At 32.6% G+C, this 72,089-nt stretch overlaps 1 protein-coding gene across 2 annotated transcripts; it reads left to right on the top strand.

Moving 5' to 3' along the window:
- Positions 1 to 25,665: 25,665 nt before the first annotated feature.
- On the top strand, positions 25,666 to 62,273 carry LOC127732958 (threonine--tRNA ligase 1, cytoplasmic-like). Of its 2 annotated transcripts, none has more exons than XM_052242187.1 (19): positions 25,666 to 25,794; positions 29,489 to 29,554; positions 35,003 to 35,184; positions 36,719 to 36,834; positions 39,638 to 39,767; positions 39,998 to 40,115; positions 41,476 to 41,540; positions 42,247 to 42,325; positions 42,888 to 43,034; positions 45,804 to 45,902; positions 46,396 to 46,491; positions 46,923 to 46,993; positions 47,498 to 47,660; positions 47,968 to 48,105; positions 49,067 to 49,144; positions 50,443 to 50,543; positions 53,556 to 53,733; positions 54,272 to 54,386; positions 61,011 to 62,273. In XM_052242187.1, the coding sequence occupies exons 1-19, from the start codon at positions 25,738 to 25,740 to the stop codon at positions 61,154 to 61,156; spliced, it is 2,145 nt and encodes a 714-aa protein (XP_052098147.1). In that variant the 5' UTR covers positions 25,666 to 25,737; the 3' UTR covers positions 61,157 to 62,273. The 2 variants fall into 2 exon arrangements, with proteins under 2 accessions (XP_052098147.1, XP_052098146.1); XM_052242186.1 differs by having other exon boundaries at positions 25,787 to 25,924.
- The last annotated feature ends 9,816 nt before the right edge of the window (positions 62,274 to 72,089 follow it).

The following is a 72,089-nucleotide window of genomic DNA, read 5'->3' as shown; positions in this document are numbered from 1 at the left end:
ATTAGAAAAATCTATAGCGACTAATTCTGATAAATCAAGAAAAAGCTGTTTTGATCTTGTTTAATTAAATCTTATTCAATGCCATGATCATAGAAAATCAACATATTGACATTAATTACTAATTACATGTTTAAAATTGACCAATACAATCGATCGGTTGTAAGAGCTAGATAATATTAGCTACCAGTGACAATACTTCTAGTGTATCGATTCAACACCGATGTTCATTCAGTAGATAAACGCCATTTGATTAGTTAATTAACTACTTTGTCAAATGTTCTTAAATCAATTTTGCCCCGTCACCTTGCCATGTGTAGAGTTATTGTAAAGAGATAATTAATAGAACTCAGGTATATAATAAAGTCAATTATGGCGCTAACATTTCCTTAACTTAATTGCTTAATTTAATTTCAGGCAATTTATACGCCATAAGATGCTCAGTAATTGCATTCGGTCATATTACATCAGCATGTACTTTGCATCAGTCCTTTACATTCAATACCAGTTATCCATCTGCTTATGGACCTTGTAATCGTTATACAAATCTGGAATGGAATTGCTCATATCGCGTAAAAACATTGTTTAGCAATAAAAAACTGATACATTCATTGGGTATGGGTTTTGATCATTGTTGAAAACCGTACGGTGACATAAGTTGCTTAAGTCCGTGTCATTTGGATGCTGTTGGATAGCTGTCTCATTGGGAATCATACCCCAGCTCCTTGTTCTATATTGGATCGAAACTATCGTGGTAATTCAAAACAATACAATGCATGGATTTGTTTTGCTCTTTTTTCTAACCTAAAATGCTATGTTTAAATACATTCTTTACTCTCCCTGTGATATTTCAAACTACTTAATCAGCTAATGTATTTAAACTCATCATAGATACCAGGATTGAAATGTTGAACGCCAGACGCTCGAATAAAAAAAATTGAAATGGCCAAGTAAATTACAAAGTTGAAGAGCATTGAGGGCCAAAAAAATCCATATAGCTCAGGTAATCTATTCCTTAAGTAGAAAATCCTAAGTATTTCGAAAAATTCAAAGTTTTGTAAACCGTTAATTTATAATAATGACCATATCAATGATAATGCATGTCAAAAAATACGTGCTGACTACTGGGCTGGTGATATTCTCGAGGTGGATACCTCCACCAGCAGTAGCATCGACCAAGTGGTTGTACATAAACTCATCACAGATACCAGGATTAACATTTTGTACGTCAGACGCGCGTTTCGTTTTCAAAAGACTCGTTGTGACGCTCAAGTAAAAAAGGTTAAAAGGGTCAAATAAAAAACGAAGTTGAATAACATTTAGGACCCAAAAATTCGAAATGGGTTTTCCAAATACAGCTACGGTAATCCATCCTGGTGTAGAAATTCCGTAGTATTTCGAAAAATTCAAAGTTTTGTAAACCGTTAATTTATAATTATGACCATATCAAAGATAGTTTGTGTCAAAACAGAATTGCTGACTACTGGGCTGGTGAAACCCTCAAGGTTGAAACCTCCACCAGCAGTGGCATCAACAGTGGGTGTAAATAAACTCATCTTAGATACCAGGATTAAAATTTTGTTCGCCAGACGCGTGTTTTGTCTTCAAAAAACTCATTGGTGGCGCTCGAATCAAAAAAGTTAAAAGGGCCAAATATAATACGAAGTTGAAGAGCATTGAAAACCCAAAAATTCCGAATGGTTTTGCCAAATACAGCTAAGGTAATCTATTCCTAGAGTAGAAAATCCTTAGTAAATCGAAAAATCAAAGTTTTGTTAACCGTTAATTTATAATTATAACCATATCAATGATAAGTCATGTCAAAACAGAAGTGCTTCTGGGCTGGTAATATCATCGGGCAGGAAACCTCCACCCGCCGTGAAATCGACCCAGTGGTTGTAAATAAACTTATCATAGATACAAGGATTAAAATTTTGCACGCCTGTTCTACAAAATGACTTGAAAAATTGTTTACGCCTGTTCTACAAAATGACTTGAAACTATACTCATTTTTTTTAAAACATTTATCATCTTTCAATGCATTAGATGTTTAAAATATGAGCTGTTTATATGACTTGTTGATACATGTTCGTTTATTGCCGTTATGCAGTCGCCTCGAAAAACTCACTACAGCCTGAGTTTTGTAGCCTGCTTACTGAATATCAACTTAAATAAGCTTTACATTTAATTCATATAGAAAGAGAAGATTTTTGTAACAATGATAGAAATAAACAATATAAACATAAATATATGTACTATCTCTTTTGGAGTCTGTCTCACCACCAAGTGTACAACGTCTGCTATTATACTATGCCAGAACCACAAATAAACATGCACCTATTCTTAGTAATAATACATGTGTATTCAAAAATTTATTTTCATTAAAACAATATTGCAAATACAATGTATTGTCAAGTTTAGTATTATGTTATCTCTTTTTGTATTATTATCATAATTTGTTTGCCATGGTTAATGTTGCCTTTTAATGTCTTGTTTGATTCTATTATGTATTATATAGTTTACTGTTTCACCTTCAATAATACTGTCTACGTACAGATGATTATATCTTGAAATTATTAAAATTCTACTGGGTAACCATTCTCTAAGCCCACGTTATCAAATACACATTATATAAAATTCACATTCATTCCATCGACAATTTTTTTGTTTATTATTTCACAACGGACTGACCTTTAGTGTCTCAGACTGATTCCATGTTTCTGGATATATTCTTATTATATCAATAAACCGAAACCACTAGGCCCATTTTCCAAAAGATTTTTCATTAATCAAGGACTCTTCCACATTATCGCGAGCACATGTTATGTAAACTTTAAAAGTTACCGTCGAAGAGCTCACCAATTCCATGTTTGCATATACTAACAACAATCCGATTTGGTAGAACCAACATTACTTTTTGACAATGAATACACTTTTTAACCATTTTCGAAGACACTGGCTTCATATACTACATACACACAGTTTGATAAACTTTTAGTTGAAATGCTATGTTTTATTAAAAGAGTTTAATTTTCCAACTCCTCTTCTAGAAGTTGCCTTTCTTTTTGTATGCCTTTTTAAACTATATTGTTCTTCGTGTCTAAATGAAGCGTTGGCTTCCCAAAACCATTTGCCCTGAATGTTCCTGATGTAGTCCATATATAACATTGATTTGAATACTGTAATCACCGTATCTTTAATCTAACTTATATCGTGCTGATTTCTTCCATTACAAAAAGTTTTTTCATTGTTCAAAAGTTTATTTTCACATTTGATATGCGATGATTTAAACAAAATATACTAATTTAAGTTTAACATTCGCTTCAAAAAAAAGAATATTTTTAAATACAACATTTGTATGCAGAAATAACAAGTGAAACTGCAAGCTGCAAGATACTGCTCACTGATGAGACCCCCACCCACATATGGATAATTTTAATAACGTAAAAATATGTAAGTGTTCTGTAAACAGGAAAGTTGTTGAGTGATGAATCTGAAAACGCATCACACGGTATAGCTCACTCATATAAACCTTGAAACCAAATTTCAGAAATCCTTCTAATGTATGAGAAAAATGTGACGAAAAATATTCATGGGACGGACGGATGGACGGGCAGACAGAGGTAAAACAGTATACCCCCTCTTTTTTAAAGCGGGGGTATAATGAAAAATGATTCATTTCACATCAGACATTTCCCCCAAGTATTTTTCCATTCTTATGATAAAGTAATGCACTAAAATATGAAATACGACTGGCCAAAACAATAAACAGCGTTTACAATTATTTAAGTATAGAAGATGATTTCTAGTTTCAGTCGTGAAATATAAAATATGCATAAACCGTAAATTTCAATCAATGATGTTCTGATTCATATTCGTACCAACGAATTACCTGTAGATGTCATTATGTTACTTGTATCGTTTTGTTGCTGTCGTTTTGACGTTAACTACACACACCAGTTATTTATACCAAATAGGCTGTATAGTTTTTGGTTTGATGTTCTTTTCACAGGGAAAATATTTTAAGCGCTCGAATGGACAAATGGACAAATGTAATTTCATGATTTACGCGAACAAACATTTCTGAGCAAGAAACGCTATAATAAATCATTGTCTAAAGAAACAAAAAAATAAATTACAATAAAAACGTCTTTAGACATCATTACATTCACTTAGTTCTTCTGTATATATTTGTTCTTCCAACACTTTCAAAACGAGTCCCTGTGAATGTTAATCCAAAAACACTTTGAAATGAGCAAATGAAAATTTTGCATGACTCACAATGATTTTTCTTATATTCAATTGACTATAATAGCTTCGTAATTTAAAAGTTGTCTTCGAATTAGGTATTCATATCTCTCTCCCAACCTCCCATCCCGTTTTCAAATTTGGAGAGAGGGGGCACTTTTAACTATTGAATTTTCCAAACTAAAATTTATTTATTTTTGTTATTGAATCTCGAGTGATCTCTCTGTACTATTTAGAACAATTACCAATTGTTGTTAGTTCAAAGACATTTTCCTGAAATAGACCTGAAATGTGAACATTGATTTATTATCATCCGAAGTTTAGTATTTTGTTATTCCATTTTCTTCCAATAAATTTCGTGTTTCATATAACACATTGTGACAAACTATATATAAGGTAGATTTTCAAAGAAAATAAATGATAACACGCTGAAGGACATGCAACTTCTAATGTCAAGAGCAATTATTTTAAGTATTGTCCCTAAAAAGTATATGCAGACAATTTCACAGAACATGAATAACTCATCAATGTAACGTATATCAAAGTTAGAAATAGTCTACTGTGGAGTCACTAATATTCGTTGGATACCAATTTTCATGGATTTCGTGGATACAGGGGAACTACAAATTTAAATGTTCAACGAATTATAAATTTTCTAAAGGAATGTATGCAGACTTGGCCAAAACCACGAAATTAAATACCCACGAATATGCAAGTTTTCCTCAAACAACGAAAATTGTTACCCACGAAAATAAATGAACCCACAGTATCTAAACTCTGCAACAATAAATATACACGAGAAAAGCTATGCAGCAAAAGTCACAAGGTAATATGCGACCAATTAGATGCTATTTCGGATATGTTTGATTTACTTGCTTAAAGAAATTGTAAATTTATTTATTGAAAATTGTTAGGCCCACAGAAATACGATTATTGCATACCTTATCCTAATTGGGTGGTATGATGGCAGCTTGCTATGCTGTATGGGTTTTGCTCATTGTTGAAGACGTACAACCTGTAGTTGCTAACTTCTACGTCATTTGTTCTCTGGTAGAGAGTTATCTCATTGGCAATCATACCACATCTTCCTATTTTTATATTGTTGCTAAAAAAAGATTGTGTTTTCATGAAATATATAATAAAAATGGTATTGTTGAAGAAGAGAAACATGTATTACTAAACTATCCAGTATATGCAGATTTGCGTGCTATATTATTTAACTATGCTAGTTCATTTATTTCTATTTTTTGTGTCCAATTTGGGGATTTATTCACAAATGAAAATTTGTGTTTTTTTATAGCCAAAATCTCCTATGATATCTTATTGAAAAGAAAAGGTATTTTATATACCTGTAGTTGGTTTTGTGTTGAATGATCTTCGATTTGACGGTCTCTCGTAACTGTTTTAGAGAAGGTATTGTTGTTTTAAATTATAATTGTGATTTTATCAATATATGTATTAATTTACTGTGAAAGGACATATTATCTATCTTGTCTATTTGATACTTTCTGTTGTGTTTGAATTCCCGTCAAGTTGTTTTTTATATTATTATGTTTGACTTTCGACTTTGAAATGCAAACCAGTCACATTATTTTAGAATTAAAAGAGAAATATCAAAGGTGGAGGATTGACGATAATACCAGATATATAGACCAGGTTTTTGGGCAAGTTGTTGTGATTAAATGGTAATTTTTTTTTAATTCGTCTGATTAATTTTGTCTTCTTCGATTGACTTTATTAAAGTGTTTGACAAGAAAACACGTGATGTGTAGGAGAATGTTATACAAGCCAAAATAAATAATTTTTCCGACTTTTTCATACCTAAAACTGTTCTTAAAATGTGTCTGTAACAACTTCTTGATATTGCCGTTTAAAAGGCATATAAAAAAACAGATTTATACTAGATAATATATAATTTTGAAGACGTTTCGTAGTCTACTTGTTCTAAATGATTGATTATACCATGGAAGTAAACAATATAATACTAACTTACAAAAGAGTTACGCAATATTGTGTATCAATCACTGTTGATTGTTTACAGCAAAATTATTTGAATGCAAACGTAGTTTATAATTTCACGGGGTTTTTTTTATTCTTAAAGGGACATAAGCTGTCAAATTCATGTCCACCGATTTTACTCAAATTCTCATATTTGATTTATAACATACTAAAACGTATATCCAAATTATAAAAAGTTTAAAATAAACAATTTACGATGCATGTAGTCGGTAATATGTATCAGCATTTCCTGTGTATTTTAGTCTAGACGCCATCTAAAAAACCATCGAGGTGACCTCCGAAAACTGCCGACGGTCATATAACCCGATATAAAACATAGGTGTAGATATGAATAGATAATGAACACGTGCAATTGGATTTTTCTAGGTGTGTTTGATTTCATATTATAGGTTAAAGATATATGTTAATCATCGTTTCTACCTGTATAAGAATGAGCTTTAATGGATCGAATCAGTCCCAAATGGTTTACCCTTGTTTCACTTTCAATGTTGAAATGTTTTTCCTTTTAATACCTGAACACGCCTAGTTCATGCATAACCCAATTCAAGCTAAGGGATTAAATTGAAGGTCACATGAGTACGGATTGAATGAGGTCGAATTATTCACTTGCAATTGAATAATTCATCAGCGAGGTTCCTTAGCTTATGTTAACCAAATTGAACCAAACTGGCTGCTAAAATCTAATTATTATTTCACTATTTGACTTTCATTAATGAATGAACCAAACAAAAATCATATTTTGATTTTTTGTTTTACTTCTCGTAGCCAATGCCGCTTTAAATGAAACATACACTCTTTATAAGTTATCGTATTGAATCAAGCTTTATCGAGCCTGTTCAATGATTTGATTAGCTAATATAAATATATATATAGTATTATAAATAGAATAAACTAAGTAAACAAGGAAACTTTCTGTTTTCTTTTTGCACAATCAAACATATGTGTTGTAACCTTAATGATCACTCTGAATATGAACATGCAAATAAGAAATAATGTATATGAAGGACTGAAAAAAGATAGCATGACTGAATATTTTATTGGTCTAGCCTTACAGATCGGTTCACATCGAAACTATACAACAGTTACATAAAACCAGACTGAACCCAAGGGGTTCATCAGAAAGAATAAACCAGTATAGGTACTGCATTTGGGGGTATTATCTGTTATGTACCAGCTACTCCTTTTTCTATACAAAAAAGTCGTACTGTCATGGACAGTCACGATATAATGTTTTCGTCTGGAAAAAGTCTTTTAGTTTCTAAATGGAATTTAATTACTATTTCGCTAATGTGTAGACAAGTAAGCATTTGAGTTCCCTTAAAACCTACGTTATATATAAGACAACGGTACTTACAAAGAAAATCAAACTAATTATTGAATTTAAGATCGAATAAAGTAATTGTGAAATAGAAATTTTCAAACATTTTACTATATGTTTTTCCGTCCTGTCTTTTTTCTTCAATTTCCTTTATTATAAGACATTTTAACAAACCAAGGATGCATCAGCAGCCGTAAATTGACATACAGCGTTTACAAACAGAATTTAACCGACCACCATCATATATCAGTTTTGTGTTATGGTTATTTCTAGACTGATCACAGCAGCTGATATACAATTGACTTGAAAATTGACTAAAAAACTTACCATGAAAAGATACTTTCTTGTTAATTCTTTTTCAGATGGACACAAAAAGACGACAGCTTAAGAGTAACTCAGACCCATTTGAATCAGTCTATGGATTTCACTTTATAATTTCGTGGAATTCTAACAATTGCAATTGTATTATTTTTCGTGATAAATAAAACAAAACATGATGCAAAGAATTTGCTTCAAAACTTCAGAATTCAATTGAATCAGGAGAAATAAGGATGATGGCTATGCGGTTATTGTACTTGGCTGTGCAATTGTGTCGTATGTATACGCCATTGAACTTGTCCATTTGTGGCGTCTGTATGCTGTAATTGTTCTTGTTCATTTATTGCGTTTGTTTGTTCTTAGTGTCGATGTTATCTGTTCTACAAGATACATAGAAAGTTATTCTTGTTTTATTTCATCTTTCTGTACCCCAATTTTTGACTATTTTACCTATTATGTCTGTTTGTTTTGCTCACACTTTTTTGTCAATATAATGGAAATTCTATGCAACTGTCATACTGAGGTTTAGGTAGCTATAAAACTAGATTTAGTCCACCAATTTCTACATAAGGAAATGCCTGTACCAAGTCAGGAATATGACAGTTGTCTGTAACAACTTCTCAATATTGCCGTTTAAAAGGCATATGAAAAATCAGATTTATACAAGACAGTATGTGATTTCGAAAACGTTTTGTAATCTGCTTTTTCTAAATAATTGACCATACCATGGAAGTTAACAATAGAATACTAACTTACAAAAGAGTTACGCAATATTGTGGATCAATCACTGTAAATTGATTGTTTTCAAAAAAATTATTTAAATGCAAACGTAGTCTATATAATTTCAAGTTTTTAGATTCTGAAGTGAACCATACACTGTTTATTAGTTATCGTATGGAAACCAACTCTTTCGAACATGTTCCATGATTTTATTAGCTAATATAAAATATATAGTATCATATATAGAATAAACAGTCCACTAAGTAAATAAGGAAACTCTTTGATTTCTTTGTACACAACCAAACACATCTACTGTAACAGATGAATAACAGGTAATGAACACTCTGAAAATGGACGTACAGATATCAAAGTGACCACGACAAATTGTTAAATTTACCCTAGTGTAAATCTATAACAAGGACTAAAATATGACTAAATAATAAGTAATTGTGAATTTTTTTTATTCCATTTCTTTAATTATAACACATTTTAACATACCAATGATGCACCAGGGACTGTAAAAGAGAGGCAAAGGATACCAAAGGGACTCATAAGTCGAAAATAAACTGACAATGCCATTGCTTAAAAAGAAAAAGACAAACAGACAAACAACAGTATACAAAACAACATAGAAAACCAAAGACTGAGCAATACGAACCCCACCAATAACTGGGGGTGATATCAAGTGCTCGGAAGGGTAAGCAAATCCTGCTCCACATGTGGCACCCGTCGTGTTACTCATGTAAATACAAACCCGGTGGTGTGTCTAATTCGGTAGGTCACATTCGGGGGAAAGGGGAGATTGTAGTTACGACAATTTGAACATATCCGTCGTCATCTGTGAAACAGATATTCCATAACGGTCAACCAACTCGTGATGGCGTCCGTAAATTGTACGAAGGGAAGATTTCAACTTCACCACTTCGAACTCTTGGTTTAATAGCTTCCTTGAGAGCAGCAACCCTCTATCAAGGAAATCATGATAGAAACACAAGCTCTGGAATATCGTATCAACTGGGAGATATATACTCCGTATGCAGGTGCTGCTGGAATATTGCTACATAGAAATGGAAAGTTCACAATTGGGAAGCTGAAATCATCTCTTTTGTCGTAAAGTTTTGTTTTTAACCGACCCTTATTGTCAATTTCTAGATGTAAGTCAAGATATGAGGCGGACTTAACTGTATCTGTTGTATCCTTTATGTCAAGTTCGATGGGATAGATGCGTTCAACATAGTCACCAAATTTTGAATTATTTAGTGAGAGAACATCATCCATATAGCGGAAAGTGAAGTTAAGGGATACTGCAAACGTCTTTTCTTTCTTCCTAAGTTCCTGTATGAAATCAGCCTCATATGAATAAAGGAACAAGTCGGCAAGAAGATGGGCACAGTTGGTTCTCATGGGAATGCCGATTGTTTGTAGAAAAACACGTCATCCAAACGTAGCAAATATGTTGTCAATCAAGAAATCAAGCATCTTGATAATGTCAGTTTCAGAGAATTTTTTGTTTGAATCAGAGTGATTTTTTACAAAGTACGATTTATCCCTCCCTAAGACAAGAATTGACATACTGTGTTTACAAACAGAATTTAACTGACCACCATCATATTACAATTGTGTGTAATGGTTATTTTTAGACTGAAACAGCAGTTGAAATACACTCGATTTCAAAGTGAAAAAATATCTGAAAAGTATTTATATTGACTGTGAAAAAGTTTGAAAATTGACTAGAAAAATTCATCATGGATTTGTACTTTCTTGTTAAGTGTTTTTTAGATGGACACAAAAAGACGACAGAAAGAGTTATGGATGTCCCTTTGGTATCTTTCGCCCCTCTTTTACTCAAACCCACTTGAATATGTGGATTTCACTTTATAATTTTATAGAGTTATAGCAATTGCAATCATATTATTTTTCCTGATAAATAAAACAAAACATGATGCAAAGCATTTGCTTCGAAAATTCAGAATTCAATTGAATCAGGCGAAATAAAGATAATGGCTATGCGGTTATTGTATTAATTTGACAATTGCTATGCTGTTATTGTACTTGACTGTGAAATGTGTCACCTGTATACGACATTGAACTGGTTCATTTGTGGCGCCTGTATGCTGTGATTGTACTTTGTTCAAATTTTGCGTTTGTTTGTCATCAGTGCCGATCATATCTGTTATATAAAAATAAACGTAAAGTTATTTTAAATTTCACTTCATTACCCTAACCAGTATGCCGAGCCTTTTTTGTCATTAAAATTAAACACAGTGTATGAATGGTTCACTCTTGCTTTTTTTCGTCTTTTTATGTGTTTTTTTTTTTTTTTTTTTGTTAATTTCAATCGGGATTTATTTTATTTTTTATATTAGTTTATCAGACGAATGAGAAAACTTATGTTGCTTTAGTAAAAACCTATAGAAAGATATAAGAGAATTAAATAAAAAGAAATGTAAAAAATATTCATTATTTTTTTATTAGACTGAAATAAAAAAAATGTGAAGCAAAAATTAAAGATAAAAATCACATGAAACTATTATTTATGTCTAGCCAGAATTTAAGACTTTAATAACTGTTAAGATAAAGATAGAATAAAAGGAATAGAAAATTTTCGCAAACCAGTGACTTTCACAGAAATACAAAATACACAGAGGTATCCTCTTAAATCCAAAACCGCTATTATCTCTTGCATGGTTACATCTCATAATTTGTTTTATGACTACATTGTGACAAGGACTCTCGTATATACATATTGGTTATTATATCAATACTCATATAGCGTTTATGATATTGACATTACCGTCCCGACCGTCCGACCTGTTGTTGATACTTAATTTCAAGATGACAGCTAGTTTTAGTCTCACTTTTCCCCCAAACGATGAACCTAATGTAAGCCAACCGTGCAATTTTATACATGTTTTACGTGTTCTTGTACACTTCTTTCGTTATGTTTGTGACCCCAAACTTTTAACAGCGTCTGTTTTATATACGCATTTGAAGAGATGTTTTGGATTTTAATGAACGTAATATTTTCGTTATAGCATAGTTGGTTGACCGTTATGGAATGTCTGTTTCACAGATGATAGCGGATATGTCCCGTCCCCTTTTCCCCGAATGTGACCTACCAAATTAGACGTATTACCGGGTTTGTACTTAGATGAGAAACACGACATGTGCCAAATGTGGAGCAGGATCTGCTTATCCTTCCGGAGCACCTGAGATCGAACCCGTTTTTTTGGTGGTGATCATGTTGCTCAGTGTTTAGTTTTCTATGTGTATTTTAATTCTGTTGTTTGTCTTTTCATTCGTTTTTCATTAATTTTATTTTTGTCATGGTGTTTTGAGATTGTCTTCCGCCTTTCTTTAACAACAGAGATCTAGTTATCATGAATTTGTTAAAACTTACTCTACATCTTATCAAAATTATAGAGATTAATTTTGGAAGTATGAATAAACTTGCAGGAATTTATTAGAAAGGGCTATTTTGAATCCCGTTTTAATCCCAAAATATTATTTATATAGCTAACAAGTTAAGGAATTGTTCTTCATATTTTTCTCTTCGGCTTAACCGACTTAATTACTGAAAGTGATTATAACTTGTTGTTCAAATACTGCGTTATATTAGCTTTTTTGTTCAAATACTGTGTCTGGTATTTTGAAGGATTATTATCAATTTGCTTATATCTAATTTAAAGCATTCACTAAATCATAATTTTTTTTGTACTTATAATTTTTGTTATCTATTATTGATTGTATTCTGTTATTTTTGAGGGATTGCTTTTCCTGAGTTGATTTCTATTGAATGCTACTCAGATTCTTATGAACAGGGTTGAGATCTACAAAATCTAGTTTAACCCCGCAACACATTCTTGTGAAAGCTCCAAGTCAGCTAGGAGTCTCGTCAATAATTGTTTCATGCCTTATATAAATGTTTGGTATTTCTTTATAATTTTGTGTTGATGGTCAATCTTTTTTTAATTTATTCACGACTTTTATAGATTCGGGACAATTTAGGGTTTGACATATGGTATAGACAAAATGAATGCTGTATGGTGCCCTGTGGATTTGTTGTGATATGTGTGTCGTTTGGTTGATGTTCTAATGGCGTATATCCAACATCCTCTTTATATATATAGGAAAAGTTTTTATGCTATTTTATGCACAGCGTGGACAAATTTTATAACTTTTCAATATATATATATATATATATATATATACACCGAAAGCTATATTTTTATGTAGCCTAGGTGGTCGAGTGGTCTAGGGCGCTGGACACGGTGCAGGCGATGTTGCCACGGTGTCACAGAAGCAAGGGTTCAAATACTGCTGAAGGAAGAACAAAAATTTGCTAACGCAAATTTGAAGATCTAACATTGTTGGGCTAAATTTGAGACGAGTTATATATATATATATATTCAAAATTTATATTGTTTAAGACTTAGCGAATATAAATTGATTTTTTATTTCTCAATTAAATTACTGTGTCGTATAAAAGTTATTATCATACATGTGTGCAACGTTTTGAAATTATAATCATGTGTTTATGAATTGAGTTCAAGCACCGAGTAGTTTAATCGAATGGAATATATTTATACCACGTCAATGGAAAAGATAATTTGATCATTTAATTGCTACAAATATGTTTCTATTATCCTTCTGTAACTGAGGTCGAGATGATATTCTCAAATATCAGAATAGTTTAATATCTATTGGCTGCCTAATATACTTCTTAGCTTGTGTCAATATCAGATTCCAATTGTCTCAGTCGGCCGTTCGGTACACACGTTAACTGATTTTTTGTCACTTGTCAGATTTCCTATTATAGCAAATTTCGAAAGAACTGCTCTCTTAAATTTCTTATTTTGCATATAATTAATTGTATTTTGTAAGAAGATATGTTTTATATTTACTTGATACTTATTTTCAATTAGTATCGAAATTAAATCATTTTGTATAACCATGTTATTTCTGCCTTCGAGTGCGTGTTTTTTTTTCTTTTTCTGATCCGTATTTATTTTAATTCCAAGATAATTGCTCAGATCAAAATTTTTTTTTTTCTATCAATTCGCATGTGAATTGCGTGTTCAACCATTTTCTACAGAGATAATCTCTTGTTGTAAATTCGGATCTGATCTGTGTTTTTATCAACACGCATTTAGCAAATTAATGCCAGGTTTTATTATTGTCCATCAAAGTGCCAGAAAGTACCAGACGGGCCACCGACGAAACATCAGATGCTTGGGAATTTGAACGGGTTGTGGAGAGAATAATGATCTAAATAATAATGATCCAAAAATTTAATGTCATCATTTACTTATAAATTCAAGAGAAAGAAATAATTGGTAAAAATAATACTGATTATAAAAAATAACTCTAACAAAAATAGTATTTTTTTCTCTGCATTAAAATAATTTAAACAGAAAGTAAATAATGTAAAGACATTGCTGGTAGAGGTTTCTCCCCGAGTGTATCACCAGCCCAGTTGTCAGCACTTCTGTGTTGACATGAATTATCATCGATATGGTCATGATTATAAATTAACTTTTGATAAAACTTTAAATTTTTAGAAAAATACTAAGGATTTTCTATCCCAGGAATAGATGACTTTAACTGTATTTGGCAATTCTTTCGGAATTTTGGATCCTCAATGCTCTTCAACTTCGTACTTTATTGGGCCTTTTCATTTTTTTTTTATTCGAGCGTCACTAATGAGTCTTTTGAAGACGAAACGCTTGTCTGGTGTACAAAATTTTTAATCCTGCTATCTATGATGAGTAAAATTAGGCAGTCATGTTGTTTGTAACGTATTATACTTCATGCGACTTCTACGACACTGGTATATAGAAAACACAATAAAATCATATTAAGTGATATTCCCGATAATATGTTTTCAGGTAAAAGATCTGTTATTTAATTTGATTTTATATTTATAAAGGTTAATTAATATACCAAAGTCATACAAACAAATACAGAGCATAAGATATATATACATTTGATGAAATATTTACTTTCTAAAATCAATTATTGAAGATGGAATAAAGAAAAATAAATAAATAAATATATTTACATGTACTTCGTAGAGATTGCATACAGTTGAGGAAAAAATTTAATAATATAAAACAACGTCATTTATTTAATTAGATACAGAGGTTGGCACTGTTTATCATATTATCATAATACAAATGTTGGAGTGATCTGTCAAATAGTTCAACTCCCAAGTACTCGTATATTCGTCACTCTAAAACAAATGATCGCAATTTCCTACAATATCGGTACACGTTTCACAATAAATATAAATAAAAAGTTGTGGTATGAGTGCCAATACAGTTCTTTGTTGTACAGAATCTTTCAAATCAACCCATCTCTTTCATCACAAATTCAATTATTATATAAGTGTTTTCAGCTCTTGTTCAGAGTTTTCATTTTCTGTAAATTTCCCGTTTAGAAAAAGTTGAATAATTCGAGACACTTAAGTTTTTATACCGCCAGGCATAGGTGACCTAGCTTAGGAAGATATGGCCGACCTTTTTAAATTCAGTTTAGCTTTCGATGCTCTTCAACTATGTATTTGATTTAACCTTCCCATATTTATAATTCGAGCGCCACTGATGAGTCTTAAGTAACAAATCGCGCGTCTGATGTATTACAAATATAAGTCGGGTAACTCTAATGAGTTATTGCATATAATTTTAGCTCGTCAGCATCATTTTCTCTGTCGTTTTCTAAATTTATCGAGGATAGATGTGTTACACGGTCATTAATGTAGAAATTAATTAGGAAATATGACAGTAAACAACCATGTAGCTCATATTAAACAGTCCATCTGCTCATCTTTTCCTCGATTGTTACACTGATTTCGACTTAAATCTTCTTATATCTATTAAAGCCGAATTGTGATTGCAATGAGTAACAATGTGAATATGAATAGTGGAATGCCCGGACAGGAACTGCTTATCCTGCAGGAGCACATGTGTTTACCTAGTATTTTGGTTGGGTTCATATTGCTCGATTTCAAAAAAATTTCTATGAAGCTTTTTTGACAGTTTGTTTTTTGTTGTTTTTTTTTTTTTCCGTCGATTATCTTTCTGGCTAGTCAGTTTTTGTATTCCATTGGAATTTTCTCCCGTCATATGTGTGTACTAGGACAAAATAAAGTTAAAGTTACACAAAGAAACCCCATACTTGTATGGGGTTTATTTTGTGGAAATCGTAAGACATTTTATTAATTTAATATCCCTTGTATAGCATTTTCAGTTTTCGGAGTAAAATGTTACGATTTACAGGCATATGCTTTGTGGAGTCTATGAATGCATTGCAACGAATATGGATGACAAATCATGCTCACATACCCTATGGCACTTAAAGAGGAAGATCTTATAGCGACTAACTTATAAAGTTTTTTCTGTTTAGTTTTACTATTTTCTATTATGAATTCAGTGAGTTTGAAAAATCTTAAGTGGTTATGCTCACATACCCTAACCAAGTAAGTAAGGTAGTGTATTATAATCTAAGGAGTGCTAAATGTTTGGTCAAAATTTATAAGAATAGAGCAGTCATAAGATTGATATATCATACAAATCAGGAAACTCAGATTCCTGCACCAGAAGGGCTAGATTCTGTGTCAGACGTTGGTCTTAATTTCATTTATCGTTTAGACAATGAAAAGCAATGTGTTTAGTTTACAGCGAAGGAGCCTTTTAAGTTTGTTTTCAGCAGTTCTAATTTAAATACTGAACAGAGAAAGAAAATGCGGACATTTCTGAATTCTAAGAGAGATATGTTTGTAACAAGTTTATCTGAATTAGACTTTTCCAATAGCTACAAGCACATAATTGATACTTATAGGGATACTAGACTTGTGAAAACAGGATTTTGTAATAAGTATCCACAAATGCATAAAAAGAAATATAAAACAATTGGAAGAAGCACAACATTATCAAAGAGTCTAACAGTCGTATCATTCAACTGTAATATAGATTTGTGTAAACTTTATGCAATTGAATTTACAGACTAAAAGTTCTTCATTTCCGATCCCTCACCTAGAACAGTATTATTCACGCGTGTGAAGTGCAGCCCCAGCTGTTACGTACTAAGTAGTCTTGATCATCACAGTGGTTTTCAGCAGGTCGAAATGGATGATAAAACAACGCATAAATCTGCTTTAGTACTCGCAGTGAGGTTTATGAGTTTCTTAGAATACCCTTTGGTCTCACGAATGCTCATTTCAATATTCAGCAACTTATGTCAAATATATTGTGCTGACTTTTTCTCATTTAATAAGAGATTTGAATGACTTATAACTTCAACTGGATCGATACCTCTGCTGGTGGATTGTTAGTCCCTGATGGTATCATTAGCCACGTAGCTAGTAATTCGGGAATGGCATGAAAATAACAGATAATAGTTATTTAAATTTGCTGTCATAAAATTTCGAAATCATTTTAAATAAAAAGTAAAATAACAAAAATACCGAACTCCAAGGAAAATTCAAATCGGAAAGTCCTTTATTAGATAGCAAAAAGCTCAAACACATCAAACACATCAAACGAATGGAAAACAACTGTCATATTCCTGACTTGGTACGGGCATTTCCTTATGTAGATGTAGAAAATGGTGGATTAATCCTGGTTTTATAGCTAAGTAAACCTCTCACTTGTATGACCATAAAATAAGGAATGTGTCTCCCTCATACATAGCTCTTATTACTTGTCCGTGTTTGGCTTTACTTTTGGTCCTTTTTGGTTTTATTAGCTAATTAACGGCTTTTAAAATATTTGTTTGCCTCCTTGCATCACTGAAGAGACATAAGCTGTCGAAGTGCGCATCTGATGCCGAGAAATTGGTACCGTTAATGTTATTTGCATCTTATACCAGTTTTCACTCGTCTTCGTGGTGCAAATCTTCCAAATCTGGGTTAGGGCACATAATGTCTAATGAACTATTAAAGGTTGATCTTGAAAAGACAAAAGCTGTCAGTTCGTTGTCTGTATCGTCAAGACAATAGCAAATTCGCTCATTTTTTGGTAATTGGCAATTGTTATTTGTTTATTCATATTCCAAAACTGCCACTCCTTTTTTGAATGGGATGTTGAAAAACAAGAGAATGAGCTTTCAAATGGACTTAGGAATGTCAAGTTAAAACAACTTGAAGCTTTATTAACACCTCCTGTACTGACTTACCTGATAGAAATGTACCCTTTATGCACAGTTGTGACGCTTCAAATTTAACTATAGGTTTAATATTGTCAGAAAATGGTGGTTAAAGTTTATCTAAAACAGAACAGGCTTGGAGTACAAGTGCGAAAAAAAGGTATACAGTGGTTCAAGGTGTAAATAGGTTTTATATTGTCAGAAAATGGTGGTAAAAGTTTATCTAAAACAGAACAGGTTTGGAGTACAAGTGCGAAAGAAAGGTATACAGTGGTTGAAGGTGTAAATACATTTAACACTTACAGACGGACAATGGACTTGCAACAATATAATTTTGAGATTAAATACCGAAAAGGTTGTAACAACCAAGTAATTGATTATCTTAGTAGACGCATGAAAATCGCAGCTGTTAAAGTATCGAAAATGAAAACTAGGAAAGAAGCTTTTTGTCAAGAATTTGACTTCTGAGTGTATCCGAGAGAAATTCTTCTATGGTGGGTTAAGAAGCGGTCAAAATTGATAATGGTGAAAAGTGGATAAAACGGTTTTAGAACGGGTTTATCATGCTTTGAGTTTTAAGTACTTTTGGTCAAAAGTGCACCGAAGCATAGAAAACTATATTCGATCATGTAATCGCTAATAGAAAATAAAGAGAGATACCAAGGGTAAGAAACCACCACTTAATCCTTTACCAGTTGATCTTTATCTTTTGAAAGATGGCATATGGATTGTCTGGGATATGTTAAAACAAATGAGTTGTTATTAGTCGAGTCTTTCTCGAAGTGGTGTGAGACCTTTCCTTTGAAAATTCAAGAAGCTTCAGAGGTTGCAAAAGTCTTGTTTAGAGAGATCATTAGTCATTACAGTGCCTGGTTACAGATATTGGTCGAAACTTTGTCTCGCATTTGATGAATGTTTAATGTGAGATGTTGAATAATACAAGATATTTATATATACAAGTTACTCCCATCCACAAACAAATGGGTATGTTGAAAGGGCAAAACAAAACATTGATACAGGCATTCAGAATGTTTTTGGGATAATGACAAGAACAATTGATCAATTAAAATCTCTGGTATGTCGATGGCTTTTAGAAATTTTCCATCTATTCAACCAACTGCGTGGTGTTCGGCAAGGAGATGAACTTAACTGTTGAAAGTTCAGAGTGACCAGAAGAGTCTTAAAGCTATGGTCAATGCAGGCAATCTTATACCCTATGCGGATCCCACTGATAACTGTGATTATACAAAGACTGCTGAACAAAATGTTCAAAATAAAGCACCTGAAGAGGAAAACGTAGATCAAACGGTAGATAATCATCAAACAGATCAAATTACAGAAAATACAAATGAAAGTACAAATTCATAAACTAACAGTAAAACTGGAATTGAACATAACGAAATTGATACTACTTTTATGAAGTAGAAAAACTATTAGATAATAGAATTTCACAAGGAATACAATGTTTCCTTGTGAAAATGTCACATTGTTCAAAATTGACCAGAATATACCATAGGAGACGATTCAAAACGGGAGTATCGTAGACAATATATAGACGATGTTCTCTCACTAAACAATTCAAAGTTTGGTGACTATGTATATGTTGAACTCATCTGTCCAATCGAATTTGAAATAACGAATGCCACAGATACAGTTAAGTCTGCCTCATATCTTGAAGTACATCTAGAAATTGACAATGAGGGTTGGTTAAAAACAAAACTTTACGACAAAAAGAAATGATTTCACTGTCCCATTGTGAACTTTCAATGTCTATGTAGCAACATTCAAGCTGCGCCAGATTATGTAGACAAGTATATATATATCCCAGTTGATACGATATTCCAGTGCTTGTGTTTCTTACCATGATTTGTTTGATAGATTGTTGCTGTTTACAAGGAATTTACTGAACTAAGGGTTCCTAGTGGTAAATTTGTAGTCATCTATTCGAAAGTTTTACGGGCGCCACCCCGATTTGGTTGATCGTTATGGAATATCTGTAACACAGATGACAGCGGATATGTTCCAAAACTTATATAAAAAATGAAAACAACACTTTATAAATGTCATACATCCGAAGCGCTTTTCTTGGTTTACCTTTATCGGGAACTGTCAAAGCCAATTGTTGAAACCACAACCCGTCCTCTTTTCCTTGACTGTCACAACACCGAATCGAATTTGTTTGTATTTACCACGAGCAACATGACGGGTGCGACTAATGGAGTTATGTGACGTGGTTCGCGTTGCTCAGTCTTTAGCCTTCTATGTATTGTTTTGTGTACTTGTTTGTCTTTTCGTCGTCTTTCGTTTTTTGCCATGGCGTTGCCGGTTTATCTTCGACTTATGAGTTTTGAGTGTCCCTTTACTATCTTCCGCCTCATTTTAAGTATTGATTATCCTCCCGATATATTGAAATATTGATTAAATCTGTGGGACAAAGCTTAGTGAGGCTAAGAAATACTAAGTCTTATTAAAGTAAAAGTATATTATATTATTACTGTGTATATTCTAACTAGTTTAGAAAGAGTCACATGCTCAACTATATTTTCAAAGTAAAATGAAAACAGCAGATAGAAAAATGATATTGAAAGGTTATTTTTAGAAAGTGATATTGCACGGTTATTTTTAGAATATCTGACACAATCGAAGATTTGGTGCTCTACTTCTGGCTTATTGACAATAATAATATAACAATTGTAGCCTTTGTATGAGGTCGGTACGAGGATATATCGACCTAAAGACGTATATCGACCTCAGTCTATATACTTCTTTCAGATCGATATATCCTCGTATCGACCTCATACAAAGGCTATAATAATATATTAACTAGATAAAATATGCAATATGCCTCATCTGTATACAGGAACATGTCGGTGAGATCCAAAAATGTCGATTTTGGCCTTTATTCTATATCCCTGAAAAACCTTCAACAACATGGCGGCGATGAAACTTCTTACAGGTTTTCCGATTTTTCTTCATTTTCATTAAACATCATAGAGGGCATAGGGTTTCCCGAAAGTTCGTATCTAATTACATCAAAAAGGAGCATATTATTTCCTGCAAATTTGTGTATCCGATATTACCGAGAAATATTTTGACAAATAAAAACAATCTTGTTAAAAAACCATGCAATATCGGGGTAGCCTTCGGGAGTTCATCATGTAGCACATCACGGTCTATTATTTTCTCCCGAAGTAAATGTTTTACATGTTTTTATATTCGGTTAAAAGCTCACGAGAGCTTATGTTTAAAATGTTTGTATATATGGCGAATCTAAATACAGTTTAACTTACTTACTGTGTACGAGTTTGGACCAATAGACAAAGGGCATGTAACTAATAACATTTATTTATTTCACTGTCTCGCAAAAATTAATTATACATGTATGTTTTGGGGCTATTTCTCTGTTCAAACGTTAGTTTTTATATTTCCAACTCCTCTTAGGATTGCCTTTTGATATTGATAAAAAAAAATATGAAATTAAAGATGAAGGTATGTAGGATGGCAAAATGTAATTTTCATTTCCATAATTTTATTATTCAGTTGTAATTTTGGTGTCCTAAGAATTTTATTGTTTTCAAGGCTTGCAAATTATTCTAATATATCAATTTTAGAATGTGTGTCTTGTTTACACCTTTTCCCGTGATTTTTATATGGTATCTGTATCTGTATCTGTATATTTTCTGGCAATAGAGGCACACCTTCAGTATGAAGTTAACAAATTCTATCCAACAGTAGAATATAATAAGTAAAAAGTATCCAATCACAAATAGAATGATATATCAGCATATCCCTTCCGTGACCAATATCACACGCGTTTATGTTTATAAAATCTAAAAAAAAGTCTCAAAATAGTGAGAGTTTAGCCGTCCACACACAACCATTATCTAAGTATAAATTTAACTTAAAGTTGTTTTTCTACATCTTTTCTCACCTAAATTTAAAAGTTTGTATCTATGTACATGGAGCTTATATATTAATGTTCTACAAGCAATATGGGTGTTAATAAAAGTATTGTAACGTGATCGAGGGGAGGAACGACAACGACACAGATTGACGGACATAACCATACTATGGCACGACAATGTATCCTGTGGTGATTTCCATTAACTAAATAATGCAATATATATTTACAAGTTTATTCACAAATGTACATTTTGATGGTCCTTTTAATTCTGTTGACAGTTATGATTTTTCTACTCTCTATACTACACTTCCACACAATCTTATCAAGAAAAAGTTTTCATATTTAATTAAATGGTCTTTTGAAAAATCTCATTACAAATTTATTTGCTGTAACTCGTTTAAAGCCTTTTTCTGTAACGAAAAAGGAAAGTATGCTAGATACACTTACTGGAAATGTGAAGATATGATTGAAGCTTTAAATTTTCTCCTGGACAACATATGTGTACGTTTCGGCGATAAAGTGTATCGACAGGTAGTAGGTATTCCTATGGGCACTAACTGCGCCCCTTTAATAGCAGATTTATTCCTGTATTGCTATGAATCTCAGTTTATGACCAAACTCAGTAAAGACACGTCATTGTTACATTTGGTTGATACATTCAACAATACCTTCCGTTATCTAGATGATATTTTTTCGTTAAATAATCCAGAGTTCTCTAAATATACTACCGAAATTTACCCAATAGAACTTACTTTAACTAAATCTAACATAAACAGCAGTAGTTGTCCTTTTCTGGATTTGGACATTTCAATCTCTAAAGGAAAACTCCATACGAAAATTTACGACAAAAGAGACGATTTTTCATTCCCTATTGTTAATTTTCCTTTTTTAGACGGCGATGTTCCTTTGGCTCCATCATACGGTGTTTATATATCCCAACTCGTTCGTTGTGCCCGTGTGTGTAGTGATGTCATAGATTTTAACGAACGTAATAAATGCATCACTGGTAAATTATTAAGTCAGGGATTTCGTTACTATAAATTACGTAAAACTTTTGCTAAGTTCTTTCATAGATACAAAGATTTGATTAGTAAATTTGGCTGTACTTGTAGAAAACTGATTAAAAAGGTATTTCACATCCTAAATTTTACGGTAATATTGTACTTAAAGCGCGGAAATCACTATGTAATCCGTGTAAACTCATCGAACCTTTAAACAAACTTATTAGTAAAGGTTATCTTACCAATGTTGTAATTAGATCTTTGAATATAGTTTACATTGGCACTAATATCGTTTTTGTCATCAGCAAATTAAAACATAACTAAATTTGTATTCTTTTCAAACGGGATGTACAAAGACACACCCACGTTCGTTTTGATCAATAAAGAAGTTAAACTCCTAACTATCCTACTGTCTGTCGATACATTTATTTTTGGCATTGCACTAGTCATGTCTTCTTTGACTGTCCATGACGTTAAAAAACTAAATCCCTGGGATGTGTTTTAGTTGATTTTAGTCTCTGGTGCATGATTTTTTATTATTAATTGTTTTGGCTTTTAACTAGCTGTCAGTAACTGCGAGTACTCTCAAATCGTACTTTCTTGTTTATTTGACCTGTTGATACTAATCGTATTGCTTTTTTGTTATTTAATGTTATTCAGGGTTATATCTGGTCTATATACCAGCTTTGATAAGTGTTTGGTATTACTATAAATTTTCACTTCGTACTATGAACATCAAAATTATTTATTTTGTAAAAATATTTCCTTTCTCTATTGGAACTGTACACGTATACCTAACAACAAAATTATTTTCATTTACCTGTGTTTAAAGTTATTGCAAATGGCTGATATTTTTGTTCGAGCATATTGTTTTTCTTTAATTGTTTAACATTTCATACCGATATAACATGTTACTTTTATTATTCTTCCCTTAGTTTATTTATTTTGTATTTACATTGTATCATAGGTCAAATTTATTTGTTCAGTGTATGTTCAATGGTGTTAATATGTCCTTTGATTGAGTTAAGCTATTTCAGTTCATATTTTATAGTGTGTTTTTCTATGTTGTGATGTTACGCTATTGTTTCAGACAAAGGGTGAAGGTTTGGTACTATTAAAACGTTTTAACCCGCTGAATTTGTTTGCACCTGTCCTAAGTCAGGAATCTGATGTTCAGTAGTTGTCGTTTGTTGATGTGGTTCATAAGTGTTTCTCGTTTCTCGTTTTTTATATAGATTAGACCGTTGGTTTTCCCGTTTGAATGGTTTTACACTAGTATTTTTTAGGGCCCTTTATAGCTTACTGTTCGGTGTGAGCCAAGGCTCCGTTTTGAAGACCGTACTGTGACCTATAATGGTTTACTTTTATAAATTTTGACTTGGATGGAGAGTTGTCTCATTGGCACTCATACCACATCTTCTTATATCTAATTACTTCAGACTTATTGACAAAGTTAGATTACAAAGTTTAAACATATAAACTTTAAATACAAGTCCTCCAGAATCTATACTGATTCAAGACATCAAGAAAAATCACATCCTTACAGTATCACAGCTGATACACAATCTGCCAGTATCTTGACCAACTGACCTTTATCAGAAAGTTTGATTACTTTCACTCTTAGACAAAACAAATAGGCAGTAACTAAATTTTATTACCCTTCACCCCAATACATCGTTACTTGTCTTAAAATGCCTGTACCAAGTCAGGAATATGACAGTTGTTCAATATCCATTCGTTTGATGTGTTTGAGTTTTTGATTTTGCCATTTGATTAGGGACTTTCTTTTTTGAATGATCCTCGGAGTTCAGTATTTTTGTGATTTTACTTTTTACATCTGACAGTTCAACTTTAACTGCAGATAATAAAACTAGCCATTTGTCAAATTAGCCTTGCGTCATTAATTTTCTCTGTACACAAATAAACAGTTATAAAGCCAATTTAACCAGAAGTCAATATTTACAAAATATTAAAATATTACAGTATATAGTTCCCTAGTTGGAGAGTTATCACAGATTTCACCAAGTGGTATGTGTTGATAATTGCATGGATACAATCTACATCTACAATGTATATTAAAGTTAAGTAGTTCTAGCACTCTGATATACTGTTCTCGTAAAGATTTCAGAAGAGAAGCTCTTTCAGGTTCTAGCGCCGTACATGAGATTAGAAAATGTGTGATTGTTTCGTCCTCTTGGCAGCAGGTTTTAAATGTTGCAGGTACCTCACTTTTATTAAATTTAGCTCTATTTGTCTGTAAGATGTAATTACCAGTTGCAATTCTGGTCCTGATCGGTAATTTGATGATGTCTGTACAGTTTGAGGTATTTGTTGTAAGGACTGGATGTATTCTACTTATCTTGTATTCTCCTGTTATGTATTTTAGGCTGGACCGAGTATCCTTCAGAGTCTTTATTTATTTTTTCAAGCCAGGATGCATGTACTTTTCTTGTAATTAGGTTTTTCCACTGCGATTTTCCTAGAGGATTGTTTAAAAAATCCTGGCAGTCAATCAGATCATATTTCAGACATATTTTCTTGATTTCAATGAACCAGCTATTACTTTGGTTGGTTTTTAATTGTACTGAGTTGTCAGGGACTTTCTATACTATAGAAAGTCCCTGAGTTGTGATGAAAGGATGGCGTAGTGTATTTTTTATTTGAATTCATATATTATAGTTTTTATATAGTTTTTCGGAAATTAAAAAGCAGTCTTTTAAGGAATTTGAGTTTTTTTTTATCAAAATTCATTTTAACACATAAATTTACTGTATCTAAATATTCAAATACGATAAACTGTGAAAAAGACAATCAAATTGGGAATAAACATAGGTCTATATTAGTTTTAATGTATAAGACGAGTTTATGTCAGTTTAATAACAAGTTAAATAATAGATGTGACCCAATTATTGATAAAATGCCGATCAATATACATGTATTACTATTAGAAATATCAAGATCATTTCGTGTATTAGTCCCTGTTACGGGGTAACGTTCTTTCTTTTAAGCAGTAACCCAAAACGGATCCGGAAAAGATCACAAAACCTGCGCATTGGAAATATAGCAACATGACAGAAAACGTGGAAAAGAAAATGGAAAATATGGATATATCTTCAGAGAAAAAGGCATGAAGAATTTTTTGTCTCGGCAATAACTTTCTGAATTCCAATGCTTTCAAAATCAATTGCGCTTCGTCTGTCGAAGAAGATAGGCTCATCTTATAGCCGTTACATGTCAGCTTGGTCATCGGCACTGGTGTGTGAAAATCCTTCTTGTTTCTGATCGTTCGACACTCTGGGGTTATATTTACATAGTTCCTTTTTAGAATACACTTGCAATGTATATATAATGAAAGAAAATGTGTATGAGTAAATTGAGTTGCATCGTTTGACATGTAATTGCATCATCTTAAAAGGGAGACAAATCTTCCTTTACACAAAAAATATGAAAGTTTGCCTGCAAATAAATGGCATCTCTTTCTATATTGCATCACATATTAAAAATCGTAGTCCTGAAAATAAATTGTACTTTAATTGAGTAACAGTGGCATCTCTCAAAATTACAGTCTTTATTATCAATATAAGCTGTATCACAAATGTACATACACCTCATCGCTGTTCATGCTATTTGTCCGCCATTACTGGACATCACAAAGGTTCCCGTAAAATGAATATCTGACGCCACAATGGAAAAGTGATTGTTGTATGACGTCAATAGTTCATGTACCTAAACTAATTGAACTTTTGACAAAATAAATAAATTGTGTGTTTCCGGTTTCCTGACCCTACCTCTGTTTCCGACGCCGACCTGAAACATTTTATTGACAAAAATTTTTTAAAATATTAAAATCTGGATTTTTCGGTCTAACAGGATCCGATTATTCGTTTAGAATAATTCAGGTCTTCAAAACGTTTGATAGTCACGACCAATATGGATAAGTAAAGGGTTTCAAGGACCAAGATTTTAAATAAACAAGCATGGCTTTTTTGACAACCGTGTAGTGTATTAGCTATCAAATTTGCGAAATGTGATCACATTGACGCAAAATATAATGACATTGATCCCAGATAATTACATTCCGATGAATCTTTTTTAAGAACATCATGATGGACCTAAAGTTGAAAAAGTAGGAAGTTGACACATTTTGTCCAACTTCTTTGCACATGTACAAGACAAGATTTTTTAAATATTTCTATATATAACGTGTATAATGAATAGTATATTCAGTATGTATACATATATTAACAAAATCTCTTCTTGTACCTGTGTTTCTTTAGATCAAAGGTCAGAATCGTTTCAGGTTGGAAAACTGTATATATCGGTTAATTGACAAACAATTTTAGAGTAAAATGAGTTCAATTTACTGCTGAAATCAATCCAGCTTTTGTTGTAAAAAAGCCCTTACGAATGTTGTACAGAATTGTGCTCAAGACTCAACATAAACAGCTTTTAATGCTTTTGAGTTAATGACGGCAAGGGGGCAGACAATGTGTAAAGAGAAAGAGGAAAAGAAGCTTTCCCCAGTAGGCAGACATGGTGTAAGATTTATGTTCATTTATAAATGAATCTGCCCCTGCACCATATCTACTTTTATTATGTCCCACCTAGGGGAATTATGTTTTTCGGGCTATGCGTCCGTCTGTCCCGCTTCAGGTTAAAGTTTTTTGTTAGAATTTTTGATGAAGTTGAAGTCAAATCAACATGAAACTTACATTTGTAGTACACATGTTCCCTATAATGATATGATCTTTCTAATTTTAATGCCAAATTAGAGTTTTGACCCCAATTTCACGGTCCACTGAACATAGAAAATGATAGTGCGAGTGGGGCATCCGTGTACTAAGGACACATTCTTGTTCATTTATATTTTTTCTGGCTGGTCCCATAATTTATACGAGAAAAGGTAAAAAATTCATATCTGCAATTTATTTGACCAGTAGATTAAGACATAAATTTTGCATTCTCACTCTTCTCAAAACCTGGAATTTTAATATTGTCAGAACCACCCACTCTTCAAGATCACATTCTGTCAAACATCAAAACACATCTGTATATTAAATAAAGAGGATGCAAGGGCAAAGTATTACCCCTTGAAAAATCATAATCAACAGTTCACAGTATTTTTAAGGGGTACTTATCTTTACATTGTAAGGTTCAATGAGGCCCAACATAATAACATACCATGCCAGATTTCACTGCCATTTTTGGTTTAAGATAATCGACAAAACCATATTCCTATTAGGACCCATGAAATGCATAAAATTTGCATTAAAGTTTATTTTCATATTTCTGACACAGAACTAAAACAGAAAATTAAATAAGCTGTATATTTAAGTACTATTCTAAATATCAAAGAAGCAGGCACATCAAACGATTTGATTTGAAACCTTTTTCTGCTTCATTAATAGGAAAAAAATAATTTCATAACATAAAATGTTTTACCTACCTACCCTACCTTTTTTTTTTTGGAGGTGAAATAGGAAACACAATTTATTTTGGCCTTACTGGCTCCTCATCTCCTAATCATAAATGATTTATTTTTTTTTAACTTTTTCTAATTTAAAAGACAATCGATATTATTACCGTTGCAGTCAAGAAATGAAAATTTTGACATGGGGAAAATGTTGGCACCAGAAATATAACCAGCAGTCGTATTTTATTGCCAGATAAAATTAAAAAATCACAATTTGGTACATTGGCGAAGTCCAGCAGGGTCCCTGCCAAGATCTTAACAGGCCAACTACAATGTACCTGCTGTGAATCTATAGAGTCTGAAATTGCTGTGTAGCAGAATAGACACGCCAACATACGTACAATAATTTGACACACTCCTTTATAAATGAATTAATGACAGTATCATGACAATGTGACCCTTAAAAAGACATGAGAGTAAACAAAGGAAAGGAAAAGAGAGGCAAAAGATACCAAAGGGATATTAACACTCATAAGTCGGAAACAGAAGGACAATGCCATGGCAAAAAATGAAAATGATCAAAATATAAACGGTATACCAAACACAACAAAGAAAACTTAAGGCTGAGCAACACTAACCTCACCAAAAACGGGGGTAATCTCAGGTGCTCTGGAAGGGTAAGCAGATCCTGCTCCGTATGTGGCACACTCATGTAAGTTCAAACTTTGTCATACCAGATAAGTTTAATTTGGTAGGTTACATACAAGGAAAAGAGAACAGAATTATGGTTATGTCACTATCTGTCATGTCTGTATAACAGATTAAACTTTAAAAAATAATTTACCTAGAAAATATGTAAATGCTATGAGCCAAGGTTGATTTGAATGGTTTACACTATTACACAAGATCCGAAAGGTCATTGGCCATGTTGGCACAAAATCTGTTAAGCACGTAAATAAGCAATGCCTATGCTCTTGGCCATTTAACTTCTGACACCTGTACAATAAAACGTATAACGTATATACTCAGAGCTAGTATTAAATTTAACTTAATTTAGCAATGAGTTATCATTTCATTACAAAAAGATTTAACAATAGATATGGAAAAGAAATGGTACATTTTGAATAAATATAAAAATAAGAAGATGTGGTATTATTGTCAATGAGACAACTCTCCACCAGAGACCAAATGACAGAGAGTTAGCAACTATAGTTCACTGTACAGCCTTCAATAATGAGCAAAACCCATAGCATAGCCAGCTATAAAAGGCCTATCCTTTCTTATGTATATCTTTATTAAGGGTGCAGGACCACACTTCTGAGCACCCTTAATAAAGATACCCTGCTCTTTTCAAAAGCTACAGGATACCAGTATATGCAATAATTGTTATAAAAATTTTACTTCAGGTTGGTGAAGGCAAGAAAGGAAAGAAGAAAGGAGGTGGTGATCATTCACATCCTGCATTGAAAGAGGTACATTGTAATTACTTTAAATGCAAATTCATAAGAAATCGTGGTTATGACGATTTTTTCATTTTCACCTCTTTAATTTTTTCATCAAATCTTATTTGTAAATGTATTTCTGATAATTTAAATCTTTTTGACTAAATTAATTAGATGCAAACCGGTGAAATGTAAGAAAATAACTTTGAATAGACCGATCAATGTCCGGTTCAAAATAGTTTACCTGTCACCTGAACAGGTAATTTTCAGCTGTTCGACAACTAATTAGCCTTGATTAAAATGAGAAGGTATTAAAGTAGGGGTTGTTTTGATAGTACTTAATGATCATGTCACTTTTTTGACCGGAAATGTGTGGCTGTTAAAGGCAAAAGGTTGGGTCAAAAAGATCGCGAATTATGTTAAAATGACCGTCTCTTAAGAAAGCCCTGAAAAATAAAAAGTAGATGACCGTTTCGTGCTTTGCCCAGCCGGACTTTTACTGGACATTATACAAATGTCTGGAATATATGACCGTTTTGGAAGCCTTTGTCTGATCGGTTGTCAGGGTGAATTTCCAAAGTTCAAAAACTTTTTTAAAATTCTAATTATATATTTCATGGAAGAGCAGAATAAAAATTTTCAGAAGTTGGAGACAAATTACCCTAGATAATACTTACAAAAAATTTGAAGTTATGCATTTATAAGATCCACTTGTAAGGTCTGTCATCAAGGGTTTTCAGTAAAAATTAAAGGGGGTGTTAGTGCACTATGTGTCTGATTATTTTTAAAAGAGTTATGCCCCTTAGAAACATTAATTATATGGAAAATTGCATCATTAGCGCTCTCATGTGTACAAATCTTGCCAGATTTTTATGAAACTTATATCATAGGTTAATATCAGCGATGTCTTGGACAAGTTCGAAAATCAGTGCCGAATAAATTATTTTTCATAGTATGTCACATCCGTTTGCATACGAAAAAGGGTCGAAAAAAAATATTCCCTTGAATTTGACAGTTGTAGTAAATTAATCCTACATTTCATTGCAGTAAAAAAATTCTGAGTCACAAACATATGTCTTTGGTGTTTCAAAGCACCATTATTTTTTTATTTGGTGTTTCTATATAATATTTTGGAAACTTGAGGTTACATGGTTACTAAAGCTTGTACACAGGAAAAATAGGTGTGAAAATTTGATTGGTTAACTTCCAGTGATGGTGATTTTCTTATATGCAATGAAATGTTATGTGAAATTTTGTCTATAGTACTGGACAGGATATAACTTTATTTCTCTATTTGAAACAAAGATAAATTCTGCACAATTTTTTGAAAAGTGCAAATTTAACAAAGACTAATAGGGGAAAATCAATGGTGGTATTACACCTTGAATTATGTCCCTTTGAAATATTGATCATATGGAAAATTGCATTTTTAGCTCTCATGTGTATAATTCTTGCCAGAATTTTATGAAACTTATATCATAGGTTAATATCAGCGGTGTCTTTGACACTTTCCAAAATAAGTACTGATCAAATATTTTTAATGAGTTATGCCCCTTGGAAAAATTAATTATAACAGAAATGGCATTGCATTTGCTCTAAAGCCTTTATTTCTCTAAGATATTTATAAATTGTTTTAAAGAAAGAAAAAAAAGTACTTTTTTATACGACCGCAAAAAAATTTTGTGGTCGTATATTGGTATGACGTTGGCGTCGTCGTCGTCGTTGTCGTCGTCCGGCGTCGTCGTCCGAATACACAATGGTTTTCGCACTCTAACTTTAGTTTAAGTGAATGGATCTCTATGAAATTTTACCATAAGGTTCAATACCACAATAGGAAGGTGGGGATTGATTTTGGGGGTTATGGTACCAACAGTTAAATAATTAGGGGCCAAAAAGGGGCCGAAAATAAGCATTTTTGTAACTTCCAGACATAACTTGTGTGTTATTGTATGGATCTCTTTGACATTGTACTACAAGATTCCATATCACAAAGGGTCGATGATGGGATTGATTTTGGGGTTAATTTCCTCGAAATTTTAGGAATAAGGGGCCAAAAGGGGGCAAAAAACAAGCATTTTTCTAGTTTCATGACAATAACTTGTGTGTAAGTGTATGGATCTTTCTGAAATTTTACTACAAGGTTCCATTTCGCAAAGGGAAAGCTGGAATTGAGTTTTGTGGTAATTGCCCAAAACGTTTAGTAATAAGGGGCCTAAAAAGGGGTGAAAAATAAGCATTTTTTAGTTTCTAGACAATAACTTGTGTTCAAGTGTATGGATCTCTCTAAAATTGTATTACAAGGTACCATACCACAAAGGCAAGGCTGTTATTGAGCTTGGTTTGGGGGGGGAAGGGGGGGGTGATGAATCATAGGGGGGGGGGTCAAAAAAGGGGTAATTATTTTTTTTCGTTTAAGGAATAAGGGGAAAAAAGGTTAAAAAACTAGGGTTTCCATTTTAATAGACAAATAATTGAGTAAAGAACATTATTTAAAAGCAGTGTAAGGTTGGTAATTCAAACTCATTTAAATATCTTACCTGCACTATGTTTGAATTATGTAAATTGGAAATTTGCCAATTATTTTAGTATAATAAACTTCATTGGAAATTTGCCAATATAAAATTTTGCTGATGAAGGTTTTTTGTTTACCTTTAGTCTGACTATGATGTCATTTTCTATTTTAATAGCCTTATGATGTAGTTAAATTTTTTTTAATACTTTTATGATGTATTTTAATGCGCTTTTATGGTTGCAAATTTATTGTTTTAATATAATAAACTCCATTGGAAATTTACCAATAGTTTGTTTATTTTTAGCTATGACTATGATGTCATTTTCTATTTAATTTTAAAGTTACAAATTAATTTCAGTTTTAAATATTATTGTAAAATGTTTGCCCAAAACATTTATTAATAAGTGGCCAAAAAAGGGGGCAAAAATAAGCATTTTTTTAGTTTCCAGACATTAACTTGTGTTCAAGTGTATGGATTTCTCTGAAATTGTACTTAAAGGTACCATACCACAAAGGGAAGTGGGTCAAAAAATTTTGGGGGGGGGATTTTTTTTCCTTTTTTTTTTCTTTAAAATTTTCCATTTTAAGTTGGTTAATTCTGATCACAAAGAGAAAGTTGGAATTGAGTTTGGGGGATAATTGCTCAAATGTTTAGGAATAAGGGGCTAAAAAAGGGGTTAAAAATAAGCATTTTTTTTTTAGTTTCCAACAATTAATTGTGTTTAAGTAATTGGATCTCTGTGAAATTGTACTGCAAGGTACCATACCACAAACTGAAGGCTGGGATTGAGTTTGGGGGGGCGTGATGTGTGAAAATTTTCCACTTAAAGTTGGTTAATTATTTCTGATTTAGATATAAAAGCAAATAATAATGATGTGGTTTGATTTTATCAAAAACTTAAATTGAAGTTATGTATATTGTAAATTTAGGTTACATTGGAATTTAAGAATTGGCTTTGGGGTAGGGTTATGGCTCAAACCTTTAAATAATAAGGGAAAAAAAGGTGAAAAAACAAGGGTTTCCAGGTTAATAGACAAATAAGTACAAAACATTATTTAAAAGCAGTGTAAGGTTGGTAATTCAAACTCATTTAAATATCTCACTTACACTGCTTTTAAATTATGTAAATTGGAAATTTGCCAATAACTTTATTGTTAATAAATGCATTGGAAATTTGCCAACAATTTTAGTATAATAAACTTCATTGGAAATTTGCCAATATAAAATTTTGCTGATGAAGGTTTTTTGTTTACCTTTAGCCTTGACTATGAAGTCATTTTCTATTTTTATAGCCTTATGATGTAGTTGAATTATTTACTTCTTTTATGATGTGTTTAAATGGGGTTTTATGGTTGCAAATTTATTGTTTTAGTTTAATAAACTCCATTTAAAATTTGGTAATAAAAAAAAATTTTGTTTATTTTTAGCTATGATTATGATGTCATTTTCTATTTTACTTTTATGGTTGCAAAAAAATTTTTATTTTTAGATATTACTGTTAAATGATGCTGATTAAGGTTTTTGCTATGTTTAGCCATGACTATGATGTCATTTTCTATTTTAATATCTGTCATGATGTATTTAAATGGGCTTTTATGGTTACAAAGGAATTTTATTTTTAGATATTACTGTAAAATGTTGCTGATTAAGGATTTTGTTTATTTTTAGCCATGACTATGATGTCATTTTCTATTTTAATACCTTTATTATGTAATTTCCATTTTTAGATATTACTGTTAAATGATGCTGATTGAGGGTTTGAATGCTGGGATTGATTTTGGGGGTAATTGCCTCCAAATTTTAGGAATTAGGGGGCAAAAAACAAGCATTTTTCTAGTTTCATGACAATAACTTGTGTGTAAGTGTATGGATATTTATGAAATTGTACTACAAGGTTCCATATCACAAAGGGAAAGCTGGAATTGAGTTTGGGGGTACTTGCCCAAAACGTTTAGGAATAAGGGGCCAAAAATAAGCATTTTTCTAGTTTCCAGACAATAACTTGTGTTCAAGTGTATGGATCTCTCTGAAATTGTACTGCAAGGTACCATACCACAAAGGGAAGGCTGGGATTGTTTTTGGGGGTAATTGTCTCAAAATGTTAGGAATTAGGGGCCATAAAGGGGCAAAAAAACAAGCATTTTTCTAGTTTCATGACAATAACTTGTGTGTAAGTGTATGGATCTTTATGACATTGTACTGCAAGGTTCCATATCACAAAGGGAAAGCTTGAATTGAGTTTGGGGGTAATTGCCCTAAACTTTTAGGAATTTGGGGCTTAAAAGGTGCAAAAAACCCAAGCATTTTTCTAGTTTCCAGACAATAATTTGTGTTCAAGTGTATGGATCTCTCTGAAATTGTACTGCAAGGTACCATACCACAAAGGGAAGGCTGGGATTGAGTTTGGGGGTGATGAATCATAAGGGGGTTTCAAAAAATTTGGGGGGGGGGATTTTTTTTTCCTTTTTTTTCTTTAAAATTTTCCATTTTAAGTTGGTTATTTCTGATTTATATATAAAAGCAAATAATAATGATATGGTTTGAATAGGTAAATTAAACATTTTTAAGTTCTTAGACTACTTTCATTCTGTGTGAGAAACCTATGCTGTGTCAAATATTTAATTACAATCCAAATTCAGTGCTGTATCAAGCTTGAATGTTGTGTCCATACTTGCCCCAACTGTTCAGGGTTCGACCTCTGCGGTCGTATCAAGCTGCGCCCCAGCGGAGCATTTTATTAGTTATTGCCCTTGGATAGATGAAATATGTACAATGCGGGGGACATTTGAACTCTGTTCTTTTATTTAATTTCAATTGGATATCAGCCTGTAAACACCATTAATCAATCAATCTTAGAGAAAACTACAAAATGTCTATATAAATTAAAAGGAAATTGAACCAGTTGAAATTTAATAATTGCCTACATTTGTAAATGACAATGAATGACTTGTTTTGAAAATTTTAGTTAAGTCCTCCTCCAGAATTTTTGGCATACAGACTACAGCTATGGGATAAATTAAAGAAAGAATATGATGAATTTATTGCTGCACAGCCAAATACGCCAATCAAGATCACATTACCCGATGGTAAACAGGTGGATGGAGAATGTTGGAAAACTACTCCATATGAAGTGGCAAAAGGCATCAGGTACATTTGTGTTTGTCATTATTCATGTTATAGTGAGTGGGTATGAACATTAGTATGCCTTGATAGTTATAATTATCAAAATATCCTGAAAATGTAATCATTTCTTTTGAATGGCTTTCTTATACATGTTATACCCTTGGAGTAGATTACAGTGGCACATACCTACTGTTGTAAAGCATGTACATGTATGAAGCAATGAAAACAACAACCTAACATTACAAGTTTACAAAAAATAGATATTTAGGTGTTATTATGTGGCTTAACAGTAAATTGGTACCTTAAATTTGACAAGATCAAAATCACCTAGTACACTTATAAAAATATGAATGAATATGCGTTTTCTGTTAATACATGTACTAGTATTTTAAAAACAAAAATTCATATATACTAGATATATCCAGTTTATTTTTATACGACGGTCATATATTGGTAACACGTCGTCGTCGTCCGAAGACACTTGGTTTCCGGACAATAACTTTAGTATTAGTGAATAGAAATCTATGAAATTTAAACACAAGGTTTATAACTACAAAAGGAAGGTTGGGATTGATTTTGGGGGTTATGGTCCTAATAGTTTAGGAATTGGGGCCCAAATAAGCATTTTTCTAGTTTTCAGACAATAACTTGTGGAATGGTGTATGGATCTCTCTGAAATTATACAACAAGTTTCCATACCTCAAAGGGATGGTTAGAATTGGCTTTTGGGAGTAATGGCTCAAACCGTTTAGGAATTAGGGGCAAAAAAGGGGGAAAAACAAGGGTTTCCTTGTTAATGGACAATCACCTTTAAGCACAATGTTAAATTTGGATTACCTCCCTTACACTGCTTAAAAATTATGTATAAAGAAATTTTGTATTGTCTTGAGGTGATTAGCTGTCAATTTATTTTTAGAAGTTACTAATAAAAATGCTGATTAAAGATATATTATTTTTAGACATGATTATGTATGTCATTTTCTATTTTAAGACTTTTATGATGTATTTAATTGGGTAATTATGGTTGCAAACTCCATTGGAAATTTGAATTGAGATAATGACCATATCTTGAGGGAAAGGTTATATTTTTTTGGGAAAAAGGGGAGGGGGGAGGTGAAAAAATTGGGGTGGGGGGTTAAAAAGAAATTGTGGGGGGGGGGGCAATTTTTTTTTCTCATTACAGATTTCAGAAATTAAAAAGTAATTTCTTCAAATATTTTATTTTTTTGTAACAAAAAAATGGGATGGGGTGAAAAAAAAAATTTGGCCAAAAAAAAAGGGGGTGAAATTTTTTTTTTTGGGGGGGGGGGGGGTCTATTCACAACAGCATTTAATATAAATTCAAATCATATAACCAATTCTAAGTTCTTTGACTACAGTTATTTTGTGTCAGAAACCTATTATGTGTCAAACATTTAATTTCAATCCAAATTCAGACCTGTATCAAGCACGAATATTGTGTCCATTTTTGCCCCAACTGTTCAGGGTTGGACCTCTGAGGTCGTATCCAGCTGTGCTCGGCGAAGCATTTTATTATGATATTTATTCAATTTTACAGCCAGGGTTTAGCAGATAACTGTGTGGTTGCCAAGGTAAACGGAGATCTTTGGGATTTAGACAGACCATTTGAAAAAGATGCTAATTTACAACTTATCAAATTCGAAGATAAAGATGGTAGGTTGTTACAGAAATTTGAAAAAATGGTCTGTTTTGTCAAGTACAAATTATAAATATGCTGATTAACCAACACAAGAGTGTAATACATAACTGTTATAAAGAATATCAACACAAGGATTATCTGTAGTTCAGTCTAATACACATACAACTAAAAAATAAAAAGAATAGTAAACCTGATACTAATGTTATTAATAGATTTTGAAAATAAAAACCATAGCATTAACTAAAAACGAATTGAAGATGAATGTGTCGACAGAGTGAGCATATCCTGTCTTGCAGGCATCATACAGACTCATTTATAATGTCACAGACAGAGTGAGCATCTACTGCCTTGCATGCATCATCTAGACTCATTCATAATGTCACAGACAGAGTGAGCATCTCCTGCCTTGAATGCATCATCCAGACTTATTTATAATGTCACAGACAGAGTGAGCATCTTCTGCCTTGCATGCATCATCCAGACTCATTTATAATGTCACAGACAGAGTGAGCATCTTCTGCCTTGCATGCATCATCTAGACTCATTTATAATGTCACAGACAGAGTGAGCATCTCCTGCCTTGCATGCATCATCCAGACTCATTTATAATGTCACAGACAAAGTGAGCATCTTCTGCCTTGCATGCATCATCTAGACTCATTTATAATGTCACAGACAAACTGAGCATCTCCTGCCTTCCATGCATCATCCAGACTCATTTATAATGTCACAGACAAAGTGAGCATCTCCTGCCTTGCAAGCATCTAGACCCATTTATAATGTCACAGACAAAGTGAGCATCTCCTGCCTTGCATGCATCATCTAGACTCATTTATAATGTCACAGACAGAGTGAGCATCTCCTGCCTTGCATGCATCATCCAGACTCATTTATAATGTCACAGACAAAGTGAGCATCTCCTGCCTTGCATGCATCATCCAGACTCATTTATAATGTCACAGACAGAGTGAGCATCTACCATCTTGCATGCATCATCTAGACTCATTTATAATGTCACAATAGGAAATACTTGTGATAGATCATTGAAATTTGATATAAAGTTGCATTACTATCGGTACATATCAGTTTGACGACCATTCAAGGCCCTCCCCCTAGGTCATGGTCTAGTGACTTTGAATTGATTAAACTTTCAATGTTTAGTTTTCTGAATAGGATCTACTTGTGATAGATCAATAATATTTTGTATGAAGTTGCATTACTATCAGTTCATATCAGTTTGAGAACTATTTTGAGGCCCTGTGCCCTAGGTCATGGTCCAGTGACTTTGAATTATTTATCAATTTTCAATGTTAAGCATTTTGCTTCAGTCAGTTTGATAGGAACTAGGTCAATGATATTTTCTATTAAGTTGCATTACTATCAGTACATACCAGTTTGAGAACTATTTAGAGGCCCTGTACCCTAGGTCATGGTCCAGTGACTTTGAATTAATTAGCAATTTTCAATGATAAGTTTTCTGCTTAAATCAGTTTGATAGGAACTACTTGTGATATATAAATGATATTTTGTATAAAGTTGCATTACTATCAGTACATATCAGTTTGACCACTATTTGTAGGCCCTGCCTACTAGATAATGGTCCAGGGACTGAATTAATAAATCATATTGCTGTCCATCAGATTATCTTTTTCTAATTTTATGCCGACAGGCAAGACATATCTCTGTGTTGACAGTTTTTTGATTATCAATATTGCATGTGATAGCTCCACACTTATTTTTGGCAAACATGTTGATAAACACAATAATCCAAAACTATATAGACAAATCCTACGTTGGCATGTGACATGATTTACGTACTTCAGCAGTTGCATTTGCCGTCTTGTATCATTGAAACAAAATTGATTAATAGGGTCTGTTTTTTGGGTCCAAATTAACACTTGGAATCATGTTAACAATGTTGAATAAATTACATTGCATGATTAAATAAATGTAATTAGACTATAAATATCACTTTAGTTAAAATTAACATAACAATCAAAGTCTCTTGTTACACATGAATCACTATCCTCATTTTTAAAGAAAACTTAATTATAAAATTACAGTTGACAGTCAAAACAATTTTTCTTGCAATGTGTTAGTTGTTAGTGAACAGTGTGACAACATATGTTATGCAACAGGACTTGACATAAGCTCAAACAGACAGATAACTGGTGCAAGTTTCAAACTTGAATGAAATTCTAATGCATTGCACGAGTGTTCTATTTCCTGTACAGATAATTTATGCAAATTTGGTCCTGTGAATACCTCTTTTATCAGTGCATTCTGTGCAGTACTTTTTAATTTATTTTAAAGGCCAAAATAATTAGATATATGAAGGACCTATCTTGTTAGAAGCGAAAACTTTGTCATTCCTGATGATGCCGATCTCAATCCCCATATGTGGCATTCCACACAGTGAATATATAATAGAAAACTTTAAAACTAAATAATTTATACATTGTATTATGAAATCCCATAAAACTAGATGCTACCAACAGTTTACTATATTCTACAGATTATTTTGTATGGTGCATTTTTTCAGTTGATAATTAATTAATAAAATCTAAAACATTCAGGAATAAGATATCTTGTCACTATTGAGACACTCACTTTGTGACAGTCATTCATCTTGTATTTGTGACCCGAGTCATTGTGCCAACCTAGTCTGATTATTATCCTCAAGAATTTAATGTTTGCTCTATAATAATCATTGTATATGAAGGTTGTTCCCTTGAAATCTGTGTCAAAAAAGTTGCTCGGTGAAACATATGGTATAAATTATATGTTAAATAAAATATTTTCTTCTTGTTTTCATAGGTCAGTATGTGTTTTGGCATTCAAGTGCTCACATGTTGGGAGAAGCAATGGAGAAGTTATATGGTGGACACTTGTGTTATGGTCCTCCTATAGATGGAGGATTTTATTATGACATGTGGTCAGAAGAGAGGTAAGTGGAATTGGTCATCTATGTTATGGCCCATCTTTTTTTTATAACACATACTTTCAAAGTATCATTGAAAATACTCATCTTTGAGAATTAAGGTTATATACCTTCTGAATACCAAAAATTAATTAAACCATAAGTGGTCATGACATCCACTTTCCCAGAGAACATAGCCTCAATAAGTGTATACAAAATAGAACATGTCAAAACTAACATGTGTCTTATTATTGTAGACAAGTATCCGGTCATGATTACCCAGCAATAGAAACTGCTGTGAAATCCATTGTCAAAGAAAAACAACCATTTGAAAGATTAGAAATGAAGAAAGAAGATCTACTTAAAATGTTTGAAGTAAGATTGTCTTGATATGGTGTATGTAAAATGTTTTTAGTAAGAAATCTTATATATGTTAGAATATCAGTCTCTTTGCCAATATATATTTGTAAACTATATCACAAAAAGAAACAAAATTATACTTCGAATAAAGTACTGTTGTTTATACCCTCTAAAATTGGTGATACTCAAACAAATAGAAACTGCTGATGGGTAAGGCCATTTTTATGGCCCCTTGAATTAAAAAATTAAATGCCAAAAAATGGCTTATAGTTCTAATGAATTAAAAGAGTCATATGGTGTATATCAATTATACAGCAACCCAACAGCAACAAAAGCAAAAATACCTACATAGGTGAATATGTGGTCTTTGACAATAGACAGTATGTTAAACTTTAAATTGCCCTGAGTCTAGAAATGTTTTAATTTGAGACTATCAATAATCTGTAATGAATACCAAGTCTCTTAAGTCATTATACACATTAACATATCAATGCAGACAAGCAAGCGTATAACTCTGATAATGTTTAAATGAAAACAAAAAACAAGCTGATTTTACAGTTTGTTCTTATGGTGTTTTGTTACATCACTGTCCCAGGTTAGGGGAGGGTTGAGCGCACACAAACATGTATAACCCACCACATTCTTTATGTGCCTGTCCCAAGTCAGGAGCCTGAAGTTCAATGGTTGTCGTTGGTTCATGCCTTCTTTATGTGCCTGTCCCAAGTCAGGAGCCTGTAGTTCAATGGTTGTCATTTGTTTGTGTCTTGTCATATTTGTCTTTGAAAATTGTTTTGTTATAAATTAGGCCTCTAGTTTTCAGATTTCAATTGTTTCACATTTTTCATGTCAGGGCCTTTTATAGCTGACTATTGTTGAAGGACGAACTGTTACCTATATTTGTTTACATCCACTTCATTTGAACTCAGTGAATAGTTGTCTCATTGGTAATCATACCACATCTCCTTATTTTTATAAGCATTACAATAATAAACAATAAAATTTTTTAAAATTCTTGCAGTCACTGAAAGCAGGTTCAAAGCACTTAACATGCTGATATGAAATTATGCTGTCCTACACCTTAATATTGGCAGCTGTACTTTAGAACAGATTTCATACAGCAATGTTATAAACATTACAGCAAGACATGACTTTCAGCAATGTACATAGAAATTCATTGCTTAAAAGGCCAAAAATAGCCTTATACACTCAAAACTGTATGTTCTCCTTTATAAGTAGTATCCATTGATTGATTTTGGCTAAATTAATTGTGTGAAATTCACAAATAGACAAAATCAATGAAGAATAATGATTTTATTTGAGGTTGCTTGTAGGTTACTGATACCTTTGTTATATCACATTTACTTTCTGTTTACAGTATAATAAGTTTAAACAAAGGATAATCAATGAGAAAGTAACCACTCCAACCACCACTGTCTACAGGTATGTTTGTAATACAGTAATACACTGACAATTATTTATTAAAATCAAAAAGAGGATATGGTGCATCAATTCATGATACAAAATCAGTACGCACATCATAGAAAACCAAAAACAAAGGAACCACCTTATTTGCTGTTCTTTATCTCACAGTTACATTGAAGCCTGAAACATATAGCAAACCTTCTTAGGCTACATCTTTGCATTGCAGAAGCTGTAGGGTAATACCAACCTATTATAAATTATAACTTGCAAACAAATCTAATGAATACTGTTGAATGCCATAAATTCCCTAATAGGCAACATGTAAAACATTGTAAAATTGGGAAAACCTGTTACCATCAGACAGTATATAAAAGGTTTTTCATATGTACTGCTTTTCTATCACACTGGGAGAGAAAAAGATGTCAAGTTGCTTTATAAATTTTTGTTTATGGTAAAAGGGAAATAAGGCATGTAAAATTTCCGAGAAATATTTTAAGGTATGAATATCTGGATGAAATACAAATAAAAGGAAAAGGTGCTTAATGTTTTTTTTTTTTTAGTTAATATCTTGTACCCCATATAATACATTTGTAATATAACATTATTCAAATTGGAAGGTACCATACTAAGATTTTCTTTGCAATGAAAATGAACTTTCGGAAGATTTATAATGTATAATTATGTACATGTAGTATTCATAGTTAACCCTAATTATTTTCTATAGATGTGGACCATTGATAGATTTATGTAGAGGCCCACATGTTCGACATACTGGTAAAGTAAAAGCTTTTACAGTCACTAAGGTTAGTTCACAAATTATAGTATATTTTTCCAAAGTGTTAACAGATGAAATATATTAAAACCTGTTGTAGGTATTTCACAGACTGCATAAGTTACAGGTGCTAAAGTAAAATGTCACTAGCGGCTTTGAATAAGAACATGTTTTGTTTTTTTTAAATTGATAGGCCCTGAATATGTCTTTATGGCCTTTCAATGAGGCCCTGAATATGACTATGGCCTTTCAATGAATTAGCTGTCATACTTCATTGCACTGTTTAAAAAGCAAAGAAGGAAGAAATTTCATTATTTTATGAACAGTTATACATTTCAAATTTTATACTTTCAACTGTTGAACTTGGATGTGAAGGAAATCTTTTTATTAAATTTCTTGTCCATTGAAGTGTTAGGCAACTTCCTACATACATCTCTCCATTCTGAACTCTAACCCTATGTGGTAATAGAGGTCTTTGTGTTGAATTTTACCATTTATCTTTTCTTCATATTATTCTGTCTCTTTCTAGTGAGGTGAAGGCTGATATTTAATCTTAAGTTATACTTCTGAAGTTATATTAATTTATATTACAGAATTCTGCCACGTTCTGGGAAGGCAAGGCTGATGCTGAATCTCTACAAAGAATTTATGGTATATCTTTCCCTGATACCAAACAGATGAAAGAATGGAAACATATACAGGAAGAGGCAGCCAAAAGAGATCACAGAAAACTGGGAAAGGTATATATAAGTTTATGATATAGTATCAAATATTTCATGTTTATTTCTTTGTAATAGAAATGCAAAATATGCTGATATTTTTACTGGTCTTCCTTTATAAATACGCCTAAAAAGTAAACCATTTCTGATGAGTAAAAAAATTATTGCATTTTATACTTATCCTTTTTCAAAGTTTGGTATGAACTAGAGAGGTTTCAAGTTAACCAATATTTGCACACATGCAAACAAAAGATAAACCAGATTGCAGAAATTGACATTGCTTCCTTGCTGTAGGCATTAGATCTCTAGGAATTAGAAGAAGTATCATTAATGTTTCTGACATATTTGGTACTATATAATAATAGGATTATTGCACTGATATTGGAGAAATTGTCTCTTATAGTTTATCATATTTCACTAGCAGGCTCCTACAATATCACGGCCACCAATCCAACTAAGTCATACACAATTAATATGAAAACAAGTGCGTTAATCCGACTTCCGAGTATGCAGTAGAAGTAATAAACAATCAAGAATTGCTATACATTGACAAGGTAAGTCACCTATTTATGTCATAAGCTTTATACTTAAAAAAAAAACCGAGAATGTCATTCGACCCTTTATTTTGTTTTCCTTCATGTGTTATCACAACTTTGTTGTACATTGAGTAGTATTTTTACTACAACTTTTCTCCCGGTGAATAACGATACAATCTGCACGAAATTCTTACCGTCATCTTATGTTATTTGTTAATAAGTACTGGTACATTTATTGATCTGTGTGATATATAAATTAATTCTAGAAAGCAAAATACTTTATAATTGTACTTATTATCAAATTATCGCAAGAAAATTAAGAATGTATGGTTAAGAAGGACCATATATGACTTAAAAGTAACGAGTATGATTAAGTGAGAGATATTTTAGTAACCAACATGATGATGTTCTTTTACACAATGTCAATGTTAATTATGAATAAATTCATCTTTAGGTACCGTCCTTCCTTTAGGGGATATATATCTAACAGTAATAATTAACCAGTAAGCATGAAGGTTTAAATTCAACCCTTTTAAGGCGGATGCGCTCGACTCCTATCTTAGTTGACTGGGATTGCCAGTTTTATTAACCAAAGACCGGAGTGTCTACTGGAAGCCTTCAACAATAAAAGAAAACTAATAGTCGAAAACTGAGCTAGCAAAAAAATCCATTTAATGAAACACGCAGATCAAAACTATTTGCCTGGAAATGCAAATAATTATTGTACGCATCTATTTGCTATCTATCGTTATAAACAAGTTAGCAACCTGCATATCATATATAAATATTCTCGTCCTAAATTCATTAAATGAAGTAATCTAAGTTTAACAGCTTCTAACAATCTAACAATGTTTATAAAAATAAGAATACTCGCTCGGAATAGTAAATAACCTCTCAACCAGAACCTTATATAAAGAAATGGATGTCTTTGATGAAACGTTAACAAAATGAGACAGCAAACAAACGATAAAAATAATCAAATAACCAACATTGGACAATGATTGAAATCGCCTTTTTCTTTGACGACCAATTCATCAATATTGTATCTGTAATAGTGCGAAAAGAAAATCAATCTGTATTTTTTGCAAAAACGTCAAATTAATCCCTTTAACTTTTCCCATTTGGAACCTGCAAAGACAAGAAAATAAATTTAGAGGAGAGCTTTTTCAGCAAGCATTACACATATAAAGATGTTTTTTTTATTAGAAAGCTGGATTATTGAGATGTGTAACTACATTATACTAAGAGCAATTTTATGATCTAAATTTTTCGTAGTGTGTTCTTACGTTACCATCAACTCATACTTGGTACGTTTTAATCATATATGATACCTTCAAACCATATCCTCCTAGGTTTATATCGATAAAATGATAATAAAGACATATATACACATCTCGCAACGTATAATTAATTTATATATCACACCGATCAATAAATGTACCAGTACTCATGCATAACGTGTCTTATTAACAAATAACATAAGATGTCGGTAAGAATTTCGTGCAGATTGTATCGTTATTCACCGGGAGAAAAGTTGTAGTAAAAATACTACTCAATGTACAACAAAGTTGTGATAACACATGAAGGAAAACAAAATAAAGGGTCGAATGACATTCTCGGTTTTTTTTTTAAGTATAAAGCTTATGACATAAATAGGTGACTTACCTTGTCAATGTATAGCAATTCTTGATTGTTTATTACTTCTACTGCATACTCGGAAGTCGGATTAACGCACTTGTTTTCATATTAATTGTGTATGACTTAGTTGGATTGGTGGCCGTGAATATGATAGACTGCTGTGGACAATATTTATCTATATAAATAAAATAATATATATAAGAGTATCAAAGCATTGACAATACTTGAATACAAAAATGATCAGTAATTGTATGCCAAACTAACATAGGCCATCTTATACAATCATAGAAATAAGAGGTTATTAAATTATTAAGAAGCAAAATTCTTTTTTGTGATGATGATGATTGATCTTTTTCAATGTCCAGGAAGACATGTCACCCTACCTAGACACACTTTTTTGACTGTGAGGTAACCTGTCTGCTTTTGCTGCTAAATACCATGTGCTAAGTAGAGGAGCATCAATGACTTTTCTTACTGGAGGCTAGTACACTAGCACCAGACCACAGATGCAATATTGCCATTACAAGTAAAAGTTTGAACATTTAGATAAGTGGGGTTTTATCAACAGATATTTTAATAGATTTATTAATAAAACGCAAGCATTTATCTATTTTAGGAACAAGAATTGTTTTTTTTCCATGAATGGAGTCCTGGAAGTTGTTTTTTCTTACCTAAAGGAGCTCATATTTGTAACACATTGATTGACTATATAAAAGTAAGATCCTGTATGATTAAGAATTAACTTGAATTTAGGATAGTTAAGATCATTGATGTTTAAGAATTTATTTCAGTTTAAGATAGTTAATACTGTTTTTGTAATGCAGGTTTTCCCATAGTTTTATGGTATTACATTTTATAAGTTTTCAAACATAAAGAATCTATAGTTTGAAGGAAGGAACATATTACATCAGGTCTCATGTGAACAACTTAATAGCATTAAATGGAAAGATCAAACATATTGATTTGCAAAGATACAGTTAGATTTTCATACAAAATGATTTCTAAATCAAACCGTACAAAATCAACAGGAATATTTTTGTCATAGCACTAACTTCTTCTTATGTTACAAATATCTTACAAAGGCACATTGAATTAATGTAAAAAAAAGTATTTGTTACATTTAAAAATGTTAATGTAAAAAGTCACAGCATTTTCAAAATTTATTTAATGGTGAACTTAAAAGCAGTTATATTACAATAATTTTTCAGAGTGAATACAGAAAAAGAGGATTTACTGAAGTTGTTTCTCCTAATATATACAACAGTAAACTATGGCAACAGTCAGGTCATTGGCAACATTATGATGTAAGTCTGAATTCAAGTCTTATATGTACCATAATAATGATGTCACATCAACCATAGTAAGAGGTAATTTATTTTCTATTCTGCTTCCTGTATTAAGTTAAAAGTTTTGGTTTAAGGTAGCACAACACAAATTTTGTGTAGTCATGTTAAAATAGCTATAACTTTGTCATTCGAAAAGATATTAAGACCAAATCAAGTACTGTATTAAAGGAGAGATGGCCAAGAAGTATTTCAGAAAGAGTTGGTGAAAATACCATTACTTACATGCTTCTATATGAAAATATTTGAAAGAAAATTGGAAAAAATTCACACTGTTCCTCTTCTAAACTTTCGTTGTCAGCTTAGGAGATATTAAATGTATGTCTATTATATCATAAAGTACATAAAAATGCTACAACACTGTCAGTTTATTCTGTCTTACTCTGTTACAGGATAATATATTTAAATTTGAAGTAGATAAAGAAATGTTTGCATTGAAACCAATGAATTGTCCTGGACATTGGTAAGTTTTAATAGTAATAAACAGAAATGAATGCTTCAAAAATTATTGTTATAGAAACTGAATTCCTGTACACTGAAACTTATGGTTATATAAGAAAAACATGTAAAAAATAAAATAAGAAATCAGCATGAAAAGTCATATTCGTGTACAGACATTCACAAATACACTGTAAATTGAGTGGCAAAATTTAAGAAAATTGATACCTGATGAATTTGAATGGCTTTGATGAGTAATATGTTTTTTCTTTGCTGCACACATAGATGTGCAAGAAGGGCCCTTGCTGACATGTCAGTTTTCTAGTTTTATACTGGTATGTGATATATTTGTCAGTTGCTTGGTAATGGTTTACACCAGGCACTCCATTTTCCTCCATCAATAACCTGTATAGGCAGTACAATGAAACCACATACAACTAACTAAAAGTAGTCAAATTTATGTCAGTGTTATCTTTCCTTGACTTGTGCATTGAGATTAAGAATAATTAAGATATGTTTACCTTTACAGCTTAATGTTTGATCACAGACCTAGATCATGGCGAGAGTTACCTTTAAGGATGGCAGATTTTGGTGTATTACACAGAAACGAGTTATCTGGAGCATTAAGTGGTCTGACCCGAGTGAGACGTTTCCAACAAGATGATGCTCATATATTTTGTAGAGAAGATCAGGTGAGCAGTTATATATTTTGTGTAAAAAAAAAGTCAAATAAAATATGTGACATAAGTGTTGAATTGGAGCAGTAGAAAAAAAAACAGACAAGTTTGATAAGTGAAGGTTGATATTTTATTATAAACCAGGGGCTTTTGTCCTGGGGGAAGGGGTCCTTGACACAAGTTGTCTATCTTTGATCTTTATATCATCAACACTATGTTGTATAAAAAGACTGTGCAGCTAAGCTGGTCAATTTGTTCTGCAAAAAATATGATTTTCTATAAAATGCTTATTTGACAATATTTTTTTCTGTCTTATTTATAGATAAAAGAAGAAATGGCTGGATGTTTAGACTTCATGAAGACTGTATATGATACCTTTGGTTTCACTTTTGAGTTACAATTATCTACCAGACCAGAGAAATATTTAGGGGAAATAGAAGTATGGAATGATGCAGAAAAGGTGGGTAAAACCATTCATAATATACAGAAATGTGGGGAATAGCTATATATATAGGTAACTGATAAAAGACAAAAAAATTCAAAAGACATATATAACATTGTATGTTTTTGTTAGCACTGTAGTTACTAACACATTAAAACTGATGCAGAAGGACATTAAGAAATAAAGACAGTGAGGGTTGGTTAAGTACAAACCTTCAATACTAAAGAGATGATTTCAATTTTCCTATTGTGAACTTTCAATTTTTGCAAAGCAACATTCCAGCAGCACCTTGATATGTAGTACATATCTCCTAGTTGATATGATATTCTGGGGCTTGTATGTCCTATCAGGATTTATTTGGTAAAGTGTTGATGCTTGAGATAAAGCTATTGAACCAATGATAAAGTTGGTCATCCCTTCAAAAGATTTATTGACACGAAATTAAAAAAAACACACCTTGCAAAATTAAGACAATTTATAGTTCCTTCATATTTTGAATGCATTCAGTAAGTAGGTACATCAGTCATCGACATTTACAAAGCACTTAATTGTTTATCCAGCAATACCAGTTAAGAAAGAAAAAAAATATCTGTAGTTAATATGTTTGTGCTCTAGAAATAGAAAATATGACTACTCATAGATGATTTGTACTAAACTGAGACTACTGCTTTACACCACAGACTGAAATCAACAGGGGAAGTGTTTGTCTTTCAATCATTGCTGTTAATTGAATCTTAACCATACAACTTCCCAAAAGGAGAAATACTCATAATTAGGTTTCAACTGTATGAAAGGAATAAATTTTGATACAGATCTTCAAATGTAAAGTCACTGAAATATGAATAAAATTGGTTACTACAAGGAACAATTCTTTGATATTTTAAAAATATTTAATTACAAATTTATCACAAGTCTATATGAAAATTGCAAAGCTTGCTTGATCATGACCAGAACTTTAATTGTTTAAATTGTTGAACAGGCATTGACAGAATGTTTAGATGCATCTGGTTTGAAATGGACCCTGAATCCAGGAGATGGTGCTTTCTATGGCCCTAAGGTAAGTGTATATTTGCAATTAAGAATCTTTGAAATGAAGGTGTTGGGTTTTTTTTTAAAGGAAAGTTTCGTTCAAACCTATAAGTTCTGGAGTGCAGTGTTACCATTAATCTATTATTATGGTCATTTGAAAACATCTGTATCATCCATATTACAATTCTATGTTATCATTTAAATTGGTATATTAGCCTAGAAAATAGATATTTAGCCTTGAGAATTAAAAAGTTAGTTTATCCCATTCATACAATAGGAGTTGATTAATTTTGGCTTCATGCCATTTATCTTGTCTTAAATAAAGGAAAAAGCATTTTTATGACATGACCAAACTGACGGAGTAAAAGTATAAGGTTTATTGACACTAAATTTTGTAATAGTACACAGATAGCTTAAGATAGTTTTTGACTATTAACTTTATTAAGGGAATATTGAAAAAAAAACAACATAAGTTTGGTGGGAAAAAAAATTCAAAATTTTGCAAACAATCACAAATTGATGCGAAATTTATTTATTTTTGTTAAAAAAAAATTTGGTAAAAAATCCAAAATTACGAAAAAATTTTTGCATAGTCTATTTCCGTAACAGACAGGCAGATAGCATTTTCTTTTATCACAAAAGAACTACCATGTAATGTAAAATGCAATTAAAAGGCCTAAAATGACCCAAAATAAATCAACATTAACAATATCACAAAAACAATAGAGTGACCTAAATTTTGGACAAGGTAAATGGCACAAAGCAAAATTATTTACTATTGCTCAGTGAGGTAAACTGACCTTTCAGCTCTCAAGGCTAAATATCTATTTTCTAGGCTTTGTTTTAAGAGGTAAACTTACTATTGATATGGAAGGGCATTCCTTTTATAGTTCTTTCCCTAGAAATCATATTGATGGGTAATGAACACAATTTATTACAAGTGTATGTTTTAATGATATATTCTTTCCAGGAATTGTCTGAAAAAGATATGTTAGATAAAATATAAACTTATTGAAAACAAGTGACTGAAGGTTGTAGATATACACCAATAAAAGGAGATGTGTGGTTTGGATAAATGAGACGGCAACTAAACAAAAACAAAAATAATCAATAGATGTCTAGAGGTCAACAGTTAGTCTTCAACAATAGACAGGGATGTATATACAATATGTCAAGCTTCTAATTCTTAAATCTTTAAAAGTTGTGAATAAATATAACAGAAACAAAAATCTACCATCAATGCCAAATTCTCCCAGTCATATCAACAAAAAAATGGTAAAAGTAACTCTTGATAACTGGAACAAATTGTTAATTTTTAAATTACAGATAGATGTACACATTATGGATGCCTTGAAAAGATCACATCAGTGTGCTACAATACAGTTAGACTTTCAGTTACCCATCAGATTTAATCTTAACTTCAACAGGTAAGGTCACATGAATATGCAATAATTAGGGCCCCGCCTAGTGGCAGGTCGCCCTAAAGTGATTAGTCTGTCTGTCCGTCTGTAACAAATTGTGTCCGCTCTATATCTAGAGAACCGTTATAATTTCATACTTTATACTTGACTTGTATATTAACCAACACCAGAGGGTGTGTCATAATGTATGAAAAACTTCCTAGGTCAAAGGTCAAGGTCAAAAACTTTGGTTTCAGTTGACAACCCCATGTCCTATGGTAAAGATTGTGTCCGCTCTATATCTTGAGAACTGTTATGATTTCAAAGTTTGTACTTGTCATGTATATTAACCAACACTAGAGGGTGTGTCATAATGTATGTGCAACTCATGTGATCAAATATAACACTTTAACTAAAAACATAGAATAAAATCACTCTCAGCACATTACGAGACTATGTAATAACTTAAAAAAAGTGATTCACATCAGCTTATCCATACACATTTTATACCACACAAAAACTGATGCTGATCATTGTCATTGTAGTCCTTAATATTTGCTGCAGATTTCATCTTTATGTCTTTTCCCATCAATCCATACAACTGGCTTAGTTCTTTTCTCTTGTGAGTAATTATATGTGGAGATATTACTCCACCAGGACATGTTGTGTTATCACTCTGAAAGATAAAATAAACCAAGATAGGGAGATAATCAACACAACAAATTTAAACCAATCAAATAATTCAATCTGATGTATTTTTGTCGAGCCTAGGACTACTGATGTATAGATTTCCACATGATAAAAATATTTACTGTACTTTAAAAAATGGACTGTTTAATAGGTAAAGACAAGAACTATTTAATGTGAATACAGATACAGTACAAAGTTCCAACAATTTAAATGGCATAATTCTGGCTTGACAAGTAATGCGAAATAACCTTTGTTTATTTCAAGAAGTTTTATTATGCCCCCGCCGTAGTGGAGGGGGCATTAAGTTTTACCCTTGTCCGTCTGTATGTGCGTACGTCCCAAAATTGGATTCCGTTCTCTAACTTTAGTTTGCCTCAACCAAATGTTATGAAACTTATACACAATGCTTATTACCACAAAACACAGATCAAGTTTGAATTTTGGTGGTGTCACTTTTACCATTCTAGAGTTATGCCCCTTTACAAATGGAAAAATTGCTGAATTTTTTCGTTTCCGTTCTCTAACTTTAGTTTGCCTCAACCAAATGTTATGAAACTTATACACAATGCTTATTACCACAAAACACAGATCAAGTTTGAATTTTGGTGGCATCACTTTTACCGTTCTAGAGTTATGCCCTTTACAAATGGAAAAATTGCTGAATTTTTCGTTTCCGTTCTCTAACTTAAGTTTGCCTCAACCAAATGTTATGAAACTTATACACAATGCTTATTACCACAAAACACATACCGTTAAAATGCTTGTATAGTCCGCGGTTTTATTCTCCAAAATTGACCTAGACAGCAGGGGTGCGGACTATAGAGTACAATAAGCAAGAAATAAGAGAGAAAATTTTGATTTCGCGATGTGGATTGTTTACGTTCCACCATGTTTGTTATTGACATTGTAGAGGGCCCTCTTATCATTTTTCAAACCCACAATTTTACCCAATCCATATTAATAAGTTATTTTTATTCAATATCAAATTAATACTGATAAATTTAAAAATAAAATACTTCATTACAAAATTCTCGTTTCTTTTCAATGCATTGCTAAATATAAACTGGTATCTGCCTGAATGAAATCATACAAAAAAAGTAAAAGAAGACAACTGTAAACCAGCTTACGATGTGTAAACTACAAAACGTAATCTGTTATTCGTTCGGTTTTGGTGTTTCCTACTGACAAATATGTTTTGTATTAGCTCAAGACCCTTCAAACATTAATGTGATAGATATATTAAACACTGTTTTACATAAGGAGGGAACTGTTTTACTTTCAAAGTTGTATTATAGTGATATCTATTATGTACGGATTTCAACTCTCACCGGGTTTTTCATCTTTTACACGTGCTTTTCAAACTTCCGGTTTAAACATACACAACGTTACTAAATTGTTTTTTGTGTGATTTAGACTTATTTTAACCAGCGTAAAGAGTTTTAGAACCATTTACAAGCAGTTTCAGCTTCGGTTTTGTGATGGAAAATAGATTTTTCCAAGAAAATACCAAAAAAACGACCACACACGATTTAAAACTACCGGAGTTTCATTAGACCTTTTCTAACAGTTACAAAATTTTTTTTTACCTGAAAATTCATGGGGAGAAGGGATTCGGACTATGTACCAGTGCGAACTATACAAGCCTGATTACAGTATCAAGTTTAAATTTTAGTGGCGTCACTTTTACCGTTCTAGAGTTATGCCCCTTTACAAATGGAAAAATTGCTGAAATATTCGTTTCTGTTCTCTAACTTCAGTTTGCCTTAAATAAATGTTATGAAACTTATAAACAATGCTTATAACCACAAAAGTCAGTTCAAGTACAAATTTGGGTAACGTCACTTTTACAGTTCTTAGAGTTATGTCCCTTTATAACGTTATATGCAAGTGGGGGCATCATCTGTGTCCCATGGACACATTCCCCATTTATTTTCTTTTATATTATATTTCTAAAATGAAGTGTAAAGTGCATCCGGTGTACTGTAGCACATGTAACCTGCTCTAAGAGATTCAACCACTAACACCTTTAATAGTCAAATAGTAACCTATTTTTTACAGCGGGGCCCACAGAGATGGCTCCCATCTCAATAATGTCTAGTTGGTTATATTTTACTACACTTATACAGGGGATACATTTATAAGACAGTAATTCAACAACAAAAGGCAGGAAGCAAGTGAATTTGTCATGCATTTACAAGTTTATTTCACAATATGACTGCAAAACTAAGTCACAATAACTGAGAGAGTGACAGTACAAGAGATGATTTAAACTATAAAAAAAACAGGCTAAGAATAGACTCCCAACTATTCTCTCATAATAATTCTTTTTACAATTTTTATCTTTCATAGTGGTGAAGCTGATGAGAAAAAGAGACCTGTGATGATCCATCGAGCTATTCTGGGCTCTGTAGAGAGAATGGTTGCCGTTCTGACAGAAAATTATGGTGGTAAATGGCCGTTTTGGTTATCACCTCGACAGTGTGTCATTATTCCTGTAGCACCTGTCTATGACACTTATGCAGAAGAGGTAAGTTGTGACTCAAAGTTTTATGGTTGTCACTTTAACAATGTGTCATTGTAAAGCACCTGTTTGTTGCATCAATGCAGTAAAGGTTAAAAGTACAAGTTGTGGAGTTTGAGCAGTCCTATTATAAACTCTTGTGATTTTAGTTATTTTGTAATCAGATCTGAATGCCAATATATAATACAAAAGTTATGAATTTGCCTGATTTTAGGAAAACATGTGACTTAAAATGTAAGAGAGATAGTTATGATTTTGCAGGTTGTTATTGATTATCATATAAGCTCTTCAAGGCAAAAACTTTCTTCTTAATTTGTAAATGCCTTTTGTATACTTTTTTTTTTTAAATTGAATTCTTCAAACTATCCAAAACTGTTCAAGTTTCAAGGCAGTTGTAATGATATTTTATAACTATAATTATTTACATAAATTAATAAGGAAAAAGATTACAATTGAGACAAATATATACCAAAGACAAACATGTGAGAAAGTGATCCCTTATATCTGTCAGAGAAACTATATTATATATGTATTGTATTTATAGGTTAAGAAGCAGATCCATGATGCTGGATTTCTGTGTGATACTGACGTGGACCATAGCACTACACTTAATAAGAAAATAAGAAATTCTCAATTAGCACAGTATAACTTTATATTGGGTATGTATACCACATCTCTACACCTAATAAGAAAATTAATAATGCTTTGCACAGTTTCCCATATTGAATTCCTGAATTAAAATATGCGATTGAAAACAACATAAAATGACTTAAATTTTCCTGTTTTAATGAGAATTATCATATATATATATTGCATTCATCTTATCCGTATGTCTCTCCATTGGTCTTACAAATATTTCCATCACTTATCTTAGGTACTACGGAGTGATGTCATATTTTTTTATGTGTTCGACAGTGATGTGTTGTATCATCAGGACAGTCAGACACCTACTTCCTGTCAGTTTTGTGTGGCCTGCGTGGAAAGCGAGACATAGGGATTGCTTTTCCGGCGACGACGATGATGATGACGGCATCAACAATTGTAAAGTTTTCTGCTTAAGTTAGTTTGATAGGATCTTCTTGTGATAGATCAACGATATTGTCAGTTTTATAGCTATTTTGAGGACATACCCCTTAGGACATGGTCCAGTGACTTTGAATTAATTAGCAATTTTCAATGTTAAGTTTTCTGCTTCAGTTAGTTTGATAGGATCTACTTGTGATAGATCAATGATATTTTGTATGAAGTTGCATTACTATCAGTTCATATCAGTTTGAAGATTATTTTGAGGCCATGCCCCCTAGGTCATGGTCCAGTGACTTTGAATTAATTAGCAATTTTCAATGTTAAGATTTCTGCTAAGTCAGTTTGATGAGAACTACTTGTGATAGATCAATGATACTTTGTATAAAGTTGCATTACTATCAATACACATCAGTTTGATGACTATTTTGAAGCCTTGCCCCGAGGACATGGTCCAGTGACTGTGAATTAATTAGCAATTTTCAATGTTAAGTTTTCTGCTTAAGTTAGATTGATAGGAACTACTTACAAAAAAACAAAGACAAATTCTATAAAGTTACATTACTGCCTGTACATATCAGTTTGTCAACCATTTTCAGGCCCTGCCCACTAGATCATGGTCCAGTGTCTGAATTAATAAGCAATGTTGCTGTCCATCAGATTGTTTTTTCTGAATTTAATGCTGACAAGCGAGACATATCTCTGTGTCAACAGTTTATATAACATTATTTGTTGAATTTTATGTAATGGTGTTCTTTAATGACAATGTTATTATACGAGTGAAGATAAATAACTGCCTTACATACTCCATATGGAGGTTATCCAAGAGTATATGGAGAAAGACGTTGTAATCAAGAAGAATAATAATATTTGAACCATATTAGAAAATAAAGGCAATTGTCTGTAATTATTATTTACATGGAAATCTAAGATTGATGTTAACTATATTTAAATATTTATTTTTTGATTCAATGCGATTTCAAACAGAATTGGATATCTCTTTGGATCTAAGTACCTGGTAGTATAAATATTTCTGGAATATTCTACTGTTAGAAAGTTATTCATTCAAAAATGCATGCAAAATATATCTGCAAATAAATCTGAAGTAAATTTTGACTATAAGAGGAATGGTATTGTTTTATTTTTGGAGTTGATAGAAATTGTTTCGCCTAGAATATCAATTTAATGCCAAGAATTCATCCGTTGGTTAAAATTGAATCATCCATTTTTATACGACCGCAAAAAAATTTTGTGGTCGTATATTGGTATGACGTTGGCGTCGTCGTCGTCGTCGTCGTCGTCCGGCGTCGGCGTCGTCGTCCGGCGTCGTCGTCCGAATACATATTGGTTTTCGCACTCTAACTTTAGTTTAAGTGAATGGATCTTTTTGAAATTTTACCATAAGGTTAAATACCACAAAAGGAAGGTTGGGATTGATTTTGGGGGTTATGGTACCAACAGTTAAGGAATTAGGGGCCAAAAAGGGGCCAAAAATGAGCATTTTCTAGTTTCCAGACAATAACTGTGGAACGGTGTATGGATCTCTCTGAAATTATACTACAAGTTTCCATACCACAAAGGGATGGTTAGGATTTGCTTTGGGGGGTTATGGCTCAAACCGTTTAGGAATTAGGGGCAAAAAAGGGGGAAAAACAAGGTTGTCCTGGTTAATGGACAAATACTTTAGTACAAAACATAATTTAAAGCAGTGTAAGGGAGATAAATCAAATACATCATTGAAATTATCTCCCTTACACTGCTTTTAAATTATGTAGAAAGTAATGGTTAATGAACAATAAAGATAATCTAAAACAGTGTAAGGGAGGTAATCCAAATACAACGTTTTGGTTACTTCCCTTACACTGCTATTAAATTATGTATATGCATATTTATAACGGAAGACCAGTAAAAATATCTGCAAATGTTTTCATCTTTTTTTTTTACAAAAAAATCCATATGAAAGATTTGACACTATATTTTTATTAATTCTATTATAAAATAGATTAAGTTAGCACTATGGTAAATTTAAATGGGTAATTATGGTTGCCAACTCCATTGGAAATTTGAATTGAGATTATGACCATATCTTGAGGGAAAGAATTTTTTTGGGGGAAAAAGAATTTAAAGAAGTAATCTTTAATTGCACAGTATGGCGCATTAGATTTGTAAAATCTTTGATCACATTTATTTATTTGTTATGCCGAATCTAACAGTGTATTTAGATTTTTAATTTTAAGTCCAGTTTTCAAATTGGTCTACATTAATGTCCAAAGGGTCCAAAATTAAACTTTGTTTGATTTTAGCAAAAATTGAATATATGAGGTTCTTTGATATGCTGAATCTAAACATGTATTTAGATTTTTGATTTTTGGCCCAGTTTTCAAGTTGGTCCAAATTGGGGTCCAAAATTAAACTTTGTTTGATTTCAACAAAAATTGAATATATGGGGTTCTTTGATATGCTGAATCTAACCATGTATTTAGATTTTTTATTTGTGGACCCCGTTATCTAATTGGTTCATATTGAGGTCAAAAGGGTCCAAAATTAAACTTTATTTGATTTCATCAAAAATTGAATTATTGGGGTTCTTTGATATTCCAAATCTAACCGTGTATTTAGGTTTTTAATTTTGGGTCCTGTTTTTTAAATTGGTCTACATTGAGGTCCAAAGGGTCCAAAATTAAACTTAGTTTGATTTTGACAAAAATTGAATTCTTGGGGTTCTTTGATTTGCTGAATCTAAACATGTGTTTAGATTTTTGATTATGGGCCCAGTTTTCAAGTTGGTCCAAGATAGGGTCCAGTATTTAAACTTTGTTTGATTTCAACAAAAATTGAATATATGGGGTTCTTTGATATGCTGAATCTAAACATGTATTTAGATTTTTGATTATGGGCCAAGTTTTCAAGTTGGTCCAAATTTGGGTCCAAAATTAAACTTTGTTTGATTTCAACAAAAATTGAATATATGAGGTTCTTTGATATGCTGAATCTAACCATGTATTTAGATTTTTTATTTGTAGGCCCCGCTATCAAATTGGTTCATATTGAGGTCAAAAGGGTCCAAAATTAAACTTTGTTTGATTTCATCGAAAATTGAATTATTGGGGTTCTTTGATATGCCAAATCTAACCGTGTTTTTAGATTTTTAATTTGGGTCCCGTTTTTGTCGAGCCTGCGACTTTTGTCGCAGAAAGCTCGACATAGGGATAGCGATCCGGTGGCGGCGGCGGCGGCTACGGCGGCGGCGGCGGCGGCGTTAGCTAACTTCTTAAAAGCTTTATATTTTAGAAGATGGAAGACCTGGATGCTTCATACTTTGTATATGGATGCCTCATGTTACGAAGTTTCCGTCAGTCACATGTCCAATGTCCTTGACCTCATTTTCATGGTTCAGTGACTACTTGAAAAAAAAGTTCAGATTTTTTGTAATGTTAAATTCTCTCTTATTATAAGTAATAGGATAACTATATTTGGTATGTGCGTACCTTGCAAGGTCCTCATGCCCGTCAGACAGTTTTCACTTGACCTCGACCTCATTTCATGGATCAGTGAACAAGGTTAAGTTTTCGTGGTCAAGTCCATATCTCAGATACTATAAGCAATAGGTCTAGTATATTCGGTGTATGGAAGGACTGTAAGGTGTACATGTCCAACTGGCAAGTGTCATCTGACCTTGACCTCATTTTCATGGTTCAGTGGTTATAGTTAAGTTTTTTGTGTTTTGGTCTGTTTTTCTTATACTGTATGCAATAGGTCTACTATATATGGTGTATGGAATGATTAAAAGGTGTACATGTCTAGCTGGCAGGTGTCAGCTGACCTTGACCTCATTTTCATGGTTCAGTGGTCAAAGTTAAGTTTTTGAGTTTTGGTCTTTTTTTCTAATACTGCATGCAATAGGTCAGCTATATTTGGTGTATGGAATGATTGTAAGGTGTACATGTCTAGCTGGCAGGTGTCATCTTACCTTGACCTCATTTTCATGGTTCAGTAGTCAAAAGTTAAGTTTTTGAGTTTTGGTCTTTTTTTCTAATACTATATGCAATAGTTCAACTATATTTGGTGTATGGAAATATTTTATGATCTATATGTCAGTCACGCAGGTTTTATTTGACCTTGACCTCATTTTCAAGGTTCATTGCTCAGTGTTAAGTTTTTGTGTTTTCGTCTGTTTTTCTTAAACTATAAGCAATAGGTCAACTATATTTGTTGTATGGAAGAATTGTTAGCTGTACATGCCTGCCTAGCATGGTTCATCTGACCTTGACCTCATTTTCATGGTTCATTGGTCAATGTTTAGTTTACTTGGTTAATGTGAAGTTTATGTGACAGTTGTAATAAAGCTTTATATTTAGGACTATCAACATAATATCAATGATTAGTAAAGAAGGCGAGACATTTCAGCGTGTGCACTCTTCTTTAAATTGGTCTTCATTGAGGTCCAAAGGGTCCAAAATTAAACTTAGTTTGATTTTAACAAAAATTGAATTCTTGGGGTTCTTTGATATGCTGAATCTAACCATGTATTTAGATTTTTGATTATGGGCCCAGTTTTCAAGTTGGTCCAAATTGGGGTCCAAAATTAAACTTTGTTTGATTTCAACAAAAATTGAATATATGAGGTTCTTTGATATGCTGAATCTAACCATGTATTTAGATTTTTTATTTGTAGGCCCCGCTATCAAATTGGTTCATATTGAGGTCAAAAGGGTCCAAAATTAAACTTTGTTTGATTTCATCGAAAATTGAATTATTGGGGTTCTTTGATATTCCAAATCTAACCGTGTATTTAGGTTTTTAATTTTGGGTCCTGTTTTTTAAATTGGTCTACATTGAGGTCCAAAGGGTCCAAAATTAAACTTAGTTTGATTTTGACAAAAATTGAATTCTTGGGGTTCTTTGATTTGCTGAATCTAAACATGTGTTTAGATTTTTGATTATGGGCCCAGTTTTCAAGTTGGTCCAAGATAGGGTCCAGTATTTAAAGTTTGTTTGATTTCAACAAAAATTGAATATATGGGGTTCTTTGATATGCTGAATCTGAACATGTATTTAGATTTTTGATTATGGGCCCAGTTTTCAAGTTGGTCCAAATTGGGGTCCAAAATTAAACTTTGTTTGATTTCAACAAAAATTGAATATATGAGGTTCTTTGATATGCTGAATCTAACCATGTATTTAGATTTTTTATTTGTAGGCCCCGCTATCAAATTGGTTCATATTGAGGTCAAAAGGGTCCAAAATTAAACTTTGTTTGATTTCATCGAAAATTGAATTATTGGAGTTCTTTGATATGCCAAATCTAACCGTGTTTTTAGATTTTTAATTTGGGTCCCGTTTTTTAAATTGGTCTTCATTGAGGTCCAAAGGGTCCAAAATTAAACTTAGTTTGATTTTAACAAAAATTGAATTTGGGGGGTTCTTTGATATGCTGAATCTAAACATGTGTTAAGATTTTTGATTATGGGCCCAGTTTTCAAGTTGGTCCAAGTTGGGGTCCAAAATTAAACTTTTTTTGATTTCAACAAAAATTGAATATATGGGGTTCTTTGATATGCTGAATCTAACCATGAATTTAGATTTTTTATTTGTGGGCCCCGCTATCAAATTGGTTCATATTGAGGTCAAAAGGGTCCAAAATTAAACTTTGTTTGATTTCATCAAAAATTGAATTATTGGGGTTCTTTGATATTCCAAATCTAACTGTGTATTTAGATTTTTAATTTTAAGTCCCGTTTTTTAAATTGGTCTACATTAAGGTCCAAAGGGTCCAAAATTAAACTTAGTTTGATTTTAGCAAAAATTGAATTCTTGGGGTTCTTTGATATGCTGAATCTAAACATGTGTTTAGATTTTTGATTATGGGCCCAGTTTTCAAGTTTGTCCAAGTTGGGGTCCAAAATTAAACTTTGTTTGATTTTAACAAAAATTGAATATATGGGGTTCTTTGATATGCTGAATCTAACCATGTATTTTGATTTTGGACATTGGACCATAATAGGTAAATTAAAAAAAATTCAAGTTCTTAGACCACATTCTTTCTGTGTCAGAAACCTATGCTGTGTCAAATATTTAATAACAATCCAAATTCAGAGCTGTATCAAGCTTGAATGTTGTGTCCATACTTGCCCCAACTGTTCAGGGTTCGACCTCTGCGGTCGTATCAAGCTGCGCCCCAGCGAAGCATTTTATAGTTATTAACACCAATTCAGAATAAATTGTTTTAATGTATACAGTGGATATTAATTGTGTTTCAGTTGTTGGAGAGAAGGAAGTTGGTAACAAGACTGCTAATGTCCGTACCAGAGACAACAAAGTACACGATGAACACAGTATACACAAAATTATTGAACGATTTACAGAATTCAAGAACTCAAAATGTTTAGACTCGGAAAACTTTTAAACAATTCAAATTTTAAATAATTTATTGTACATGTATGTGCTGGCTTTTAGTTGTCTGTATGACAATAATGCTATAGTGAGTCCCTATCATCAAATATAGATCTTCTAGCATAAAAGACATATTTTATAGAAATGTCACCATTGGATACCATGGTCAAAGGACTCAAATCATAAGTCTTTGTTCTGCTATATCATCATTTGAAAAAAAGTGCATAATCTTTATTATACAAATTGATTGTTCTTTTCTGAAGCATTGCACAGAAATGAAATGAAATATTAAAACACGATAATAAGTATGTCCTTTTGAATCTGTTGCATATATTTTGTAACAACAAATAGATGATAACAATGAAATATTTTTGTGTTTATTCATCAACGACTGTTTGAAGTTCTAAAATTATTACATCAGTTATTCATTAGAAAATGATAGCAAATTTTATGATTATAACACTTCTCTAACTTGAATTTATGTCCTTCACAACACACACAATTCATTTAAACTTCTACAAAGATGTTGACATTTAATTAAATGGAAATGTACAGATAAAGAAAATAATTGTAAAAATTAAAAACGGCTAACTTTCATTTATAAATGAGGAGAAAATAAATGAATCAGACTGTCGGTAATGCTACTTAAAAGTACATTTGTGAACTACAGTCTTGTTAATGATTTGTTTTTCTGTACTTATAAAGTGCAGCTTTTATTGAGTTTATAGTAATTTGAATTTATGAATGGTCTAGGATTTGTATACAAAGGATGGTTATAGAGGGAAATTAAACTTGGCTACATGTGATCTGGATTTACTTCTATCCTAGATCATAGTAAATTACTGTAATCTAACTTACTTCTATCCTAAATCATGGTAAATTACCGTAATCTAGTTATAACTTACTTGTATCCTAAATCATGGTAAATTACCGTAATCTAGTTATAACTTACTTTTATCCTAAATCATGGTAAATTACCGTGATCAAGTTAAAACTTACTTCTATCCTAAATCATGGTAAATTACCGTAATCAAGTTATAACTTACTTCTATCCTAAATCATGGTAAATTACCGTAATCTAGTTATAACTTACTTCTATCCTAAATCATGGTAAATTACCGTAATCTAGTTGTAGATTATTTTATAATTGTAACTAATTTTTCTTGTTGGTCCGTTCGGCGTTGGTCTGTCTATTTATTCAACAAAACAATTCGTCACATTTTTCTCCAAAAGTACAATTAAAACAGAATGGCATCATATTTGATCAGCAGCTTGGCAGTGATGGGTTATAATGTATGAGCACTTATTAAAACAATGGCATCATATTGGATCAGCAGCTTGGCAGTGATGGGTTATAATGTATGAGCTCTTTTCAGATCTGTCAGATAACTATTTCCTGTGTTGATTTTTTTATGATGTCAACTGAACTTAAAATTTTTCTACATATATTCTCCAATACTACTGAACAGAATGACTTCATATTAGGTCAGCAGCTCAACAGTTCCAAGTTTTTATGTAATATGTGTAATATTTCCTTTGAATAAACACAACAACATGCATTGTTGTTGTGTTTATTCAAAGGAAAATCATCTGTTTACTACGAAAAAAAATTAACATAAAATTATTGTTAATGCTGGGCGTATATATAATATGGTCATTTAGAAAATTAGAAGTAGAAACTTGTCAATATTAGAGGGAATATGGCATGTGGGTATAGCAATATAATTAATTCATGTAACCACTGAATTGCATCTTTATTAGTACATTTTTTAGCTCACCTGACCCAAAGGGCCAAGTGAGCTTTTCTCATCACTTGGCGTCCGTCGTCGTCGTCCGTTAACTTTTACAAAAATCTTCTCCTCTGAAACTACTAGGCCAAATTTAACCAAACTTGGCCACAATCATCATTAGGGTATCTAGTTTTAAAAATGTGTCCGATGACCCCGCCTGCCAACCAACATGGTTGCCATGGCTAAAAATAGAACATAGGGGTAAAATGTAGATTTTGGCTTATATCTCTGAAACCAAAGCATTTAGAGCAAATCTGACTGGGGTAAAATTGTTTATCAGGTCAAGATCTATCTGCCCTGAAATTTTCAGATGAATCTGACATCCCGTTGTTGGGTTGCTGCCCCTGAATTGGTAATTTCAAGGAAATTTTGCCATTTTTGGTTATTATCTTGAATATTATTATAGATAGAGATAAACTGTAAACAGCAATAATGTTCAGCAAAGTAAGATCTACAAATAAGTCAACTTGACCAAAATGGTCAGTTGACCCCTTAAGGAGTTATTGCCCTTTATAGTAAATTTTTAACCATTTTTCGTATATTTTTGTAATCTCTTACAAAAATCTTCTCTGAATCTACTAAGACAAATTTAACCAAACTTGTCCACAATCATCATTAGGGTATCTAGTTTAAAAAATGTGTCCGATGACCCCGCCCGCGAACCAAGATGGCCGACATGACTAAAAAATAGAACATAGGGTAAAATGCAGTTTTTGGCTCATATCTCTGAAACCAAAGCATTTAGAGCAAATCTTTCAGGATAAAATTGTTCATTAGGTCAAGATCTATCTGCCCTGAAATTTTCAGACCAATCAGGCAACACGTTGTTTGGTTGCTGCCCCTGAATTGATAATTTTAAGAAAATTTTGCAGCTTTCGGTTATTATCTTTAATATTATTATAGATAGAGATAAACTGTGAACAGCAATAATGTACAGCAAAGTAAGATCTACAAATAAGTCAATGACCAAAATTGTCAATTGACCCCTTAAGGAGTTATTGCCCTTTATAGTCAATTTTTTACAATTTTCATAAATTTTGTAAATTTTTGTAAATTTTTACAAAATATTTTCCACTGTAACTACTGGGCCAAGTTCATTATAGATAGAGATAATTATAAGCAGCAAGAATGTTCAGTAAAGTAAGATCTACAAACACATCACCATCACCAAAACACAATTTTGTCATGAATCCATCTGTGTCCTTTGTTTAATATGCACATAGACCAAGGTGAGCGACACAGGCTCTTTAGAGCCTCTAGTTTCACTTGGGGAAAGGAGGAAAGAAGATAATTACACAATTAAGTAATGATTGATTTGTTTGTATTCTGCCATATGTCTGTTGCGTTTAATTTATGACATGAAATAAAATTCTTGAATTTCTTTTAATAATTCAGTCTTGCTTAGTGTGATGATTTCACTGATGTGCTGTTTTTGTCTCGCCTGCGACGAAATGCGAGACATAGGTATTACTATCGGCGGCGGTGGCATAAACTATTTGTATAAAGCTTTATATTTCAGAAGGTAGAAGACCTGGATGCTTCATATCTTGTATGCAGATACCTTATGTTACGAAGTTTCTGTCAATGTCCATTGTCCTTGACCTCATTTTCATGGTTCAGCGACTGCTTGAAAAAATATTTGAATTTTTTTGTCATGTGAATTCCTCACTAATTATAAGTAATAGATAACAATATTTGGTATATGGGTTCCTTGCAACGTTTACATGTCCGTCAGACAGAGTTCACCTGACCTCTACCTCATTTCATGGATCAGTGATCAAGGTTAAAATTACGTGATTAGGCTGTTTCTCAAATTCTATAAGCATTAGGTCAACTATATTTGGTGTATGGAATATTGAAATGGGTACTTCTCAGTCTGGCAGGTTTCATCCAACCTTGACCTCATTTTCATGGTTCATTGGTCAATGTTCAGTTTTTTTGTTTTGGTCAGTTTTTCAAGTACTAAGAGCAATAGGTCAACTATATTTGGTGTATGGAATGATTGTGATGTGTACAAGTCTGTCTGGCAGGTATCATATGACCTTGACCTCATTTTCATGGTTCATTGGTCAATGTTAAGTTTTTTTTATTTTGTCTGTTTTTCAAGTACTATAAGCATATGAATTCAAGTCTTATATGTACCATACTAAAACTGTCACATCAACCGTAGAAGGGGGCAATTGGTTTGTTTGGAGGCATATTGTTTTTCCCCTGTCCGTCCTTCCGTCTGTCTGTCCTTCTGTCCGTCCGTCCCATTATGGGTATATAGTTATTCCAGATAACTCCTCCTATAGTTTGAATGCTAGGAAATTCTCACTTTGCTGGCTGTTTCTACATATATTGAAGGTGTGCATGTGGTCAGGGTTTTGATTTTTGTCTCGCCTGCGACTTTGCGAGACATAGGTATTACTATGCGGCGGCGTAAACTATTTGTATAAAGCTTTATATTTCAGAAGGTAGAAGACCTGGATGCTTCATACCTTGTATGTATATACCTTATGCTACAAAGTTTCCGTCTGTCATATGCCCATTGTCCTTGACCTCATTTTCATGGTTCAGTGACTGATTGAAAAAAAAATACAGGTCAACTATATTTGGTGTATGGAATGATTGTAAGGGGTACATGTCTGTCTGGAAGGTATCACCTGACCATGACTTTATTTTTATGGTTGAATGGTCAATAAGTTTTTGTGTTTTGATCTGTTTTTCAAATACTAATAGAAATAGGTCAGATATATTTGGTGTATGGAATAATTGTAAGGTGCACATGTCTGTCTGGCAGGTATAATCTGACCTTGACCTCATTTTCATGGTTCATTGGACAATGTTAAGTTTTTGTGTTTTGGTCTGTTTTTCAATTAGCATACAATAGGTCAACTATATTTGGTGTATAAAAAAATTGTAAGATGTCTGTCTGACAAAATTTATTTGACCTTGACCTCATTCTCATAGATTTCTAAAAATGTTGAGTTTCTGGAATGCTTTTTTTAAGACCTTTATCTTTAACTTTCAACATAAAATCAATGGTCAGTAAAGCAGGTGAGACATTTCAGCGTGTACACTCTTGTTTATCTGAGCTTTTAAAAGTAATAAGTCAACTCTTTTTGCTTTATAGGATTGTTGTAAGCTGCATATATCTCTTTCAGTGTTCATTTGACCTTGATATATATTGTGTCACCAAACTTGCTCAATCAGTTTTGCAGGACATGAAGTTATGCATCTGCTATTTTGATTTTTATCTTGTGATTTTGAGGGTTTCCTATTACAAAATATTTTTATGCCCCCGCTGTTGCCATGTGGGCATGAAATTTTACACTTGTCCGTCTGTACGTCCGTCCGTACGTCCCGAAATTGGTTTCCGTTCTTTAACTTTAGTTTGCCTCAACCAAATGTTATGAAACTTATACACAATGCTTATTACCAACAAAACACAGACATGTTTGAATTTTGGTGGCGTCACTTTTACCGTTCTAGAGTTGTGCCCCTTTACAAATGGAAAAATTTCTGAATTTTTCGTTTCCGTTCTCTAACTTTAGTTTGCCTCAACCAAATGTTATAAACTTATACACAATGCTTATTACCACAAAACTCCAATCAAGTATGAATTAGGGTAACGTCACTTTCACCTTTCTTGAGTTATGTCCCTTTATAATGGGGCATCATCTGTGTCCCATGGACACATTCCCCATTTATTTCCTACATTATTTTGAGAGGTCAGGAAACACAATTCTTTCTTTACGACAGTAATATATGTTTTATCTTGTGAATGCAATAGGAATGTCAATGAGACGGCAACCATACAAAATAATAACCAAAAGACATCTAGAAAACAACATAGTCTTCAACAATAGACAGATGGCCATACTTTTTTTAATATCTACAATTTTTAAAGCCAGTATAAACTGTGATTACGATAACAGGTATGTAAATTGGTGATCTCATGAAATTTGGCATGCAACTAGAAAACAAGGAACTGCATATTTAGACTTAAAAGTCTTATTTGTCAAAATCCTGTCCTAATTAAAAAAAAAAAATGACATGTTATTGCTACTGAAAGTTTTGTTTTATTCAATTAAAATTTATATAGGTTCACTGAATTTGTTTTTAGGTATGAATAGTTAAATCGTCTGTACAGCGTGAAAAAAGTGCTGAAAGGTCAAAAGAAAAAGTGATTTCATGACTATTGTGCATGGAAATCTTAGTTCTGGACATTTTAAAGTTTAACCGAAATGTTATACAGCAAACATGAATTCACTGACACCCTATAATATTAATATATTTAGTGGCAATAACCCATTGTTTTAAAAAGGAAATTCGTAGAACAATTTTTAGAGAAAAGGCAACTTAAAGTAGAATTATAAAATTTATTTTGAGATATTTATGGACAGCCTATTTTTGAGTAATGACCCCTGAAATGTCAATATTGAAGTATATGGCATTTATCTCAAAAACTTCAGTAGTTTGAGGAAAGTAGTATTGAAATTAATTATCAGCAAAACAAGATCCATTTACTTATAGAAATAATCAAGAAAATCTACCTTGAATATATCATAATAATTGGACAACCTATTTTGGAGTTGTTGATGTTAATATCAGTTGTTGATGGTTAAAAATTTATTCAAATCTTCTCCATGGAAACAACTAACAGGTTTAAACCATACACCGTTTGAATGTTTTTTGGTGACTAAATTAATGAATTTATTTTCGTTAAGAAACATGGCTTCTCTTGCTGAAAATAGAACATAGGGATCAAACTGCAATTTGTGGCTTATATCTAAAAACAATCAGAATGGAGAAGAACTGGCAGGGGTTAGAATGCAACTTCCGAAGCAGGGTTATCGGCTCTCCGAACTTTCGTGAAGTGCTGCGTTTAACACATTGATTGCTGAATTTATAAGCTTCGGTCCTTGCTTGGATGTTGGTTAGAATGATTACCATGTCAAGATTTACAAAAGTCTTCATTTGATCTGCTTCTGCTTCTGCTTCTGCCTAATAATGGCCACAATTAACGAGCTGATTATTATGCCATGACTTAGGTGCGCATACAGACCCCCCTAATTTGATAATTTAGTTCAGCTTTGTCAGCGAGGCTTTAAAGGCCTCGACCGACGATGCTGATGCTACCCCAGGAGGGAGAGCGTTCCAATCCCTGATCGTTCTCGGGAAAAATGAGTATTTCCTGTAATCACTTCTGGATGCTGGAATTTGGAAACTTTTGTCGTGCATGTTCCTCGACAGTCGTGTTGGTTGCATAAGACGACCTTCCTTAGTTACAGCCACTTTGTTGTTTTCTATTTTATAGAGCATAGTTAGTCTAGCGTCTTTTCGCCTTTTTTCCAGAGATGGCCATTCCAGGTGCTCAATCATTTTGCTGACACTTGACTGAGTGATTATGGTGTTTGTTGGAAACATATCTTGCTGCTCGTCTCTGGACCATTTCTAGACGATCTATTTCGGTTTTAAAGTATGGGTCCCGTACTGGACTTGCATACTCTATTATTGGTCTTGCGAGGCTTTTGTATGCATTTTCTTTGACTGAAGTTGCTCCTATGTTTAGATTTCTCTTAAGGAAGCCTATTGTCCTATTGGCTTTGTTACATATGTTATTGATATGATCATTCCACTTCAGTTCGGATGTGAAGGTACCGGTGCAACCAAGGTATTTAGCACTTTTGACAGGTTCAAATTTGTGGCCATGCAATGTGTACGATGTTGGAATGGTGTTGTTTTTGCGGCTGATGGTAAGAACGTTGCATTTGTCCGGATGGAAGAACATTTTCCATTTGACTTCCCATGTTCCCAGTTTGTCCAGGTCGCTTTGGAGGTCGTTTGAGTCTTTGTCAGATGAGATGGTAAGATAATGCTATTGTGTCATCAGCAAATAGGCGGACAGTGGATTTGACCCCATCTTGCATGTCGTTGATGTAAAACAAGAATAATGCAGGACCAAGTACAGAGCCTTTGGGAACTCCAGATTCTACATCAATATGTGATAAGCTCTCTCCATCCACTACTACTGCTTGCGTTCGATGGGATAAGAAGCTGGCAATCCATCTATTGATTTTACCACTGATACCGTAATGTTCTAGTTTGTGTACCAGGAGACTATGACTGACTTTGTCAAATGCCTTTGAAAAATCCATTATGCGAACATCTGTCTGTTTACCTGCACTCATATTTTTAGTGATGTCATGCACGAATTCGATTAGTTGGGTTTCGCACGAGCGTTTACTACGGAAACCATGTTGTAACGGATAGAGGATTTGATGTTGATCAGCATGTTTCATGATATGGCTTGTAACTATATGCTCTATTCGTTTGCAGCAAATACAAGTTAGAGAGATTGGTCTATAGTTTTCTGCTTTATATCTTTCTCCTTTCTTGTATACTGGTGTTACGTTCGCATTTCTCCAGTCAGGTGGTACATCCTCAGTTTCTATTGATGTTTTGAAAATGATTGTAAGGATTGGGGCTATTTCTGTGGCCAGTTCGTTGAGTAGTTTAGGTTTTATATTATCTGGTCCAACTGCTTTATTTGGATCTATTTTTGTCAGAAGTTTGAGTATACCATTTTCTGTGATGTTGAGTTCCTCTGCTGAGGGATATTGGCCTGGCATATTGCATCTGGATTTAAACTCGTATTCATTATATATGTCCTTGGTAGAAAAGGCAGATTGGAATTGATTGTTTAGAATGGTTGCTTGGTCTACAGGGTGTGTGTGTAGTATACCTTCACTGCGAAGTGGTGCAACTCCATTGCTTTCTGTTTTCTGATGTTTGATGTATGTCCAGAACCGTTTCATACTACTATATTGGTTGTTTTCCTCCTTAGGTGTTACGATGTTCTCAATGTAGTTCCAATATGAACGACGGAGCTCTCTTTGTACCATTCTCTTTGTTTCTTAAGTTTGGGTGTTATTGAAGGATCAGCTGACTTTTAATGTTTTTTTGTACAATCTGTCACGGCGTTTTATTAGTTTGCGTACTAAAGGTGTGAGCCAAGGCAGGCTTGTCTTTCTGTTTTGCGGTTTTGTGCGGGATGTGATTTGTCACACTCTGGTTGAAGTTGGTCTTAAAGATTAACCAGAGCTCCTCGGCTGAACTGCCGTTTGCAGCTAGTTCTTTGATCTTTTGATGGGTGTCCTTCATCTCCTGTTTAATGGTTTCCCAGTTTGCTTTTCTATATAGGGGAATTCTCCTTGGCTTTTGTTTCCTTGATATTGGCTTGGTGTCTATTCAAAATTGTCTTTTTAAAAGATTTTCAGTGGCTTTGACGATATTTATAAAAAGCTGGGACAAAAGGGATCAGCTTATCATCTATGCAAAGGTTGCAATATGCTGAAATCTTCTGACGACCTGTTGAAGATTGTTGCCCTGCAATGATTTTCTTTATTGTTTTTGTTTTCTCTTGGCTCATATCCCAAAAACTAAACTTGAGCGCTATAGAAAAAGTGTAAATTGGCTAAATAGATCGGCGCAGCAAGTACTACCAAAGTCTTTTATTGTCTGATTACCCTTTGAAGAGTTATTGATCAAGACCTTGTTCTCAAGTGTCTTCTTTAGCGCCATGGAATCCCGTTCGCCCTAGTACCTGTTCGCCCTAATACCTGTTCGCTCTGGGTCCGTTCGACCTAACTCCTGTTCGCACTGAGTCCGTTCGCTGGTTCGCCCTGATTTCTATTTTATTTTGAGGTCTTGTATAATATAAATTATTTGAATTAATTATGTTAAAGTTTGTTGAAAATTTCGTCGAATATTTATGTTGTATTGCTGCTACCAGATAATTATTTTTCTTTGATTTGCATTGAATATTCTGGCAATATTCATCATGTTGAATGTGGGTAATGTTTGGAGACCAAGTTATCTGTATGAATTTATCTTTTTTGAAACATTGTTACAATTTCAAAACAATCCTAACAGGTATAACAAGATCCAACACCTTGAGATCAAAGAAGCAAAGCTGCGAAAACAATTTCCCTTTAATGTCTTACAATTCTTATATCATTGTTTCAACTCATTCCAAGCTGACTTGTTTATTTTAAAAAAAATCATCATTTATCCACCAAACACAATCAGTGAGATCAAAGACATCGTAATTATACCTAACCAGCATTCTAAATTACAAAACTTTGAATTTTCGAAATACTAAGGCTTTTCTACCTCAGGAATAGATTACCTTAACTGTATTTGGCAAAACTTTTAGGAATTTTGGGTCCTCAATGCTCTTCAACTTCGTACTTTATTTGGTCTTATTAACTTTTTTTATTCGAGCGTCACTGGTGAGTCTTTTGTAGACGAGACGTGTGTCTGTCGTACAAAATTTCAATCCTGGTATCTATGATGAGTTTATTTACAATCAACAGTCGTTAAAAGTAATTCTGAAAGCAAATGTAATAATGAAGCCAATCAACCTGATTAATGCTCCAAAACAAAAGCCAATAATTTTTTTTAATAATTTTCATGTTTATTCATGAATTTGGAAAGATGGATATTTTCTTTGATAATTACCATTTAAATATCTGAATAAGATTATAAAACCTTAAATTATACCATTAATATTAATATTTTTTTTATAAAAATTAGGGCGAACGGACTCAGGGCGACCATGCAATTAAGTCGAACGGACCCGATACCAGCGCCTTGTAAACAATTTGGGCTCTTCGAAACCTGCAGTGTTAAATCAACTCTCCACCTTTTAAATCGTGACCAGTAGTGTAACAAACGGTACACAAACACACAAGTAAAAACAGTGCAGGACAAGCACTTAAGTCTAAAATAACGGTAGAATAGCAAGACAACTTAAGTCTAAAATAACGGTAGAATAGCAAGAAGAACACAAATACAAATACAAATATAATCAACAATATTATACTGCATCAAAGAATCATAACAGAAACTGAAAGGAAGCTCCAAGTACTTAATCTGTTTCGTCCTACAATCTAATATTGACTGTTCATTAACCAGAAAAGCACCCTTTTTGTAATTTTACAATGTGTAGATGAAAATTTATCTCACAGACTTTTAACCTGTAAGTTTATTCATATTATGCAAGTTAGACAATTATGAATATTCAGAGAAAAAAAGCAGGCTCCTCTTTAGCTCACCTGGCCTAAAAAGGTCAAGTGAGTCTTTGCGATCACTGTGTGTCCGGTGTAA

Source organism: Mytilus californianus, unplaced genomic scaffold (assembly GCF_021869535.1).
Source record: "Mytilus californianus isolate M0D057914Y unplaced genomic scaffold, xbMytCali1.0.p SCAF_3, whole genome shotgun sequence".
NCBI classification, from domain to species: Eukaryota; Metazoa; Mollusca; class Bivalvia; order Mytilida; family Mytilidae; genus Mytilus; species Mytilus californianus.
This window is presented reverse-complemented; position numbering and strand designations above follow the sequence as displayed.

Coding starts and splice junctions, on each gene's coding strand:
- LOC127732958 (XM_052242186.1), top strand. CDS start 25,838: ATGCTTTCAAAATCAATTGCGCTTCGTCTGTCGAAGAAGATAGGCTCA. Junction 53,734..54,271: donor ATGACACTTATGCAGAAGAG/GTAAGTTGTGAC, acceptor TTGTATTTATAG/GTTAAGAAGCAGATCCATGA. Junction 54,387..61,010: donor ACAGTATAACTTTATATTGG/GTATGTATACCA, acceptor ATTGTGTTTCAG/TTGTTGGAGAGAAGGAAGTT.